Genomic DNA, 72,089 nt, shown 5'->3' with positions numbered 1-72,089 from the left:
CCTATTGCCTAGCTGTTAGAGCAAATAACTTTTACCATGTACAGCTTAGACTGTGGGAAGAATGACAGTGTCCTGGCAGGTGCTGATTCTCTTGCAGGAGTATCTTCAGTAAACTCAATATGACTGATGAGTTTGTGGTCCATCTCTCTCATTCCTATATTCTAGCAAATGCAATCTCAGAAAATCAGATGACACTTAGCAAAATAAGAGGTAAAAGTGCTGTTATGGAAAATATTTTTTCTGTCAATTACTACCATTCATGTGAGAAAGTAAGTTGGCTTCCTTGACCCACATCATTCTATGAAAGTCACAAAATAAGAATGTTTAATTCATGGGAAGTTTTTGAGAATTATATAATCAATTTGAAAATACACATACTGAGAACAGTGACAATATCACTTTTCATATTAAATATATTTTCAACTAAATGGAAAAATAGATACTTTCAGTCTCCAGGACTTTGTATGTGGCCTTACCCACTTTCTGTTATTGAAGTACATTTATTTACCTGTTATCTCTCCAAAAATAATAGAAATCTCACAAAATAGACCCAGAAGTCTGCATAACATGGAGGTGAATTTTCTCATTATGAACTATAATTGCACCAAGAGATTTCAGTTGTTATTGCATTTACTTTGTACTTAGGATACTAACTAACATGACACACTTAGAAGTTTCACTCACGTTATGTTGAATGAAAAAGTCCAGGCAGAGAGACACAATTACAGCAGCTTCTTTGATTCTTAAATGGAATCCAGAAAAAAACATAAAGATTGAGTAGAAGTTGGAAATTGAATGACACTTACTAGATAATGGGAGATGGGAGTTTTGAGAGGTTGGTGCAATCTTCACTGAGAAGTAATAGCACAGGGCAAAGGCGCCTTAATGACCTGCTGCACAGAGTGACCCTTACCTAACAAAAATACATTTAAAAAGCTGAGAGAAGTTAGGATGCTTTTGCCAACAAAGAAACATGACTATTTGAGGAGAAAGGCAGCTTCTCTCTGATTTGATCATCGCACTATGTGTACATATGCAGAAGTATCATGACACCCACAAATTGGCATACTTTTCATCTTATTAGCAAAATTACTTTGAAAGTTGAGATGCTCCTCTGTGACTGAAGCAGTTTGGATGTAATGGACATTTGGTGGTAGCCCCTTCCTGTTGTTGTTTTCATACTGAAGGTATAGGTGGGAATATGACATAGTTTATTGAGGTCCTGACAATGCTTAGTTCATTATGTTACAAGAAATTTTGTGTGGGAGAACAAAGACTATTGCATGCTTGACTGACTAGGGGGAGATAGAATTTCATTTAATATAACAAAATGGCCTCCCTGGCAAAAGGAAATAAAGTCTGGCTATTGTTATTGATATGAATTAAAAGCATTTTAATTTCCATTTCCCTATTTTTTTCCCATAACCTGCTTCCCTCTGCATCTCTTTTTCTGGCTTTGCATTTGAAGGTGCCAAATTAAAAGCATTGGTTTTCTGTTTTTTTTTTTTTGTTTTTTTTTTTTAACAAAAATAGTCAATTTTGAGTGTCTTAAGTTGTGAGCATTTACATACACGGCCCAGTTAATGCGGAAACTACTTTACACACTATAGATATTGGGAAATATATTAAAATTGGAAGTGAAGCTTTGATATGGAGAAGTGTGGATGTCACTCAGGCGTTCTAAATCAATTTCTAAATACAAGGTCAGTGAACCGCTAACATAAAAACGTCCCACACATAACTGTGATTTGAATTCCTGTGTAAATTGTACTCTGTTGACTTTGGCTTTCATTTTCTGTAAGAATGCCTTTTAAGAGATTTTTACTTTTTCATTTTAACCTTGCTCAACAGTTTTCAATAGGGACATCATTATAGAAGAAAATAGAGGGCCCAGCACCTGGCGCAGTGGTTAAGGTCCTCACCTTGCACGCCCGGGATCCCATATGGGCGCCGGTTCTAATCCCGGAAGCCCAGCTTCCCTTCCAGCTCCCTGCCTGTGGCCTGGGAAAGCAGTCGAGGACGGCCCAAAGCTTTGGGAACCTGCACCCGCGTGGGAGACCCGGAAGAGGCTCCTGGCTTCGGATTGGCATAGTATAGGCCCATTGCGCTCACTTGGGGAGTGAATCATCCGAGGGAAGATCTTCCTCTCTGTCTCTCCTCTCTGTATATCCGCCTTTCCAATGAAAAAATAATAAAAATAAATCTTAAAAAAAAAGAAAGTGGCATTTATCTTATCCATCAACCCATATTCCTGTTTTGGATTTACCTATGAAGTTTCTAAAATGATCTCATAAGATTTTTAAAGAGTGTATTTCCAATGGATATTCCTGCTTCCATTTTATTAAAAGGGAAAATTTGTTCTTCACTTTCCTTTTATAGTAGCATATAGTTCCTTGTATAACAAGCACAGAATGGATATAATATGTGTAGCCTGTTATGAGCATACGGATATGGCTCCATTTATAAGTATTAAAACAGTTTCATTTTGCTCATTTCTTTTTTCAGATTTATTTATCTATTTTATTGGAAAGTCAGATATCAGAGAGGAGGAGAGACAGAGAGGAAGGCCTGCTGTCCAATGATTCAATCCCCAAAAGGCAAACGGCAAACTGAGCTGTGTCCATCCAAAGCCAAGAGCCCGAAGACTCTTCAGGTTATCCCACACAGATGCAGTTTCCCAAGGCTTTGGTCTGTCCTCGACTACTTTACCAGGCCACTGGCAGGGAGCTAGATGGGAAGCAAGGCCTCTGGGCATACAACCAATATGTCTATGATATCCTGGTGGTTGCAAGGTGAGAACTTTAGCCTCTATGCTGCCACACTGGGCCCTCATTGGTCATTTCTGATGTAACCTCTAGTTAGGAACCAACTCACAAAGCTAGGATTTCATTTTGCTTTAACTCTACACAGTGCTTCATGTCAAGCTGTGTATAGTATTTTGTTGTTATAGAAAATCATTTAATAAATTCTTGTTATCCTTTTGTTAGCATATTTTAAATTCTATTCCCAGAAAAGAACTTTTGTCTCAAAGATTATTTACAATTTGTTTTGACATTTCGTTTTATGATTTCACACCTACAGACACATACACACACAGAGTTACATGATCTGAAATCCCCATCAAGTGTAAGAATGCTTGTTATCTCATGTCCTTTATTGTAAATTATCTCATGCCTTTTTTTAAGTGGACGTTTGTGGCAGTGAACAAGTGGAGTGATATTTTCCCTGTCTCCCTATCTCTGTAACTCCAAATTCCATATGTTTTTAAACTCTCTGAAAATAAACTCTCCCATTTTTCTTGTCATTACCATTTTATAATCCTTAAGAATGTATTATTACTAGTGTGATTCTGTTTATATAAGATATTGACAATAGGGAAATCAATAGGGACAGAAAGCATTTAATGGACATCCAGGTTAAGGAGGAGAATAGAATTTCAAACAGGATGCAGGATCTTTTTAGAGGGATAGAACATTTTTTTTTTTAAACACAGGGTTGTGTTGACAGTTTTCCTACTTTTCAAATACATCAAATTGTACTCTTTCTTAAAAAAGAAATTATATGCCAGGACGGGCGGGGTGGCCTAATGGCTAAAGTCCTCGCCTTAAACGCGCCCGGGATCCCAAATGGGCGCCTGTTCTAATCTCAGCAGCTCCACTTCCCATACAGCCTCCCTCCTTGTGGCCTGGGAAAGTAGTTGAGGATGGCCCAAAGCCTTGGGACCCTGCACCCTTGTGGGAGACCCGGAAGAGCTCCTGGCTCCAGGCCTCAGATCGGCGCAGAAGCGGCCATTGCGGTCACTTGGGGAGTGAATCATTGGACAGATCTTCCTCTCCGGCTCTCCTCTTATGTGTATATCTGATTTTCCAATAAATAAATAAAACTAAAAAAATTATATCCCACCAATAAAACATCTTTTCTGATAGTGGATAAAACAAAGATAAGCTGGCTATCTTACTTTGTTGATGATGCATTTTCATCCATTGCTGATATTTCAAGGTGTACATTCTGGACAAAGATGTTTGATGCTAGAGTGCAGACTCATTGTACATAAAACAAGCTTCAGTAAAGCAACATTCAGTTTCTGTATTAGGAAAGTACATACAAAATTATTTTGAAATGGTAGCATAACTTTTGAGATTTGTTTAACTTACTTTTCTAAATAAGGAAATTACCTTATTATTATTTTACTTCTCAAACACTTCCATTTGGGAAAGCATGCACACACTTTTATATATGTGTGCATGTATTGCTTTTAACCAGAAATATGGCAATTGGAAAATTTTTCAATGCAAACTTTTAGTAAAACTTTCAAGCAAATATAGACACCTGGAAGCTTGACCAAAAAACTTGTTTTTATAATTTTCAACACCTAAATACTTCATTTGACTGTATTTCACTGCGAACAAATATGCACTAGTTAAATTTTAAAGTGAAAGAAAACTTTAACAGACTAGGTAATGTCTTAATGAATCTCCTGGAACAGAGCATCATATCAGTTCTTAAGAGAAGATTGTCTTAATCTTTTGTGCAACAGTCTGTTGAACATCACAATACAGCCGTTAGTAGTGTGTGAAGAATAGCATTAGCTCAATTATATAATTTTTGTTATGAAGACTATGATTTGTAAAATATGAAAAATACTAGAGCAGCCACTCCAAGTAAAATGTTATTCCTTTTGTATGTGCCATTCAGTTTTGAGACATACTGGTTTTGCTTTCCATTTGATGATTAAATAATTAAAAGCAGACTATTAAGAAGCTTGAGTGCGCCATTTCAAACCCTGACCTAGATATACATTGTCAGAAACAGAATATAGTAAGAATGGAACTCAGAAGTACAGTTATCATTCTTTTAACTCTGTTCTTCAAGACAAGAAATTTAGTCAACAAATAGTGTTTATATCAGCTCACAGTTCAAAAACAAACTCTGCTAGAATTTCAAGTAAAATAAACTAACATAAACTGCATTTTTGTGGGGGCAAAACAGGCCATGAACTAAGGAATAAAATGAAAGAGACAAATTTATTATCCTTCTACAGTTAACCATTTAACAAGCAAAGATTGTGAAGATGTACCTTTTCGAGTTTAACCTATCAACAAATAAAATCTCAATTCCATCAGAATTAAGGTTTGTGCATGGTGTAGAATAAAGACAATTATACCTTGAAATGTGTTTTTGATATCATAATTCTAAAAGTCAGAAGATTTAAATAGAACCTTATCATAGACACATTGTTTTTATATTTTTCATCTGTTTTTCATAAAAATATGTGGTCAATCCCTGTTTAAACTAATTATTGATATAGTAAATGTTTAAGTAAAATGTACACATACTACTGATACACACAAACTGTATTATTTTATTTCAATTTACACTAGCATTAGACAGTGAACAAAGTTTCGAATGAAGCTTCGATCCGTTAAACAATACATAAAACAGTTAGGAAATTAACCTAACAAGGTCCTCTATTGATTTGAGGCCATTATATTACTTGTTTGAAAGCACAGCCTTTTCTCTGTAGGACAACATGCTGTATATGAGGATTGTGTCATCTAATACATAAGTAAGTTAAGCTAACACAAATATATACTTAATTTTTGATTCAGAATTACCACTGCAGGGTGTTAAACTGTTGTTGCTGTAATGAAAGTGTTTTAGAAATGAATTAAACAGTCTAATGTTTGCCATAGTGCTTGTACAACAATTCAATGGAGGAATTAATCTGTAGCATTACTGAAAAATGCTTAAATGCTTCAAAACTGTGAGCTAACACTCTTTTGCATTAACAGAATACTTATATAAGATTTTATTGGCAATAGCATGATGATTTCCCCTTCAAGATGCAGCATCAGAGAATGCAGGTTTACATAACTGACAACTAGTTTCTAGTGTGACATTCCTTGCCGTGCAGGTACTAAAGCTTTATTGCAAATGTTAGGTGCTGAGAATATGTTGAAATATTTTATATACAATTGTAAATAAAGAAACAACTTAAAAGTAGCAAAAAAGATCAGCAGAAAAGCTGTATTTTCTCAGCATAATGCACAACCTGGGGACACCTGAGCACCCATTGGTATCATAAAATATGAAAATCACAAGGTAAATACAGGATTGTGGAAAAGGCAGAAAGACAATAAATAGGTAATGACAAGGCAGTGGAAGATCTTACAATGTTAAGATTTGTATTTGTGTGCTTAATATTAATTACTTGTGAAATTACACAATAAAGGATTTATCTTGTTGTGTTATAATACTATATCTGTCCTTATGTAGTTTATGAATACTAGAAATTTATCTTAAGTTATTGAAACTACATAGTTAAAACAGAATCATTTGGACTCCCTGTGCTGGCTCAGTGGCTAAGTTCTCACCTTGCAAGTGCAGGGATCCCCTAAGGGTGTTGGTTTGTGTCCTGGCTGCTCCATTTCCCATCCAGCTCCTTTATTATGGCCTGAGAAAGCAGTAGAGGATCGTCCCAAGACTTGGGACCCTGCACCCACAAAGGATAGCTGGGAGACGTTCCTGGCTCTTGCCTAAACCGTCATGATCTTATTAAATATTAAGTTTTCTAGTAATGAATTGGAGCTCCACTTCTTTAAAGATGTTTATATTAATCAAGGCAATAAATGGATCAAAGAAAGCATGAAAAACCAGTATGTGTTAATTTCACAACACTCATGACACTATCTGAAACAAGGATATTGTGAGAGGTCTTAGGTGGTGTCATGGGCGCTCCAGATTCAGTCACTGAGGGTTTGGGGAATAGAGTAGTAAGGAGGAGGTGATGTGTTGCCTTTTGATTTCCTTGGAAAGAATAACAACTGGAACAAAGCACACCATTCAAGATTTTTTTTTTCTAAATGACTTTAAGTCCTTATTCTTAATGCATTTGCACAAGGGAAAGCAGTTAGGTAAACTTTGCAATAGAAAGGAAGGAGAAAGAATATTACTTTTGAAAATAAATAGTAAATTCAATGGTATTGATGAGACAATCATTTCTTTAACATCAATAAAAGTAGCTAATGAAAATATATGATCGTTTGCCAGATGGTTTTGTCATCGCTGAAATTTTAAAGCATTTTAGAAAATTTCCCTTGGTTAGGAAGCACTTCCGTAATGGTTTGTGAAAGGTGCCGCCATACTGATATTATTTATGGACTTCAATTTTTCTCATCACAGCTAGTTATCACTAGCTGGAAAAGAAGATCGTGTAAGTAATAGTAAATAAAACAATTAAGACATTTATCCCATGGAATGCCAAAATAAAAGTATAGCACAAACCTTCAGAAGTAGAAGTAACTGTTAGATTCCAAGCAATAGTTTTTTGTTTGTGTGTGTCTGTTCGTTTTTATGAAATTTACAGACATGTCTACATGTGTTCCAGGGAGGTGTCAGTAGTAACAGTTTGAAAGCAAGAACTGTAAACAAAGTGATAATATCAAGATGTATATGGAGCCCGGCATGACAGCCTATCGGATAAACTCCTTGTTTTGCATGTACCCTGGCTGCTCCATTTCCCTTCCAAATCCCTGCTTCTGTCCTGACAAAGCAGTGGAAGACAGATTCCTGGCTTCAGATCAGCTCAGCTCCAGCCATTACTGTCACCTGGGAAGTGAAACAGGATGGAAGAGCTTTCTCTCGGTTTCTCCTTCTCTCTGTATATCTTACTTTCCAATAAAAATATATAATTCTAAGCTCTAAAATACCACTTTAATCACAAAATATAAAAACTAGAAATTTTCAGTATTTTCTATGCTCATTGAAATTATTCCAAAATAAACGGCCAGGAGTATTAGCCCAGTGGAGAAAGTCCTCAACTTGCACTTGGTGGGATCCTATAGGGTCACCTCTTCTAATCCTGTCTGCCCCATATCCCATCAAGCTCCCTGCTTGTGACCTGGGAAAGCAGTTGAGGACGGCCCAAAGACTTGGGACCCTGCACCCACGTGGGAGACCTGGAGGAAGTTCCTGGATCCTGGTTACTGGCTCCGGACTGGCTCAACTCTGGCCGTTGTTGCTGCTTGGGGAGAATCAGATCTTCCTCTCTGTCTCTCCTTCTCTGTAAATCTGACTTTCCAATAAAAATAAATAAATCTTATAAAAAGAAAATACTCCAAATTAAAAAAAAAACTTTTTAACATAACCTTGTGTGAATTGAAGCTTTAAAAATTGATTTATTATTTCAAAAGACCTCAGACTATGATACGTTTGGTAAATGAAACTTAGTTATCAGCTGAATTATAAAATCTTGAGGCAGATATATTTTTAAGGTCATTAGATATAAAGGTATTATCACTTTCATTTTAGCAAACATTTGCAATACATCGAATCATTAACTATTTAAGCATTAGCTACATATATAAGCAATCTGCATTGATCAAAATTATTTTGTATGTAAAGGGTAGGAAATGAGAAAAAATTAAAGTCCAATTATGAGAGACTACTTTTGGAAATGCAATAAAATTGTCTGAAACAAGAGGTGGATAGAAATGAATTTGTAAATACTGAATTTTATCCAGACTGTAATGGCATTGAGATAGTGGATGGCAAAGTGCTAACAGCATAGGAAAACACCTAAGACCACAGAGAGTATATTTTAGGAAGTTCTATGATGTGCTTCTTACTGACAGTGTTAAGTGTGAGGAAATCGTTTGACGGCCCTAAAGTAACTTTCACCTTTGTAGACAGAAAACAAATGCAGTACATATACACCAACTATGAGAGCCGCATGGGACAATGTCACAAATGAATTTGCAAAGGAGATGGCAACTGTGCATTTACTGTCCATAGAAGCTATTAGTGGACAAATGGAAAACAAGAGACTGGTTGAGAACCAATCAGTTCACAGAACTCTCAGAGAAGCAACCAGATGCGGAATCTTAAGAGCTGCTCAGTGTCTTCATTTTCACATGCAAACGTTGGGCTGCCACGTGAGTACAGTAGGCTGTGAAGCAAGGGAAAACAGGGTCGGGGTGAATCCGCTGAGAACTAGACAGAAGAATGAAGTGTATTTCTATTTTAATTTGATGAGATAACCTAATCAGTCTTTCTGCTTGGATTTCTAAAACCTGATTACAAAGGTCTTTAGGCCATTGAGTGAAAATTGAAAGAACTTATAATGATGACTTGATTGTATTAGCATAGATAATCATATTTCTCAAAGAAAAACACAGTGAAAACTCATCGGCAAGTAATCCAGTATATATAGAGTGTAAGCATTGGCAATATGATGAATTTTGCAAGTATCTAGAGTCCGGACCAGAAGGAAAAAGGTAGAATCAGAGAGAAAGAAAATGAAAGATAGAAAGAGAGAGAAAGAGAGAGAGAGAGAGAAAGAGACTTGAAGGGTTATTCTGCATCAGATGTAGAATTTACCTTTTCAATTGATAAAAATAAAATTCTGGTATGACATGGTTCCATTTTTTTCTTCATTTAAACATATTGAATGTTTACTATTCCTTATCATGTGTAGGTTGAAGAGGTATGGAGGATGTGACATGTTTGGTCTATTACATCCAAAGACCAGAAACCCCAACTGAATAAAACAAAACAAAACAAAACACAACACAACAGCCCTGAGTCTAATCCCGATAGCAGGAAAGGAGAATGTATACTGTAACACATGGTGAGCCACCAGGGACACTAGAAACGAGTGAGAAGATCCAGGTTTGTGTTTAGTAAATAAAATGAGACTTCATTAGACTAGAACTTTGTGCAGGAAATTGGTAATTCAATGATTTAAGTTCCTTAATAAATACATGTTCTGCCTGAAATGAGTGAAGTTTGCATCCGCATGAAAACTACAATTAGTGAAAGGCAATGGTTCCTTTTGCCAGGATTGGATATTTGATCATCTCTGTGATGCAGAAAATGATTACATGTGACCTGCACTAAAATGTCACGAGGGAGTGTACTTACTTGTTTTATTCTCTATGAAATAATTTCTGATCAACAAGAGAATAGAAAGACATAATTGGGATTGCCAGCCAAGTACTGAGCAACCAGAAAATTCAGCTGACTTTTCTGTTTCAGAACATGCAAGTGAGGAGTTGCATTGCTCCTCAATGTTTTATAATAGATTCAATTATTTTAGAATGCAGTAATTATTCTAGCTAGACATAATTCAATCTCTAGTGCATTTATTTATATATCTATTTTTTGTTACTTATAAGGGAGGGTTGGTAAGCGAGAGAGCTGCTGTAACCAGTACAGCCTAAAGTCTAGCACTCAATCCAGATATCCTGTAAGGTCTGGAAGGGCCTAGTTACCGAAAGCATTGCTGCTCTGCCCCTCACCAGAGTCTGCGTTACAGTAAAGTGGGGCAGAGTTGGAAAGGAGGCAACGATGAAGCCCTGGTCGTTTGATGAACACAGGAACATCTTGACCAGCATCACAACATATAGAAAAAACATCCTGTACACTCTTTTTGCTATTTATTTATTTATTTATTTTCAAGATAAAGAGATAACTTAATTCGTATTATAGCTCAAGCTAAGCTATAATACAAAAGAGAGAAAAAGAGAGGGCAAGGGAAGGAGAGTGAAGGGATCTTCCATTTGCTGGTTCTCTGCCTAAATGACTGCAATGGACACAGCGTGGACAGTCTTAGGCTGGAGGCAGGGAGTTTTCCAGGTTATCTTCACGGTGCAGGGACTCAAGGCTTCGGGGTATTCTCCTTGTATTTCATATCTCTTTTATCCTCTGTTTAATTTAGTATGTCATCATTTCTCAGAGTTTTGAAATCTATTTTTCTTCCTGTTGATGTCACACTAACCTTTCTGTAACTGTTTGGCAAATTTTCCCAATCCTTGCCTATCTCACTCATAAAGAAGTCCTCTGAACGTGATAGCAGAGTAGTCAGCAAATCAACTGAATTCAACATCAAATTTAGTGAAATCCGATTCATCCAATTTTGATAATTCTCTGTTTGTATTGGTTCGGGTTTTGTATTACCCCACCTTTTTCTTTTCTTTCTAAATGGTACCTCAAATCGTTCTGTTGATGCATAAAACCCTTTAGAAACAAAACTCCAGTTGCCCATGACTTGAACTTAAGCAAGCACTAAACCCTAAACCTGTTTTTTTTTTCTTTAGTTTCCACATATGAAAATGAGATCACTAACATGCCCCATTTGGACTACATTTTATGGTGGGTAGTAATAGGAACTTAGAAACATTTTGGGATTCTGTGTGCCAGTTTGATGTCTTTTTCTTGCTCATCTAAATTGAACTGGCCACGGTGCCATTTTAAGAGTTAACATTATCATTTCGTGTCTTTAAAAAGCACGATCTTGAATTATGGCCAATTGTGTCAAAAATAAAGCAGAAAATACTTCAAATTATTGATAAGGAATTAAAAGTTCTTGTACAGACCCAATCTCCTCCTGCCATTTTCTTTTTATCTAGCATTTTCATCAGCATAGCAGGTAGAGTGTGTAATGTGACCTGTACAATTTTTATGTTATATCTTTGTTACTTCAATCACTGTAACTTTCTCGCATAGGTGCTCTGATACCTATCAAAATTATAAAATGTATTGCTTGTTTATTTTTATATATCTTCAAACTTACAGACATCTTATAAAGCATAACATAATCCTGCATATTTTTATCCATATTCTGAACTTTAACATATGTTAGAATTTTTGATCCTGTATATTTTTCTAGAACATTGTCTGAAAAAAATCATGGAAATAATTGTAGAATTAATTCTTTGTAAACTTAAATATGTGTATGTATTTCCAGAAACCTACACATATTTTTTTTTTTGTTTTTAAAAAAGTTCACCTATTTTATTGGAAAGGCAGATACATACAAAGAGAGACAAAGAGAAAGCCAAATATATTCTGATCTGTTGAAAGCATGAATTTAGGAAATATATCACTGGTTTACATGACAGTAGAGTTGATAAAATGTAGTCTTACAATTCATTTCACAAATTACTGGTTTCTTTATACATATTTAGAATGAAAAATGCTGTATCAGGAACAAGTCACATTCTGATGTGACTTTGTAGCAAGCTTTAATACATCAAATATTTGCTGTCACAAAGAATAAGTTTTGAATAATGGTTCAAAATTTTACTTTCAAAGGTCAATAATTATTTGTTTTATTTGCTTTATGATAATCTACAGGCTGTCATGCAAGACTATAAATGACAAAATTATTGTTAGAGAAAGTCAATTCCATAAGTTCTGAATTTCAGCAACAATGATCCATCAATGTTAAAAAATAAAACTCCAAATTAAAAAGACATGAACTGATAATCAAACTATACAAAATGGTGTTCTGGAATATAGCCATCAATTTTGTAATCATTACATTTAACATTGAATTGTTAATGTGTTGGTGCATTATGCAAGTTCAGAAGGTGTTAAATGCATTAAGAATATTCACAAGTGTGAGGGTTTCTATGAATATGAACTCTCACATTTAAAAGTAAAAGTTAAGATGCTAGTAGCAACCATTTTCTAGTCACAATTTTTAAAGATATTTATTTATTTTTATTTGAAAATCAGATTTACAGTGAGCAGTAGAGACAGAGAAGGAAATTCTAAGAGGAACAATCTTCCATCCTCCGGTTCACTCCCCAGATGGCCACAAGGGTCAAAACTGAGCTAATCCAAAGCCAGGAGCTTCTTCAGGCACTCTCACAGGAGTACAGGTATGCAGGACCTGACCTGGCCATCTTTTGCTGTTTTCCAAAGCCGTCCCCAGAGAGCTGGAAGAGACGTAGGTCACATGGCACTGGAACTGAGGCTGAGACGAGGACAAGGTGGAGGATTAGCTTGCTGTGCCCATGGGCATGCCCCTCAAGGCAGGTGACTCATGTCTGACATTTTGTGGTTTTTTTTGAAAGATGTATGTATTCCATTGAAACTTCAGATACATTGTGAGAAGGAATGACAGAAAAAGGATTTTTCATCTGCTGGTTCACACCTCATTTGGCAGCAGCTGTGCCCAACAGAAGCTAGGAGCCTGGAGCCTCTTCTGGGTCTCCCACATGGATGCAAGTGCCCAAGGCCACAAGCAGGGAGCTGGATGAGAAGCAGAGCAGCCTGAACACAAGCAGGCATCCATATGGTATCCTGATGCATGCAAGACGAGGACTTGAGCCACTGGGCTATTGCACCAAGCCTCCTCATGTCTGATTAATATGGGTTTTCCTTCTATTCTGTTTTTAATTTTAGGATACAATTCCATAGACTCTAGGATTTCCCTTAGGCTTTTCCCAAATCCACCCCCCCCAACAGATTTTCCTTATAGTATTGCAAAAATATGTGGGTCTTCTAAGACCTCCCTTTCGATGTCTATTTTAAAAAATCATTTCCTTCCACGTTGCATGACATTTTACAGGGAATTACCGTTATAATTTGGTTTCTATACATTAACTGAATATGAAACCACTCCTAAAAGTGGCAGAGTTGAAGGTCACATCTCACAGTACCTTTCCACTCTCAATGTCACCTGTAATTATTGTATATGCCACTTTATTCTCACTATTTTGTCCTGCATCGAGTAAATATTCTTTAATTAAGCATGGTCCTACTGTAATATTCTCTAGTTAAAACAAAGATATTGTAAAACTGAGATTCAGAGCATTATTCTGAATAACTTTACAGGCAAAGACATTATATCCATAGTGGTAGTACATTTTAAACTTGCAAAGACACAATTTTGTTTAAATTCCATATTTTTAACTTATTTTGTATTTGTGTTGTTTCCCAGCAATTTTGAAACCTGCAGTAATCATATCAAAGATATAGTGAGGGATTTACTAATAGTATTTTCTAGTTAATAATAAAAACTATGCAAAATAATATTTATTAGAATACTGAGGATTATTAATAGATTTAATCGTCAAAGAAAACAATTATAGTTGATTGAAGTTCATTTCCCTTTATCCACGATTATATAAAAATCTGTATTGTATTTAAAGCATAAATAGATACAATTTACATTTCAAATGATGATATGTATCTACCTAAACATGGAATGTTTTCTATGATTATTTGGCATCCACACTGATGTTGAAATGTCCAAAGCATTAGTAATAATAAATACAATTTGATCCTTTTTAAAGCTCATTTCAGTCCTCTGACAAAAATTGTAATATAATTGACTAGATAATATCAATTTTCTTTTTCTTTTTTTTTTATTGGAAAGGCGGATATACAGAGAGGAGAGACAGAGAGGAAGATCTTCCATCCGATGATTCACTCCCCAAGTGACCGCAACGGCCTATACTATGCCGATCCAAAGCCAGGAGCCTCTTCCGGGTCTCCCACGCAGGTGCAGGTTCCCAAAGCTTTGGGCTGTCCTCGACTGCTTTCCCGGGCCACAGGCAGGGAGCTGGAAGGGAAGCGGGGTTGCCGGGGATAGAACTGGCGCCCATATGGGATCCTGGGCTTGCAAGGCGAGGACCTTAACCACTGCGCCACCGCGCAGGGCCCGATAATATCAATTTTATCTGCATTATGCATTTAGAAAAATCCTCAAAACAATTAGTAGACATACTCTTGTCCGTTAAACAAACTGTGATACTTATTCAAACATTTCTATATTAAAAATAATGAGCCACTTACAATTAGATGTTTGTACACTGTTTCAGTGTTACGTTAAAAATGCAGTTCATTTCCCCAACTAGCAAAATACGAATTGAGCATAATTTCAAACTTATGAGATATTTGTTTTCCAAAAGAAGGAAATAGCATCTTCAGCATTGAATGTTGAATTCAATACCACCAACAAGTTTAGTAAGGTCAATGGAAATCAAAAGCAGTTCAGAACTCTAGCCATAATACAAACTGAAATAAACTATCATAATGAAGATCGCAGAAGAACAGATTTATTCCCACTGACAAAGTGGAAATATCAGTAGGGTTTGAAATTCATAGTTAGTTCACCTTGATGTTTCTGACAGCTGTGATTCGTGCATGGACTGGGTTCCCCACCAGGCCTCATGTGTCAAAATTTTACAACCATAATAAAGTGTTTCAAAGGTAAAACATGATTTGAATAAAATGTTTACAGCTCAGATTTCAGAGGAAATGTTAACACTCAGTAATTTGAGTACACTATGGTCCTTGTGCTCCTGATGGAATTCCTTGGGATTTCAAGAGGAAGGACAGAGGCAAGAGTTGGAGGAGCACACATGCAGGCTGGATGAGTGCCTTGCCATGTGCTGCCTCTAGCCTGTCAGAACGAACGCCATCAATGGTAGGAATGCATACAGCTCGCCTCTCAGAAACATGCAGTAAAATACAGTTTTTTTCTACCAAAGTATCCTGGCTGCAGACATTCATGATGTTATTGAAAAACCAGCTAATACACTCACATAATGATGGAAAAGCAAGCAAATATTTACCACATCATTAAGAAAAAAAAAACTATGTGTAACAAATTTTTAAAGCATTTTTCAACTAAACAATTTAAGTTATATTATTTAGTAGTAAGATTTGGTTTTTAAAAACATTCAGTTATCCAAAAGAAACAGTTTACTTGTCTTAAAAAGAAATGAGATATCCTGTATTAATGTTTAGACAACCAGTCCTAGGATATCCCTAGAAACAAGCACTGAAGAACACAAACACTTTTTATCACTTATAATGCATGTTAAATCAACTAATCCTTTGAAAGATGCACTCCATGAAAATTCACTTGAGAAAAAATATATACATGAATGGGATTATCTCTAGTAAAGAGTCAATAACAATAAACAGAACCTACAAGAACAAGCATGTTCGTGGGTGAAATCCAGCTTAGTTTCCTGAAAGAAATTGTATTGGGGCTGCCTTTGCATTGCAGCAGATGAAAACATACACTGGTGATGGTTCCTGCCCTGTCTCCTCCTGTTCTGATCCTACTCCTTGATAAGGTGTCTTGAAAAGCAGTAGAGGACAACCTAGCAGAGAACATCGGCAGCCATGTTGGAGACCTGGATAAAGCCCACTGCTCCCGGCTTCAGCCTGATCCAGCCTAAACTTTTGTCTTCATTTGGAAAGTGACATGGCAGACAGAAGGTATCTTTCTGTTTGTCTCTACTATTTTTCTCTGTAACTCTACCTTTCCAATAAATAAATAGAGAACACTTCATAGAAAAAACAAACAACTAATCATCCTTAATCTTTTTTTCTGAAACAGAATAAAGGGAATGCATCATTATTCACTCTGTGAGACAATCTTTATGCTAAGACCAAAACCAAATTAAAGACATTGCATGAAAGGTAATCTACAAATCAATATGTCTCAGGGGCATGATACAAAATCTTGCTGTACACATTAGAAAACCAAACATAGTAATATATACAAACTTTTATATACCACAACTGAATAAGACTCACCTCAGAAATGCAACAAAATAAACAGAAAATTGATGTTTGCAAACCATTGCATCAGTAGACTAAATGTAAGAAAGGATCACATGAACATAACCATAGATGTAGAAAATGCATTTGACAAAATCCAACATCTTTTATGAAAATTTCCCTCAAAATAACAATATAGAGTAACTTGCTGATTTTAATAAAGGCGACATTTAAAAGTCTTCACAGCTAACATCATATTTGAAAGGAAGAAGCTGGATAAATTTTTGCTAAATGAAAGTAAGAATGTCTGCTGTTAGCAATTCTATGTAATGCAATGAGACGAGAAAAGAAAGTGAAAGTACGCAAATAGGCAAGTAACTAACATTCTGTGACTATAACAATATTGAATATGTAAAAGCTTCAAAGGTTTGTCTTTGGGAACCACTCAGTGACTAAAACAAGTTTGTAACAATGTAATAGTCTGTGGTTATGACATTTTTTTTTTAAGTAAGAGGTTCATGTCTTGAGTCCACAAAGAAATGAACACAGGGTTTGCAAACAGAATAAGTTTATGAAAGTAAAAGAGCAAAATTAAAAAAAAAAAAACACACTCTTGGTTGTGTTGATAGGTGTTTGTGCAAAAGGGAGCTATTTAGAGCTGATTCTTACATTTCCTGTGAGTATAAACACACATTTGAGACACATTTGAAAGTCATATCATAGTTTTGCTTGGTTGATTGGGAGAGAGTTCCAATCAAAACTCAATAAAGACAAAAGAAAACATATGAATCATTTTCCCAAGATGGGAAAAAATCCCATCACTCAGATCAGCTACAACAGCACAGAAAATTGTAGAATATAAGGGCATGCACATGACACTGATATTCTTCACAGAACCTGTTGTTTGACTTTATTGTACTCTGAGACTCCCAGAGAGTGGGAAAGTGGCTGCCTGATCTCTATTCTCAATAGAAACTGATAGAGGCTTCTTCTCCATCAGTTTCTGCCTTACAGAGGAAACCTTTTCCTGGGAAAAAGAAAGTCTTGGGTCCTTCCAACCGAAGACAGCAGTCAGTGTGCCCCTCTAGAGCTCTGTCCAGATGTTCCTTGTAGAAAGCTGTATTTCTGAGTCTCCCTGCAGGACCATCTGAAATTTGGTGACACCTGGATGAGAAGAATAAGGTTTACATAGAAGTAACAGGGAGTTGTCATGGACATGTTCCCCGATGAAGGACGGTGCCTGTAAACAATCATCTGTGGCATGTAGTTAAAAGGGTTGAAGTCAAGCAATGTCTACCCATGTACCGCATCATTAGTGGAGGTAAACACATAATCAATTGGATAAAAAGAATTAGCAGCTTGAATCATCTTGCTACTTCCCAAATAATTGCAATATGACAATGAGATTGAAAGATAATAGACTTCATTCATGAAGCCAAGAGATGAGTATGGCTTTTGGCTTAAAAGATGTATATCTTTGAGGATGGTGTATATAATACACAGTTCCTTTTAAAGAATAATTTTCTCTATCCTTCAGTTTATATGGCAACCACACTTTTGTGCAGAATAAGAACAGGTGTCTTTTTTTATATAAGTTTAGAAAACAAAAGAATCTCAAGGCCCGATGCTATACCCTAAAAGAGTACATTGTAAAAATTCTTTCTTAGCCATTATTAATGAAATAATAACAAACACAAAACTTCCTCCAATTATGCCTCCACTCATGTGAGGCTTCTCCCTCCTTCATGAAGCTCTTAGCAGTGCCTCCTCCAGATCATTGTGCAATTGTGAGCTAGCATCACAATCAAGAAGGGTTAAGGTGAAGGGAGTTGTTGCCCTTTCTTGTACCTCACATTGTACCTTCCTTTTGTCTCTCTTCCAGAACACAGCCTAAGTTAGCCATCATTTTATATTGACACAAGCAATGATTTTCTCTCCCAAGTGAAAGCCTTACATTTTGAGAGTTCCAGGGATCCAACTGAGAGCCTCAGTGTGGAATCTATTTAAAGCTTTAAATCTAAAGAGCTGTCAAAGATTTAAAACATTTATCAAGGTAAAAGTAATAGCAGTCTTCCTCCATTTAACCTTAGTGTTTTAACCCAAGCCAGTGGCCAGATCTAATCGGAGTGAAGGCAATCACTCAAACCATTAGAAACAGGCAGACAATGCTAAGTATTCTGACTCAATTCTCCCAAGCAACGGAAAATCAAATATTACTGTTGTTAGGAACTGAGGAAAAAAGTTAACAGAACAAAAACAAAAACAAAATCATGGACTGCAAAGAAAGGAGAAAAAAACAATCTGTTTGAAAATGGTTAGCACATCTGTCTTGCTAGCTTACCTAGGGAAGACAGCCAGCCCCTTCCCTTGATGACAGTCTTTAAAAATGGGATGTGTACTAATTGCTTTTAACTGACTGATAGAAATCCATTGTTTCCAACTGATAATGAGCAATTGCAGAGAAATAACAAGGGTCAAAAGAAAAAAAAAAAAAAAAAAGAAGAGCAGCAACTGTGTGTGTTTATTTACCATTTCAGTAACCAAGGCAAGCATGCAGACATGTTGCAGTGGTCCACAGTTCTATCCATTATTGCTCATGATTTATGCCCCTGCATAATATGGAGTAGAGATAAAGAAGAATGTGTAAAGTAGGAGTTTGTGGAAAGAACGTCAAGAAAACAAAAGGGGAAAGCTCAGCAGAGAGGTAGGTGTCCTCGAGCAGGGTATCAGCTGGGACCCATGGCCGAGGGGTTTTCACTAGCTGTGATAGGAAAGTTCTCCTAATGGGTCTGGGAGAGGGGGCACTTCTGTCTTATTAACTGAGTGAAAGTTGCAATGAATTTTCTGTATAGAGGTAATAGAAAAACATGAAACTTTTCCCCATGATGTATGAGGTCCTCATTACTGGCTCAGTAACAAGAGCACAGAGAAGGCTGGATTACAGGTCCTGCCAACATGACATTGACATTGTTCACCAAAGCTAGCTGGGTCAATTTGTTCCACTCCTCTGAGCTTCATCTCGAATGGGTAGAAGAGAAATTCTCTGACATCCTACCCGGAAGTTTGTCTTTCTTTCAGCAAAAGATATGGCTAGAATCAAAAGGAAATTTATTTTTATACCAATTGGGAATACTAAAAATTAATGGTTAAAACCACTGTACATTTACAGTAAGTGATATGTAACTCTAGTTGAATTCATATACACATTAAGTTGCATCAAAATTGATATGTAGCTTAATTGGAGTCCCAGTGAAAATATCAAGCTACTCGGTAGACATTTATAATCTGATTCTTATGGTGTATGGAAAAGCATCAGACCTGAAGAGCAATCACACTTTTGCAGGAAAAGGATGAAGAGGAAGGGTTGAGACTAATGCAAATCGTAGTATACTACACATTACAGTCCTTGAAATGGTGGTCTTGGCAACAGAACATGCAACTGTATCAAAAGAGCAAAAGCATTTCTGGTGTATTTCCAAAAATGCCCCGTTTGGTATAGTTGGAAATTTACATGAATGAAAACGAATCTATGGATTTATGTCATAATCCGCTTAGGAAAATGAACAAGATAATCATAGATATCAATGAAGAATACAAAATTATTACATACCTAGGAGATAACAGCAAAAATTAATTTTGACTTTAACTTTCCTGATGACATTTTAGATACATTATTGAAAGTATAATTAGAAGAAGGAAAATAATTGATATGTTGGATTTCATTAAAATTTTAAAATGTGTCTGTGAAAGACTTAAAAAATTAAAATCACAGAGATGAAAATGTTTGCAAGGCACATATCTCTAGAGGAATGGTATCTAAGATATACAAAGAAGCTTTAGATTTCAGTAAAAATAAGTGAGTTAAAAAGAGTTCAATATTTTTAAAGATGTACTTAACCAAACAAAGCATTCACATGTTAAAATGTCTGTTGTGTCAACATCAGGCTTCAGTAGGAAACTGCAAATTTAAATATGGCAACTGCATTGCCCTTAGGATGGCTAAAAGGCAAGATCCTGACAATTTGCAACACGTAAACAATGCAATGCAAATTCATTCTTTACTTTTTGGAGCATCAAATAGTGTAATCACTCAGAAGACATGTTGAAACTCTTCTGAAACTATTTTCCCATACTATTTTGCAGTTTTACACTTTCGTGTTTATTCTTGCAAAGGATTCAAAAACAGATCCACAGAAAAACGACACACACATGCTATCATATTATTATTCATAATTAACAGGATTTTGAATAAAAATGTAGATGTATGAATGAAGTTTCCTTAAAAGATTTGTGGAAATTAAAATTAAGATTTTTCTGATAATTAAATAGAAATCCAAGCATGTTAAATGTATTCAAATGTTTGAGAAAATTAACATAATGAAAAAATATGCATGAATGGAATTGTAATTTTTGCCCCAAATGAAGTTCTTAGTTTCATTGTTCCTTTAACATAAAAACTGTGACATATTTGTGCAATGAGATTTTATTTTACAGTTAAAATAAGTGACTTATTAAGCCACAAAATTACATGAAGAAGCATTACTTTCATAGTGCTCAGTGAAGTAGTTCCGAAGGGCCAGCATACGGCACAGTAGATGAAGTGGTACCTGTGACACAGACTCCCATATCTGCACTCTGGCTTAAGTTCCAGCTACTCCACCTCTGACCCAGCTGCCGGCTAACGTTCCTGGGAAAGCAATGGAAGATGGCTCAAAACTGGAGCCCATGCCACCCAGGTGGGGTACCTGGTGGAGAACATAAAATGGTCAATGGTTGTGAACAGAGGTTCACTTATGAAATGACTCATATGATACTCAATGGAGGATACCTGTATTTCTCAAAAGTCACAAAATACACAACACAAATAATGGATCTAAAGTGTAACGTATGTACCATATTGACAGTAGCTGTTTGTATTACTACTAAAGAGAAAGACTCAAGTAGTATGAAGGTATGCATTTTATACATCTTTTGTGCAATATTTCTGCAAACTTAACTAATTATAAAACACATTTTAGGTGATACTTTGCAATTAAATGAGATGTGTTACTAACAAATACGCTGTCATGTTAAAAAACATTTAAATGAGAATCCATGTTAATGAAACACATAGATTTTAATTTCATTGCATCATGTTCTTGTTACACATCTATTGAAGTGTTATTTTAATTTACTTCACTATGTTACAAAATGTGCAATAACACATCTATAAATACTTGCATATGAATCCCAGCAGAATTGCTTTATATTGTAATTTAGACTTGATTCATTATCTCTTTACAGTACTTCTTACTTAATCAAATCATCCTCATTAAAATGCCCTTGAGATTTTTCTTTCTCATTCTTTCAAGAAGATGGTAAATTGACAAACACTTTATAATGAATGCATGCACTTCAATCTAAAATATCAAGTTGTATTTGGCATGCTGCTGTTATTCTTATCTGGGAGCATGGCATGCTTTCTATAAAATATTTTATCTGGGAAGCTGGTGATCTTACTTCATTAAAGAGGGGATATGGCTGTATTCATATAGTTCTCACTAGAGTAATGGTGAGAAGAGCTTTGGCTAAATTTTAATATGAACCTTTTGTTTTAAAGCATAACTAATCTGCATTATTGATAAAACACTTTGCTGGGAGACAGGGGTCATATTTGCTATTGGACAGGATTTATTGGGTTAAGCTCTATCACACTGATTTGGTCATAGAAATGTTGAGAGTATCTGTGATTAAAGAACTTAATAGATTTTTTTTAATTTCCTGGAACATGTTTTATACATAACATTTTATATAGTATTTTGTCACGATCTTAAAGTCATTGCAGACAAGTCGTAGAGATGCAGGGTTTTTAGTAAGATAGTTTATCTTTAGGTGAATCCCAGTGGCTCCTGAAAGAAAATTCCAGATTTATCAAATATGCCCTAAAAAGAAATCAGACTACAAGTCATTTTCATGTTTCTAAAAGAGTTTATTTTAAGGTGGGAAATTAAGGGGGAATTGACCACACATATGCCGTGCCCAAGTATTTTGCAAAGCAGTAATTTCCTGTGATTTTTCAGAAATAAAGGATGAGTTTATATGTACTCATGAAGGCACCAATACAAGAGCATCCATGAGAAGCTATTCACACTTATAATTGAAACTCAAAATACTATAACTGCTAAAAAAAAAAACCCAACTCTTTTTGCAAAGAATATATTGATATTTTTTGTCTGGAAAACCACAAAAGTATTTCTGTCGATAAGCAATATACATTGTTCTATTTTCAATCTTCATTAAAAGTGTAATTAAATGTACAATTTCTATTAAGCCACTATGTATTGAGGTGGTCCTTCAGAGAAAAAAACAAATAAATATGTAAATAAATAAATAATAAATGAAAACAGTTTGGTTTACAATGGGAATTATGTAATTAATTGTGAATTTGGGGCATATGTTTCTTTTGGTTATTGTTTTGGGATTTCCTCATCTACTTAACAAGCCAGAAAGTGTGGGAAAAATCAAATAAAACAAGAGGAACTGAGATAAAAGCTAACATGTGCCTTCATTTGTAAGAAATTGTATTGAAATGATGTTGGTAGTCAATAAAAATGCTTAATAATTTTGAAGTAGAAAAAGGAAATTAGCACAAGTTAACACTAAATATCTAAATCCAACAAATGGTTGCATTGAAAGATGTGTTTTAAGAATAAATGCTTCAGTGTTTAACTTTGTGTAGTAGTTAATGTTCTATCATCTAGGAGGCTTTTTAAGCTTATTTTACTTGAAAGAGGGAGAAAGGCAGAAATAGAGTTATGAAACCTTACACCCACTGATTTACTAAAAATTCAAGTCTGTTCAAAGCTTCCTCTGGTTCTCTCAGGCTTTGAACCATCCACTTATACCTTCCTAGGTCATTAGAAGGGAGCTGGATTAGAAGTGGAGCAGCCAGAAAACCAACCCATGCCACAAATTGATCCCCATGCTGCAGGCAGAGTGTTAGCCGACAATACCTCAGTGCCAGCCTCATTATTATTTCTGTGCAATTTTCTTATAAACTTATTTTAAATGTTTAAACATACTAAATCCAACCTGTGATAAGGAAGCAGTTTTCAGCCAATTTTTCAACATTGCGATTCAGTTGTAAGTGGAGTACCAGCAGCAAATCCCACAGACTGTGGCAGATATGCTGACTTTTTGGAGAGAAGTGACAAATGGGCAGAGCCGCGTGGCCTAGTGGCTAAAGTCCTCGCTTTGAACGCCAGGGATCCCGTATGGGAGCCGGTTCTAATCCCAGCAGCTTCACTTCCCATCCAGCTCCCTGCTTGTGGCCTGGGAAAGTAGGACGGCCCAATGCTTTGGGATTCTGCACCCATGTGGGAGACCTGGAGGAAGTTCCTGGCTCCTGCCTTCAGATCAGCGCAGCACTGGCCATTGCAACTCACTTGGGGAGTGAGTCATCGGATGAAAGATCTTCCTTTCTATCTCTCCTCCTCTCTGTGTATCTGACATTGTAATAAAATAATAATAATAATAACAATAAAATAAATCTTAAAAAAAAAAAGCTACAGAAAAGTTTGGTAGCTCATATCACTGGTTCTATAGCCTGAGGCAAAGCTTTTGGATCACATCAATTTTGAATCGAATCTGGTGTGCTAATGGGGTCAAAAATCCCAATTTAACCTTGTAAAGGGAGAAGAGCATGCTTTCTTCCCATTCCTTAACGAGGATGCACAGCCAAGGAGTGTTAGATGAAAATAAGATACCGCTGAGGGATTCCATCAGTAGCATAAGTCCAAGGTCCTCACTGACAGAGTCTGGTCTGCAGGGTTGGTGGACAAGGGAGCCCGAACAGGCCTGTGCTGTTACTCTCCTCTCTCTATTCTATCAGCTGTCCAGACTGGACTTGTCAAGGCAGATCTTTTTTTTTTTTTTTTTTTAGATTTGTTAGATTTATTTATTTATTTGAAAGTCAGATTTACAGAGAGAAACAGAGACAGAGGGAAAGATCTTCCCTGGCCTGGTTCACTCCCCAGACATCCACAATGGCTAGTGCTGAATCCATCCAAATCCAGGAGCCAAGTACTTCTTCTGGGTCTCCCAGGTAGCTGCAGAGTCACAAGGATTTCAACCATCAACTGATGCTTTCCCAGGCAACAATCAAGGAGCTGGAAGGGAAGTGAGCCAGCCAGGATGTGACCTGGGGTGCAAATGCATGGCCTTGCTTAGAGGTGGAGGATTAGCTAGTAGAGCCATTGCACTGGCCTCAGACAAGGCAGATCTCTGACCAAATTTTACTGGGCAAGTAGTGATGCCACAGACTTTTCCTGGATGAGAGAGGCTCTCAGGGCTGTGAGTGAAACTCTTACACTCTCTGACTGTGAGAACCCTGTGCACGGTTACTGTGGGGAGTCTGTGACTGTGAAATAAAGGCACGGAGTGTGGCTGGATTCATGGGGAATTGCTGTCTAGGTTAGAGTTCCTTGAATACCTGAGGTGGATTATTTAGAAAGTTCTGTGTTCACATTCAGGAATATACAGGTTTTCTTTTAACATGGGTGATGTTTCTAGCTACTGTTGGCTAGCTGTTCACAGATGGTGTATGTTGCCAGACAGGGGGTGAGTCTGTGATCACTCCAGCTGATCCAATTATACCCTCACTCTTGCTGATGATTTAAATTATCTACAAATCTACAAATCAGCAAATAAGAAAAAACTTGAAAACACACCACAAATATTTGTTGACTGCAATGGACTGAAGTAGGAATTTATCAAATTCTTAGAAATGAATGAGGATGACAACACAATGCATCAATAACTATGGCATACAAAGAACAATATTAGGGAGAAAGTTTATATCAAGTATTGCCTACATCAAGAAACCAAAAAGTTACCAAAAAATAACCTAGGAATAAACCTCAATGACCTAGTGAAATAAGAACAAACTTAACCCCAAATTAGAATAAGGAAAGAAATAATTTTTAAAAATCCAAAAGAAACAAGCAAATTTAAAGCAATAATCAGAACAATGAAGGCTGAAATAAAATTAAAATCCTTTTGTAAAAAGAAAAAGAAAATAAACAGATATACCATTCCTTCAACTAAAATTAGAAAAGTAAACCTGATTAAAATTTTAAAAAGATATAAATGATCCATGAAAGAGTTTATTTCTTTAAAAAATGAAAAGAAATTATGTATACCATTAGCCCAACTAACCTGCAAGGGGTTATGAACAAAATTAGCAAACCACAGATTAAAAAAAAGAAGATATTACAATGGATATTATAGAAATAACACATATATTTACACACACACACACACACACACACACACACCAGCCATCACAGTATCTGTATGCCAATGGAAAGATTACTAGAAACTCCCGATCTACTAAAACTTTTAATTATGAAGACATAGAAAACCTAATTAGATAATAATCAAAGCAGAATTTGAAACAGTAATGAAGATGCTGCCAACAATCAAAACCCCTACGATAAATGACTTCACTGCAGAATTCTACCAGATATTTCAATAACTCATCCCAGTACTTCTCAAATTATTCAAAACAATTGCGGAAAGTAAGCTCCAAAATTCCTTCATTGAGGCCATTATCAACTCAATTGCAAAACCATAAAAAAGATGCCACCAAGCAGGAGAAGTACAGACCAATATCACATTTACAAACTGCAGACTAAAGAACATGCAATTATTGTACTAGATACAGGGAAGGTATTTGTTAAATACAGTATGCTTTTATGTTTTTTTAAAAGCCTTAAGAAATTGCATTTAAAAGAGACATTCCTCCACACCATCAAGGCAAAATATGAAAAACCCATAGTTGGAACATACCGAATAGTATGTAGTTGAAGATATTTTCACTAAAACTTATAATAAACAAAAAATGTGCCAATTTTCATCATTGTTATTCAATTCCTACCTGGAAATTTTAACCAGTGTCATTAGACAAGAAGAAGAAGAAATCAAAATGATATAAATTGGAAGCAAGGAATTAAAATTATACCCCTTTGAATATGACATGGTCCTGTATCTACTGCAATCAACAGATTCAACTAAAAGGCTATTGGAATGCATAAGAAATTTTAGTGGAATCTTAGGATAAAAAAAATCAAACAAAAATCAACAACCTTTGTACATAGAAAGAACGCTGTAGCTGAGAAAGAACTTGTAAGATTAGTATCATTCACCAGTACTACAAAGGTTTGAAATATCTTGAATAAATTTAACCAAAGATGTGAAAGATCTCTACAATGAAATTATAGTACATAAAGAAAGAAACAGAAAAAGCCATATAAAAGATGGAGATATCCCTTGTGTGTGAATGGGAAGAATTAATATCATAAAATTCCCATGCCATCAAAAGCAATTTACAGATTCAGTGTGACCCCATTGAAAAGACTATTAACATTCTTTTTTAAAATCTAGGAAAAAAATACTAAAATCAATGTGAAAGCAAGAGACTTCAAATAAGAAAAACAATTTTCTAGCAAAAACAAGACTTGATGTGTTACAATATCAGATTTCCAGACTTAATATATGACAATTATTAGCCAAAACAGCCTGGTAAGGACACAGAAATACTCAGAAGATCAATAGAACAGAAGGAAAACCCTCGAAATTAACCACACATCCACAATGAACTAACCATTGACACGCAAGCTGAAGTCAATCCTTGGAGAATGGACAGTCTCACGGAATGTTTTTGGTGAAACTGAATCTACATATACAGAAAAAGTACATATACAGAGTGCAAAATAAGATATCCCTTCAGTTTACAGCTTATTTTAAAAAATCAATCCATGATGGATAATGCATCTTATCCTTTGATCTAACACTGTAGAACTACTAGGGGAAAACACCACAGAAAGTCTGTATGACATCGGCACAGGCAAAAACTCTCTGGAAAAGACTCTACAAGCATAAGCAGCTGACAGAATGGGAAAATATTTACAAATGACTTATGATAAAAGATCAATGTCTAGTAACTTAAAGAGCTCAAGAAACACAGCAACAATTAAGGGAACAATCCAGCTAAGACATGGGCAAAGAATGTTAATAGACATTTTTGTAAGATGAAGCATAAATAATCAAGACACATCAAAAATTGTTCTGAAATATTAAACATTGGGGAAATGAAAACGAAAGCTACACTCAAGTTACAGCTCACTCCAGTTAGCATGGCTACTATCCCCAAATCAAAAAATAGTAAGTGGTAGTGAGAACATTGGGAAGAAGGTACAATAACACATTCCTCCACTTCCCTTTTAGCTCCCTGCTTTTGGTCTGGAAAAGCAGTTAAGGATGGCTCAAGGCCTTGGGATTCTGCACCCATGTGGGGGACCAGGAAGAAGCTCCTGGCTCCTGGTTTTGGATCGGCTCAGCTCTGGTTGTCATGGCCACTTGGGAAGTGAAAGAGCAGTTGGGAGATCTTTCTGTACATCCTTCTGGGTAAGATCTGAGTTTCTAATAAAAATAAATAAGTATTTTAAAAATCATACTTTGTGAAGCTTAAAAATATGGGAGAGAGAGAGATTGCTGAAAAGAGATACGGACGGAGGCAGTAGGTTTATTTTATTATAATTATAAAATATATGAATTATGCTATCTTTATCTTAAATAAAATAAAGTTTAAAATGTCTGTGATCAAAATGCCAGCATTCCACATCTGAGGGCCTGTGTTCAAGTCGCAGCTCTGCTTCTGATCTACATTCATGGTGATGTGCACCCTTCAAATCAGTGATGGACCAGAGACTTAGGAGACAGAGACTGAATTACACTCCATTGGGTAATTCTGGTCCAGTCCTAGATGTTAGGAGCTGAATAAGTAGACATTATTTTTTTAGAGTATCTCCCCATCTCTCTCTCTCTCTCTCTCTCTCTCTCTCTCTCTCTCTCTCAAAGCCACTCAAATAAATGAAATACATCTATCTATCTGTCTGCTATCTATTTATCTATCTATCTATCTATCTATCTATCTACAGTAATAAAACTCATGTCATATGGACAGAATTACTGGGCACTGCTCAGAAATGTGAATGTTACTTTAGATTTCTAGACTAGCATAATAACCCAAACCAATGGAGCTACTGTTTGAGGACAAAGGGAGTATGAAAAAATAAAATTATAAATGACATATAATAATGTCATATAATGTTCTTATATCTCATGTGGCTAGTGGAAGAAACAAAACATTTATGATATATCCATATTGCAAAGGATGATAAGAATTATAAAAAGAACAATAATATTGTACTTTGCATATTTTTATCAGGAAGTATTATCATGAGAAATTTAATTTTGCAATAGAAATACTTGGTATTCATTTTATTATGGCATTTTAGGGCAAGTATGACTTGCCCATATATGAAAATGAAAATCTATTTCATGTAAAGTGAACAGATACAGTGGTGGCAACATCAAACCCCTGTTTCAAAGCTAAATAATTTTGTTCCTTTAGTTCACAGTCCCTGCAGCCGTTGTTGTTGTTTTTCAAATTGGTCCCCTTCCAAACATCAGCAGAAGTATAAAATCCCAAGGTAGACAAACTCTGAAGTGTTTAGCTTTGTTTCTCGGAGAATTCAAAGCTACTCATTCATCTATTCAAAAACATATTGAACATGTATTTAAAGAGTCATTTCTATTTAAAATAGTAGATATTTCTACTTACGTAACGAAATCTTAATATGTTGAAAACAAGAATTGAAAAATGCAACCAGAGGCTAGGGAGTTATGTGGGGAGACAGTTGGGGAAATTTTGATTGACAGGTATAACTAGATAGGAATAAGAAGTTCTAGGATTCCATTGCCCAGTAAGGTGAAGATAGATAATATTAATAATAAAAGGAATTAAAAATGACAGGAATAAAGGAGAATAGAACCTTAGAAACATTAGATTATATTGGTAGGTTATCAATATAGCATTGCAACAATAAGCCCTTACCCTAATGACTATTTTTCCTCTCTTCTAAATTATCTTTTCATTTTAATTCATCTATACTTTCAGAACATTCATGAAAATTTAGACACATAACGTCAACATGTTAAGATAGCTTGCATTATTATAATACTGAGAGTACAAAACCAAGTCAAGGATGTCAGTCAGCCACCAACTGACTGAAAGTTTATTGCTTCAGCAAATGCAATGCATTCCAAAGTTGAGAAATTAAACGGAAACCTTTCTATTAGATTTTCTCAAACATTTTTATCACGATATGGTTTCAAATATGTAATTGCATTAAATAGTTTAAAATTAATTTTTAGACAAACTAGTAATACATACAATTTTATTGAGAAACTTTTAAAGCACATAGATATGAGACAACATTGTAAAACCCTGTGTGTCCATGATTAGATTCAACAGTTATTATCATTTTCTTTATATTTTTGTTCCTCCAACATTTCATTGCATCTTTTTTCTGCAATGGTTGAAATAAAATTCCCCTTTTTTTTTCAGTTAAGAAAACTCTATCACACAAAGACCGCTTTTGGAAATTAGTCATATAGTGTTATATTAGACATTACGATTAGTGATATTTCTTTTTAAAAGGACTTACTCCAAGAATCAAATGTATCTGCTGGTTCCGTTCTCATGTGGCTGCAAAGGCCAGAGCTGAGCCAATCCAAATCCAGGAGCCAGGAGCTTCTTCCAAGTCTCCCATGTAGAGTCCATTGCATTGGGCCACCCACTGCTTTTTTCCAGGCCACAAGCAGGGAGCCAGATTCAAAGTGGCACAGCCTAGACAGGAACGAATGCCTACATGGCACATGGGTATGCGTAAAGGAGAATTTAACAACTGAGCCATTGTGTCAGCCCCGGTAATTTGTCTTAATATATTATGTCATGTTTAATTTTCAATCAACTACAAAATATGCATATTATTAGCTTATCGGAACATAAGAACCACCCTCTGGGTTTCAGTGATACTAACTTTAACACAATTATGTAATTCCATGTCTTGCTGGTATGATATATTAATTTCCTGAGATGACATCTGTTAAAAAATTAGTAGAAAATGTATTTAACCTACATAAATGAACTATTATAACATAGTAGGACAGAGCTGTGGTCATTTTTCTCAACAGGGTAAAAACTACCCTGTTGGCGGGTCTCTGATGGCAAAGCTTCATTTCAGCATCAGGGAGGATGCCTAATCGACTTCATATTATTCTCCTTTCAACTTTGAACATCAGCAATCATTCCTGTGTCTCATATTTTCCCTCACATTTCCTTTCCTTTTTTGCTACAGTCTAACATAGTCCTGCACTTTTAAAGACTTTTGGGATTACAATGGGTCCTCCACGAGAACAACTTCAATTAAATCTCCAAAATCATGCTTGTCATCTCAGGTGAAACGATCGGAGCTGTGTGTTGATACATTAATACAGCATGATTCTGCTTCCCAGAAATACATCTCTTTGCTTTTTCAATTTAAGTTTTTAGCTGTGTGTGTGTGTGATGGTAGTGATTAGAAGAACAGACTCATTACACTTTTCGAATCAACATCACTGTTTTCAATAAGCAAAATGGTTTTGTGGATCTTCGAAGTTGTTCTGTACATTATTAGTTGCTCCTTTTAAATGGCTGAATACCATTTTGCTCTATGGAAAACGTGTTAAGTACTCATCTGTTGAAACACATTTCTGATATTTCCAATGCTGAATCATTAAAAATACACCTGCTAAACCATTGCGCACATATTTTGTGCAAAATAAGCTCTTTATCTGGGAAAAAATCGTTAATTTGTATTGTTATTTATATGGTAAGTATATGTTTTTTGTTTAATAAGAAACTGTTGAGCAAGAAACTGTTGAAGCATTTTCTTTTCTTTTTTTTTTTTAAAGATTTATTTTATTTTTATTGGAAAGGCGGATATACAGAGAGGAGAGACAGAAAGATGTTCCGTCCGATGATTCACTCCCCAAGTGAGAGCAACGGGCCGATGCTATGCCGATCCGAAGCCAGGAGCCTCTTCTGGGTCTCCCACGTGGGTGCAGGGTCCCAAAGCTTTGGGCCGTCCTCGACTGCTTTCCCAGGCCACAGGCAGGGAGCTGGAAGAGAAGCGGGGCATGCCGGGATTAGAACCGGCGCCCATATGGGATCCTGGGCGTGCAAGGCGAGGACCTTAACCACTGCGTCATCATGCCGGGCCCTGTTGAAGCATTTTCAATAGTGGTTTTGCATTAAACACTAAAATTGCAACCCACAAGGCATGTAGTCTCTGCATTCTTTGCAGTGTCTAGTGTTATGGTTACAGTGTTGAAGAGCATTGCTTCTATTATGAATATAGTGATAGCGCACTATAATTTTCATTTACATTATCATAAGAATAATTTTGTTTAATTTTATTGTGTTTTTCTAACAGAGAATGAACATATTGGCATAGTCATCATTTAGAAAATCTGATGACTATATAAAATAAAAAGTCTTTTAATGTTAATGTGTATTCTATGTATATCTCCAAGTTTAATGAAATAGAAATTACATGAAAGAAGATACTGTTAGAAAAACACTTTAATTATCTGTTTCCTTTTTTGCTATATTATATGATCATTTACACAAATAATGTTATTGTTTTTTTGACAGTGAACTCTTAGTGTTTTTAGTTAAACTGAATGAAAAATAAAATACATATTTTTGTTTGATAGTATAAATTTAAAATCACAAAGCAATAATATTCGCTAACATATCTCATATAATTAAGCTTAAAATATAAAAACGAGCTCAAAAGTTTTTATATACCATCTTCATGAACAATGTTGGTAAATATTTGCTTAATGTTTATCCCTCTGTCATTATATTGCAAAACCAAATATTGATATATTTTTTTCAAATGGTGCAAATATTGTATTTGCTCTTCTGGATATTTAAACAACGGTTGTTACATGATTTAAAAAATTTTTTATTTTTTTAAAATTTTGATTGGAAAGTCAGATTTACAGAGAAGAGGAGAGACAGAGAGGAAGATCTTCCATCCAATGCTTCACTCCCCAAGTGACCACAATGGTGAGAGTTGTGCCCATCCGAAGCCGGGAGCCCAGAACCTCTTTTGGTTTCCCACAAAGGTACAGGGTGCCAAGGCTTTGGGTAATCCTTGACAGCTTTCCCAAGCTGCAAGCAGGGAGCTGGATGGGAAGCGGTGCCACTGGGTTTTCAACCAGCCCCTTATGGGATCCCTGTGCATGCAAGGTGAGGACTTCAACTGTAGGCTACCATGACAGGTTTACTACATTATGCTTTTACATGTTTATGCATTCTTGAAAATTCTACAAAATAAAACAAAAAAAATTGCTATTATTATTGTCTGTTTTGATCTTTTTATTATTGTTCTTCATTCTTGATATGTTACATTATTTAATACATACAGTGTCCATTGAATTTCAGAAATTAATCACCAGGTCGCTGTGTCTTTTTCTAATCTCTAACTTTGAAGTTCAAACAAAATAAATCTTAAAAAATAAATCTGTTCTACTACTGTAAATTTAATGATCTGTGATTGTATGTGGATAAAGTTCCTGCCTTCCAAAGGCTGGAGCAATAACCCTTAATTGTAATATATTAAAGCTATGTCATTTTAAAAGTGGAGGAGAGAAAGAGGAAAAAGAAATGGAGGAGGATAGGAAGGAAGAAAAGAGAGGGAAGGAAGAAAAGGGAAAATATTATATTATCAAAATTGTGTGTTTACAATATTTAATTGATTAAAAATAAAAATTGGAAATAAATAAATGAATGAATAACAATTAACAATTGGAAATTATAGCTGATTCCTCAGCTAGGAAAAGCTAAATGTTCAGAATATAATCATATGAAACCACTCAAGACAAAATTACAAATGTTTAAATATATTAGCAGTTGAAATATCCAGGAATTAGTCTTTCCACGGAAGAAACTTTCAGAATCAGATAAAGCTATTTCAATACCCTGGTGTCTAGTTGAGCACTTGTAGTCGCTGGCTGCATGCTATTAGGTATCAGTGAGTTTCAGCCGCTTGCAGCAGTCACCAGTGCCCCTCATTTTGTTATATGGTGCAAACATTTAAGGAAATCTTTGTCACATCATTAGGTAACCATACAGGCAAAGGGATCAGTGGCCACACATAACAATTAATGTAGTCTTTACAGAAACCATTAGAAAAAAAAATCACAAAACACATGCATGATTACTGTCTCCACCAAGCAAGACAGAAATCTGTGGGATGGGTGGGGATCCAGAGCCACCCCATTACATTTAGAATGTCAAAACATCAAATTACAAAATTTGAAAACCAACAATTCAAAAGAAGCCTTAAAATACAGTTCACACATAGAAAGAAAAACAAAAATAAGACGTCAGAACATCAGAAGCCATCTTTGAGGAAGCCCAAACCTTGTATTTATTATGTAGAATTTAAATTCTCTCAAAACTGTAACAGTGAAGCATTGATAGGGAAGCTTTTACCTCAATCTAGACCTGCTGCAGTATTTGATTTGATTTATTTATGTGAAAGGAAGAGAGTCCCAGAGACAGAACAAGGAAGATTTGTCTGCAGCCAGTTCACTCCTCAATTCCTAGAGCAGTTCCCATTGAGCTAGGGTGAGGTTAGCAGCTCTAAACTCAATCTAACTTCCCTGTGTGGGTTGTAGGGATAAGAAGCCTAAGCCATCATCATCTGATGCATCCCAGGATGTGCGGATGTGCTTCAACAGGATGTTAGAATTAGATTGGAGCCAACAAGCATACCTATGGTCTTCAAATGGCATGGGACAGTCAAAGCAATTTCCTAACTGCTGAGCCAAGCGACTGTCTGAGAAGTCGTTTTGTTGCTCCTAGCTAAGAACAAAAATGGTAATGTCACTACATACAGCATTTTCTCCACAAAGCCTACATTGTACACTATGACTGTTTTTCTTAAAGATTTAGTTTCATTTATTTGAAAGTCAGAGTCACAGATAGAGTAAATAAAGATCTTTCACTCACCAAGACATTTCCAAATGTTTTCAATGACTTGGAGTTGGTCAGGTGCAAGCCAGAATGAGGAGCTTCATTCAGATCTTCCTGGTGCAGAGGCCTAAGAGCTTGGATCATCCTCTGCTGTTGTTCACAGCATATTAGCAGGGGACTTGATTGAACTGGAATGGGGACTTGAACTGGTACCCATATCAGATATCAATATCACAGATGGTGATGTTCCCTACTAGTCCACAGGGCTGACCCCTGACTTGCTTTTGGTGAATTGTACAAGCTGCGGGATGTTGAAGCTTTCTAAAACGTCCTTTTTATCTTTTGCATCTAATAATTGTGATGTCCTAATCTTTACAAGTCCTTGTTTAGCTTCCGTGTAGCTTTTCTTTTTTAAATATTTCTTTACTTACTTCCCTTAATTGAAAAGTAAGGCTGGAGCAAGAAATGTGTGTGTGTGTGTGTGTGATACAGAGAGAGGGAGAGAGAGAAAGAGAGAGAGAGAGTCAGGCTGGTTAGCTGATGAATATGAGGGCATAAACATTTATGGAATCTTAATGTAGCCTTTATAACAAAATTATTCTAACTCTATGTGTCAAGATACCAATGCAGGGGTTATTCCAGTTTCTACATTCATCCAATCTATTAAATATAGATATTCTGGGGCTTTAAAGAGAAGTACAACACTGGTCAAGAGTCCACACAGCCAAATGGATTTGAACCAAGAAACCCTCCCCCCCCTCTATTTATTCCATGTAAAGTCATAGCGGTTTCAAATGTATTTAACAATTTCTGGAAAGTTGGAGCATTTATTTTACCTCCTTTTGTTATTTCCCCATTAATAACGAGAAATACTTCTGTGGGGGGATTCAAAGTATATAATACAAGGCCTTTACTACTCAATAGAAGGGTTGAACCTATCAAAGTAGGAATAAATGTGGTGCTTTGCTACACTATCAATTTATCTCTCACTTTGGTTTCTAATCACTGCATACATGTATGTATGATGCAACTTGTCTACTGACTTGGTCTTTATATCAGTCTAATGATTTATGATTAAAAACAGTATTACTATAGATTCATAGTGTGGATTCATACTGATTTGGTCACTGGTTCAAATTCATTCATAATTTCATGTCCAAATTCCAAGCTTATTGCGGTTAGTACATCTATAACCATCTTTCTGGAATAGCTGATGTGTGCGCCTAAGGATTTCTCAGCTGGCCATTTGGTATCCTTTAGCTGTTGAAATTGTAAATGGCTTAGTTCCAAGATTACGAAGACACAAAGCCTCGTTGGGCTTAATGTTTAGGCTTGTGAGTAGGAATGAAATATCATAGCATATATTCCATTCCTCATGAGAGTGTCAAAGAAAAATAGTGAGTCACTCATTACATTCACAGCTATCATAGAGACCAAGTGATAAACCATTGTTTCTTTATCTGTGTTCTTCCTGTAAATACAATTTTGATCATTTGTATAATAGTGATGATATTACCATCATAAGTTTCCATGCAGCTTTTCTTCTAGCAATGTGGTTATTTAAATAATTCTCAAACAATCTCGTAAACACAAAATTCTACGGCTGGTTATGTAAAAAGAAAATTTCATTCTGATAGAAGTACAGGTAGGAAATGAATACAATGCATAACTTAGGAAAATGGAAGATAGTTTAATAAACGCTTTACAATAATTTGTTGAAACAATAGGAACATATTCCCTGGGAGACATCCACATACCATTGCAATTTTCTTGTACTTTCCTGACTTTCTAGAACTACTAGATGGAAAACTAATAATTTTTGTTTTATATTATAAGTCTGCTGATTATGTGTGTTTGTACCATTGCTTTCAATGTATCCATGAAGGAAACAAAATTTATACAGACAATAACGAACTCTATTTGCTCATATTAAAAATTAGCTACATCTTCATTTCTATTCTTCATCAATTATAAAAGTAACGGTTGAAAAATTAGTGGTGTATATGCAAAGAATCCCTGTGTAAAACCAACCAATATTAAATGAAGAAACTCAGCACAATCCCTGTGTTTTTCACATCAGTAGCAGCGGCTTTCATAATGCAGTTCCATGAACACATATACAAACACAAAAATGGTTGTGTGTAATTATTAGACTTCAAACTTGAATGTGTTTCTGCGGAGAATGATATGGCTAATGCTACTAGTAATTGATTAGTCGTTTTCTACACTTGATCTTAGCCAAAAGGCCGAGAAGCGATTAGTCATTTTCTGATGCTTATGATATGTCAAAACTCTTGCTAAACACCCTACATGTTTAAGCTAATAGGCATATAATGGATAATTCTAGTTTATTTATGAGCACATGACCTTAGTGATTGTATCAGACATAAAAATATCAATGTGAAAAACAAAACCTTCAAGAAAGCGTTCACCATTAATGCTGAATTTTAAAATGAAATTCTCCATAACAATATATTCCTTAAAAATATTTTCTTGAAATGTTAGATGAAAGCAAACCATCAGGAGTTATAACATCATGAATATTTGCATTGCTTTTTTAATCATTTAAAACAAACCATCCTGAGAATAACATAGGGAAAGTCTTGCAGAATTATGACAGGAAGGCATAAAATGGGAAGAGGTACATTATTGCAACAAATATTCTGCTCTGTGAGGACAAATGAGGTTATTTGTTCCTTGAAAAACATGTTATGTAAGAATAAAATTGAATAACGTAATTGACTTTATCCCTTAATGCTTTCTCATATTGCATTTACCTGTATCATAAAGACATGTTTATCTTCAGAAAAAGACCTTCCAGAACAACTTGGAAAACGAAACAAAGCAAAAAATACTGATTGAATTAAAGTAATTTCAAAAAGTTTCCACCTCAAACAGAGAGAAACAAATCCCCATGAATGTGCTACAAGAATGGAGTCACAGTGAAATGGCTGAAAATCTTCTACATTATTGGGAGACACCTCAGCAGCAGCATGATGGATTTGTAAAAATCATGAAACACACCCATTGTAAGACTGGAGGGGAGAACAAAGGGGAGGGAAAGGAACTTGGGAGGGGGGGGAAGACCACAGTGCTAACTAAATTGTAGCAAATAAATAAATAAATAAAAGAATAAATAAGAATAAATAAAAAAATAAAAATGTTTCCTTCTCAGTAAATTCTAAATGCATGTTTATGCACTGAATCTTGAAGACATATTTGTGCTTATTATATTATTAATGAGAAAGTAAAGAAAAAGGTTTCCTTTCCCAAGAATCAGAATTAAAACTGATTGTATTTATTCTGTAACATGAATGGAACGATCTTTGTTGTTTATGACTTATATGTAGATACTTATATGTTTAAGCTGCAAAAGTATCAATGAAATGATTTATGATTTTGAATTAAAACATTTTCTGTTGACAATCAGTGACAGTTATAGAGTGGCTAGGATTGTAGTTACATGGGTAGGAAGCGTGGCTAAACTCTTAGAGTCTTTCTCAAGAAGAATTACATTTTCCACTAAAATGAAAACAATTCAGAACTTTCAAAACCACTCAAAAAATACCCTTGCAACACTCTTCCCCACTCGAAGGTCTCTAAGGAGTCATCAAATGAATGTGCCCATTCACGGATGCTGATGCGGTTTGCATTAGCAACCACCATCCTTTCCACCCTGCAGACACAGAAGGAAAAAAAAAAAAACACCTGAAGCATTTGTCACACACACCTTCCTCCATATCTTGGTCCTTCCCACTCTACACAGAGGCATACCTGGCCGTGTGTTCCTTTTAATTATGTAAACAGTACTAAAAATTAAAAAAGGAAATTAAATAGATATAGATACAGATTTATTACTCATGTCGTTCCGAAAGAGATGCATGTGCAAATAAAATATGTTTGCTTCCTTTTTAAGACTATGGATCATTCAGCAGAATACAAAAGAATTAAGGACAGTGCAATCGTTGTTTGGGGGTGTCAGATTTATTGAATCAGTGGTAGGTAGAAAATTGGGTAATTCATTGATTATTAATGTGTCTCTGAGAGTATTTTCAGAGATCAGCCTTGCAGAGATGCAATGGAGTGAATGGCAACCACCATCATTCATTCAAAAGTGGACAGAGAGAATGATGTCTCTTCCGCACTCTTACTCTGCTGTTAGTTACAGCTTTTTCCACACTTTTGACTCCGAGCTATTTGGCCTTTGGAATTTGGAATTTGTTCCAGTGTGCTGTTACAGGCTTGTGGGCCTTCAGTCTCATTGGCTTTTGTAGCTTGCAGCATTTTAACATTTTGATTGAGCGATGCTAAATGCTTTCACAAATCCATTCAATTGCTGTAATCCTGTCATCCAATCTAATACATGCAAATATATTACATATAGGTATTGATGTCAATGATAAAATGAAGTATACATAGATATGAGAGAAGGTTTCAAACAGTTAATAGAAAAGGCTTGATGCTTCACTTAAATTAAGCATCAGCAAATTAAAAAAACGTAGTGCTGCAAGTACATAGTGAAGTAATAATAATGATGATGTAATCAAATGAAAATATACCAATTTCACTCAATTCAACTGGTGTCTGCCTTGTGGCATATCAATTTGAGCCTTTGTCTACGAAGCAACAATCTCATTTGCATGCAATTTTGAAATTCTACAACTCCATTTCTAATCCTGCTCCTTATTAATGTACCTAGGAAAGTTCTTGAAAATGGCCGCAGTTTGGGGGGCTTTGCATTGACAAGGGAGACTTAAAAAAGCTCTGGGCTCCTGACTTAGTCCTGCACCAACCCTGGACATTGTGGCCATTTGGGGTGAATCAGAAATGAAACAGTTTCTATGTGTCTCTCCTTTTCTCTGTGTAACTCTGCCTTTCTAATAAACAAAAAATAAATCTTAAAAATAATCTGACAAAGATATGAAACAGTTTGATTAAACTACACTTACAGGAGTACTGATGCACATGAGTACATTCTGAAAAGTACATTTTTAAAACAATTTTAGCCTCCATCAATAAGGGAGAACATGCAGCATTTGCTTTCTTTGTCAGGCTTACAGTTGTTTATATTTTTGTTTTTAGGTTCACCTCTCTTGTTGGATGAAGCTTTGTAAGGATAGGCAAAGTCAACCAGAGACAGGAAACAAACAAACAAAAAATGATATCAGAATCAGAGAGCGGGAAGTCAAAATATTCATGTTGATAAGCATGATGTTGTGCTTTGGAAAAAATCCCATTTAAAAATGGGAACTATTTCTTGCTTGTGGGTAAATTACCACTGATACAATGTCTGTACCTAAAACAATATACATAAGCAATGACATCTTTATTAATACAATAATAACATTATTAACAGAGGTAGAAAAATAAAGCAATCCTAAAGCCAATATGTAAGCAGGCCTCAGAACAGCCAGAGATCCTGATAAAAAAAAAAAAATCAAGCTGATAATATCACACTATCTGACCTCATAGCGTAGTACAAAGTTAAAGCAACTTAAACAGCATGATGTTGACATAAAATCTCACACATAAATCATCAGAGCAGAACAGGAAGTCCAGAAAGGAATCTATATACCTAGAGTCATTTGATTTTTCACAAAAGTGTTCAACTCAGAAGAAAGAGTAGGGTATCAACATATATTATTTTTATATGATCCTTGTGTTAGAACAAATTTTGCCCTCTCCCCAAAATTCTTTGTCAAAACATTTGTATCCTCAATGTTACATCTTGGGCTGGGACCTTTAAAGAGATAATTAAGGCTGCCACTGTAACCCAGTGGTTAAATCCCTTGCCTTGTTTGTGCCAGGCTCCCATATGGGCACCGATTCTAATCTTGGTGGCCCCATTTCCCATCCAGCTCCCTGGTTGCGGCTGGGGAAAGCAATCAAGGACCGCCCAAAGCCTTGGGACCCTGCACCCGCGTGGGAGACCTGGAAGAGGTTCTGGGCTCCTTGCTTTGGATCAGCTCAGCACCGGATGTTGCGGTCACTTGGGAAGTGAATCAAGGGATAGAAGATTTTCCTCTCCATTTTCGCTCCGCTCTGTATATATTGCTTTCAATAAAAATAAATAAAATTTAAAAACAGATAAAGAAGGCTAACCTGTGTCATTAGATACTGTCTTAACCCAATATGGCTATTGTCCTGAAAAATGAAGGCACATTATTCATGCGTGTTAAAGATGAGATCTTGTTAAGCCACTGCAAAAAGGTATCCACATGTAATCCAAGCAGAGAAACCAGAGGAGAAACCTTATCTTCCAGCAGCTTTACCTTGGTTGTCTACGCTTCAGATCTATGAGAAAAAGTTATCTATAGTTAATCCAGCCAAGATCGGAGTATTGTCTCATAGCATTCCTAGCATAATAGTGCAACTCCCTAGGCATGAACAAATGACATTAAATTAGCAATACCTCTCATGATTTACATGAGATTGTGTATATCCATGAGCACAAACTTTTAAATTAGAAGCTGTAAAGAAACAAAGAGTAAAAATAGTTTTTTTGAAAAATCCTGAAGTCTAGTTGGTCTCTGAGTAGCAACTCCTAGGCTGCACACACATGTATTCATATGCACATGCACACACACAAATCCCTCATCAAATTTTATAGGAAATTAAATTTTTTTGAAATGTTTATTTCTTTTTATTGCTAAGTCAGATATTCAGAGAGGAGGAGAGACAGAGAGGAAGATCCTTTGTTTATTTATTCACTCCCCACCTGACTGCAATGGCCGGATCTGAGCCCACCTGAAGCCAGGAGCCAGGAACTTCTTTCAGGTCTCCCACCTGGGTGTAGGGTTCCCAGGCTTTGGGCTGTCCTTGACTGCTTTCCCAGGCCACAAGAAGGGAGCTGGATGGAAAATGGAGCCGCTGGGATTAGAACCTGCACCCATAGGGGATCCCGGCACATTCAAAACAAGGACTTTAGGCACTAGGCTACCATGCAGGGCGTATGAAATGGTTTTTGTCTTTAAGAAAATTGCATACATTCCTAGTATGGCCATTATTTAATTTGCAAAGATGAGTGTAATTTCTAATTCATAGAAATTTCATTTGCCCTAACAAAATTTCAGTTTTCTTTTTCTAAGTGTGCTTAATTAAGTTTTTCTAGACATTTTTTTTACAGTGATGAGAGTCATTGGAGATAGTTGACACAAATTTGTTATTAGAAGACTATGAAGACTGATAAAAATGTTGGAAGCAACAGAAGATTAACAAAAAAAGGCGTGAATCATCTTTGTTTTACCTTAATTATTTTGGGAGAGGAAATATAAGTATGAGGGCTTTTAATACGTTAAATACTGATCAAGAATATTAGCAATTCTGTGATCTGTAACTTTTCCAGAAATGTGCTAAATATTTCTTAGTTCCTCATCAAGCTTAAAATGTGTTTGATTGTGCAAGAGTTTGATTTTTCATTTCAGTGAATAGCCACTGAATGGAATATGTTATTCATTCAAATACATCTGCTTTCTAAAAATATATCTAATACTATTATAAAATATTTTATTAGGCCTGATTCATGTCATTTATTTTTTGTTTTCAAAGTCAGATATTTACAGAGAGGACGAGAGACAGAGAGAAACAGCTTTTGTCCAATGATTCACTTCCCAAGTGAATGCAATGGCCAGTGCTGTGCTAAACCCAAGTCAGGAGCCACATACTCTTCCGGGTCTCCCACGTGGGTGCGTGATCCCAGGGCTTTGGCCTGTCCTGCTTTCCCAGGCCACAAGCAGGGGCTGTTCGGATTAAAACCAGTGTCCAGATGGGATCCTGACATGCTCAAGACAAGGAATTTAGCTACTAGGCCATGATGCCAGGCCCATTCATGTCATTTAAATTTTAATACTTTTAGCATGTAGATTTCATTACTTTTGTTAAATTTAACTTCCAAATAAATGATTGTACTGACTTTAATATTCTATGACCTAAAACCCTTTCATTGACCTAAATATATTTAGATTTTTCATTAATTTGAATAAGCTCAGTTATTTCAAGTAATGTGAATCTACTTTAGTCACTATTGCTCCTGCATAATTGGATTATTCTTCAATGGCCTGTATTCTGATTTGGTAAGAAGATAAAATACATTTACTGACTTGTGGCAAAGACATTAATTATATCTTGTCTTAGAGATCAGTAAATATGAGTTTATGAAAATTTAATCTCCTATAATTACTCTTGAATTGTAACACCTAGTCTTTGACCATTTATTGCTAATGTTTACATTAATACATGTGGAACACACATGTAAGTATAAAATTAAAATGATACTTCAGAAGGTGCAAAAAACATTTAAAATTTTTGTTTGAGTTATTCTTTAGCTATCCAAACACAACTTCATACTATCTAGTATAGTTAACCAAAGAAAATGACCTGAGCAATATTTTACTAATAGTAAATCCATAATGACCACCTTTATCTCAATCAGACTACAGCTACCATGTTGTTTAACTTGACTCACTTAATTGGGATTATCTAGTTAATGATTCTGTCTGATCTTTGAAGAAGCTGTATGCATTCTGAGTACTCCTGACAATTCGTTATAATTACGTAAGTTTGTTAAGTTACTATTATGGATGCATGTAATAAGAGTGCCATATTCATTCTGATGAGAGGTATAAATGTTTTCTTTGCTTCAGGCATATGTGAAAACATGAAGAAAAAGTTATTTTTATAAGACAATGGAGCAGACTTTTCACTATGATATACAAGTGACTGTAACACACAGCTGCACAGCTCAGCTCTGTCAGTTATAGTTGTTCTTCAAGAGTTTTGCTAGCCATCTACAACGCAGCAGTTTAGAAATGATATGTTCATGCTACGGGTAGAATATGAGCAGTTACTAAATGAATAGAAAAGTGGAAAAAAAAGAGGAATATCTGATTCTTTAAACCTTTGGCTAAATGTCATTCAAAGTTAACCAGTTATTTAAATTCTATTTTGAAATGATCCTTTTTTGTTTCTTCAATTTCTTACTTAAAATCACTGTGATAAAATTATAAGCTCCTGGATCCTGGCTTCAGATCAGCTCAGCTCCAGCCATTGTGGCCACTTGGGGAGTGTTTCAGAAGACTGAATATCCTTCTCTCTGTATATTCTTCCCATATATATATAGCTTTCCAATAAAAATATAATATTATTTTTAAAAAATAATGGTTACAATAGTACAATTTCCACTTTAAGATTTATTTATTTTTATTGTAAAAGCAGCATTACAGAGGGAAGGAAATAGAGAAATATTTTCCATCTGCTGGTTTACTCCCCATGTGACCACAATGGCCTAGCATGAGCCGATCTGAAGCTAAGAGCCAGAAGCTTCTTCGGGAGATCCCATGCAGGTGCTGGTTGCCAATGCTTTTGGCCATTCTTTATTGCTTTCCATGTCACATGCAGGAAGCTGGATGGGAAACAGTGCAACTGGGATTTAAACCAGCAGCCACATGGGATCCCAGCCCATGCAAGATAAGGATTTAGCCACTAACTATCATCCTGGGTACATAGTAGCCATATGAATGCAATTTCTGTGCCCCCAAATGTTAATATAGCATCCTGAGATTATTGTTAAAAATGTTTATAAGTTTGCAATTTACTAGTTCTAGAAAACTAAATTTCAGAATGGTTCTTACTCAATTTTGAGAGGCCCATTTCTGTGGTGCAGTGGATTGGGCCTGTGCCTTTGATGAGGACGCTGGCATCCCATGTGGCTGCCCACTCTAGTCTCAGCTACTCCACTTCTGTTCAGTTCTCTGATAGTCTGTCTTGGAGAAGAGCAAGCTCTGCCTTAAGTCTGTGGGTTCCAGCATTATTCGGGGACACTTGGCGGGCATTTCAGGCTCTTGGTATCATGGATTTCTTGCTCTAGCCATGTGGCCATTTGGGTAGTGAACTGAAATTTGGAAGACCTATCTCCCCTCTCTCTCTTTTTCTCTCTTCTTACTTCTCTGTAACTCTGCCTCCTCAACTAAAAAGAAATAAATATTTTTGAAAAGTAGTCTAAAGTAGCAATTTTTGTTTCTGAACACCTGCCTTAGCTATGAAAGTAAAATTTCAATATGTGTTATGTAAAGGATATTTAGATGATCAGTTCCAAATAAAAAACCTTCCCCAAGTCTCTCATGAGGTTTTCTGATAGATCTTTCACAACTGTTGACTGAATTCTGCATCTGCATCTGCAACTGTTTATGGAAAGATGGCTAATTTCTTGTAGACTTACCCCATGTGCTTCTTTCTTTTGCTATAATAGTTTTTCATAATGAAAATAGCAAAACATTGACTCCTGTGACTCTTATTAGCAAATCACTAAATCTAAGGGTGGTGTGGAGACCCTCAACACACTTTTCATCATCTGAACAACCAGTTAGCATTTATTTTCATTTAACTGTAATTAAATTGAAGTTTCTAACTAACCAAAATCTTTTATTCATGTTGCTAATTTTGAATTTGCTATTCATCTTGCTATTTCAGTTAGTTGTGGGTTATATTCTTTTCATTCTTACTTGCAAATTTAGAAGAAGTATATATTATTATATTATGTTATGTTTTATATCATATTATATATATTATATTATTACAGATTATATCCTTCCTTAAAAAATCAGGCCTTTGAAATATATGAAGTGATATTATCTTCAAATTATGTTAAAGTTAGTTTAAATAGACAACAACTACACATACCCACAATTTGTATGAATCATATAATAAAAAAAATTTGCAAGAGTGAAATGAATTACAATATTTTTGCTGTAAGATGATTGTGGTTCATTTTTAGGAATTATGTCAGAGATTAAACAGAATTACTTTGTGTTTACAAAAAAAAAAAAAAAGATGATACTAAGACCTTGTTGCTTATGTTTATTTCTCTCTCTTCCCCAAGACAATCAAATGAAGTAAGTGATGGAAATAGGTTGTATGATAATGCTATTGTAGGGAAAAGAATGTTTCAGCATTTTTTTGCCATGGGAGAATGTGTCCTGTATTACTTTGTAAGCCTATCTAATTTGTAAGGTCTTGGGGATTTTCTGTCCTGCAGGCCACTGCAACCACCAAGGGCATGAGGCAATGGCAGTGTTCTTCATCATGAACCACCTGATATAGTCTGATGGAGCATGTCCATTTATTGTAAAGCAAGTGTAAACTTACATAGACTAGAAAGGGGAAGGCAGTAGGGCATCTCCAAGCAGTCTTCCCAGACCCCCAAAGGCACTGTAATTTGCTAGAAGGTATGCCAATCTCTCTTGACCCAGAGATCATGTAGCAGATCAAGTATAACATATAAGTTGTGTATACCACAGGTTAAATTTGCCAGGTGTGACCATGGGTCAGTTGAAGGTCATGCATACCATGAGTGGCTGGCAGGCAACACAGGAACACAAACATTTCTCAAAGTTGCTTATTGAGGAAGTCCCAACAGAGCTTGTCCATGATCAGAGAAGAGAGAATGTGGTGCAACCCACCGCTCTGAATGTATGGCCAGTGATCATGTCAGGTTGAAGTCCAGGTGAGCCAAGATCATTGCTGGAGGATCCCCGAGGACATATTGCACTGTGTCCCTATGATGTCCCACATAGGTAAAGCAGGCAGAGACTCAGGGGTGATCAAATACAGCAGGGAGAAAACCTGTGATATTCTTGGGATACCTCCAATATCTTTATCACCCATACACTAATCCTTAATCCACCCTTGTATGAAATGTGCACACAAGTCAGGTTAACTAATTAACCTTGGAAACTACCACTTCTGTTGAAAGAAGTTAAAGATTTATTTATTACTAGAAAGGCAGACTTACGGGAAGAAAAAGAGAAGGAAGAACAGAGAGAAAGGTCTTTCTTCCAGTGGTTCACTCCCCATGGAATGAATAATGTCTGGAACTGAGCCTATCTAACGCCAGGAGACAAAAGCCTCTTCAGGTCTCCCACATAGTCCCAAGGTTTTGAGTCAGTTTCCTCTGATTTCCTAGGCCACAAACAGGGATCCCATATGGGATCTAAGAACATGAAGTGGAAATAGGTTAGCCAATCAAGCCATTGCACTGGGCCCAATTAGACATTTTAAATGTAGGAATTCAGAGATACACAGCATACATATGTGTTTTAAAGGTCATATGGAAAGTTTCCATTTAAATTTCATCTGCATAGAAAATCTAAGTTGTTCCTCAAATATACTAGGTAAACCTCTACCCTACAAATAAACTAGTAACACATGCTAAACCTAAATAGAAACAGTATAGATTATACACAAAATTTTGCAGACTAGTCATTGTATGCTTGAATGACTCATGAAATTACGCCAGGTTTTAGATACAATGGAATGTAGATCACAGAAACAAAATAAAAATTGAGTATGGTATAGTATGTTCTTTTGGATGAGATCTTCCATTATTGGTAAATTGATGAATCACCCCTCCCCCTGAAAAAAAATACGATATCTAGAAAGAAAAGGCACAAAAAAGTCAAAATCTCATAGTAACTGAAATAGGAGTGCAATGAAAGGTAGCAGAAGACAAAAATAAAAGGCTCTTGAAGGGCGTGTGGATTTGGAAGGGTGGTTGAGTTGCAGTACAGAAACCTGCATGCCTTAGTGGACTGCCTTAATTTGAGTTTTACATCCCATTCTGATCTAAAAATGCACCTGTCCTAAGAGGCAGCGAGTAATGGTTCAAGCCCTTCCTACCACTTGCAAAGGAGACCCAGATTGTGTTCCATGCTCCTGACTTTATCCTGGCCCACACGTGTGATCTATGAGTAAGAGACAAGTTAACCAGGAAGTGAGAGATATCTCTCTGCTTTTGTTTCCCCCTTAGAAATAAACTAATTAAATAAACATTTTTAGAGGTTGAAGTAAAGCCACAAGATATGTCTGTGTGATGTCACTACATGGCTATGTTTCACAAAAGAATCCACAAATGCACTTGTGAAATAGGCGTGAGCATCACTGACAAGTTCTGCAGTTCAGGACAGAAGTATGAGACATACCAAGAGTGATGGGCTTACTCACCAATGCAAATTGCAGAGACCTGAAATAACCAGGACAGATGGTGTTACTTAAACACTACAATCATTGTGAAAGCAATTATTTTAATGAGAAAAGAGATCAGAGTGGCATCTAGGGATCTCCGACACAGAAAAAGTTGTCGGGATGGCTCTAGGAGCAAACATGTATGTGCAGCTAGCTTTCATAGGGTTGATTTTTCAGCCAAGTCAGTAGAAATTTCAATGCATGGGCAAACAGAAATGTTTCCATATACAGTTTGAATTACTCATTCCTTTCAGACTGGAGCACTTCTCAGACTTATAAACCATTTTCATACATAAATTGAAGGAGAGCTGAGTCCAAATGAAAATTTCGTAGACTGAAAGGAATATATGGCTAAGTGTCCAGCCAGATTAGCTATTGAGAATACAAGGAATACTCAAACACTCAGAAGAGGGCGAAATACAGGACTTTAATACCCAGAGAGGCACACTGTCACCTCTGCTCCTACCAGAGTAAGAGCCTGTGATGACAGCTAATATATGAAGTCCTGGTCTATATCTACCTCTGGCTATATTGTGGGACAAATGAAATGAGAAACTTTAAAGTGACATGTATCAAGCTAAAATAGTAAACTGACTACATTGTTGCCTACATGTGAATTTCCAGTCTCAGATTCCTGAAAGATGATAATCAGACCCAGTACTGTAGACTAGCAGCTAAAGTCCTCACCTTACATGTACAGGGATCCCATATGGGCGTTGTTTTTAGTCCTGGTGGTCCCACTTCCCATCCTGCTCTCTGCTTATGGACTGGGAAAGTAGTCCAGGACAGTCCAAAGCCTTAGAATCATGCATCCGCGTGGGAGACCCGGAAAAAGCTCCTGGCTTTGAATTGGGTTAGGTCCAACCATTGCAATCACTTGGGGAGTGAATCATCAGGCAGACACTTCCTCTCTGTCTCTCCTCCTTGTTCTCTGTATGTATATATACACACACACATATATATATACACATATATATATACACATACATATATATAATTTACAATAAAAACAAATAAACCTTTAAAAAAGATGATGACCTTCATCACATTTGTATATATCTCACCAATTTAATCTCTAAATCCAAGATGAATCATGGGAAATGACATACCACTACAAATTATGTGATAGGCTTTACAAGAGCTGATATTTCACACCTCATATCATTGCTGGAAAAGATCTATATTGATTAGGTACATGACATAAAACTGATGATTCTGAAAATTCAATTATAAATTTATTAAAATCTACAGGAGAAACACTTTGCATTAGCTTGTAATTGAAAAGAACTTACTTTCACAGTCATATTCCATTATTGTGTTTCTCTCAGGACATAATCTGGAAAGCTGAGTCAGTTCATGATCAGATGGGTCAGCACACTGATACAGCCAATGAATTACATCTTACACACAAGACATAATGAATGACACTCTTAGGCTTTGGTTCAACTAACCCTGCAGATCCTTTGATAGTGAATTATCAATAGGAAAAGATATATATTGTATATCAAATTCCAATGGGATCCTGACATTAGCGCTTGCCTTTTTCTGTACATTCAGTCTTAATATAAACATAATTTCACACTTAACACAGTTCCCAGATCTCTAATGTCTCCAAGTTTTAATTGTGGTTGATCCAGCTATCCACATGATACAACTGCCTCCTAGTTGCCCCCTATTTATGAGACAGGTTGATTCAATATGCGCAAATCGACCCATTGGACATCAAGCCCTATTCTACCACAGAGACTATCTCTGAATAACAGTGTGGCTGCACACAATTCATTCCTGGTTACTCTATACACACCTGTTAGAATTTCCCAAGAGAAACCTGCTTGATTACTTCCCTAAATCACAATGAGATAGAACCTCCTGGTGTACAGGTAGGATCCAGCCTCTTGTCAGCCACTTTAACCCACACTGTTCCTGTCTGCCCATTTTCAAAAGGAATTCATGGACTTAAGAGACTGACCAGACATCCTTACAAACTTCCATTCACTAAATGGAAGCTTTCCTTTGTTTCTCCAATCAGTAAGGATATTGATGGCCAGTGTTGTCCTAGAATGACTTGTGTAGAATTCTAGGTCTGGAAACATTGCAGACATCACCTTCATGTAACTTCCAGACTAACTAGATCCTGCCTTGTGATCATAAATCACTGATGAATCCAAGGCAGGTCACAAGATCCACTGACCAACTGGGAACTTGGACAAAAGCAGATACATATTTCTCATCCCAATTTCAACCTATAAAATCCTTCACCAGTAACTACTTGGAAAACCCATAAACAATAGCTGTCCTGATCCTTGCCCTGCATTGTGTAATAAATAGCTGCTTTCTTTCACCAGCCCAAGGTCAATGCCTGAATTTGTGTCTGTTGGTTGAGTTGACCCAGTTTATGGGCGCTACAGCACTACCTACAACTATTTGGAGATGAAAAATAGTATCTCTCTCTCTCTCTCTCCTCTCCCTCTCTTCCACATCTCTCCATCCCTGACTAACAAGTATACTTAATGTGTCCTGCATACTGTGCCTCTTGTAGTATTTTAAGGCATACTGCAGTTTTTTTTTTTTTTGCACTTGAATCTGTAAGTTGAACATTGCTTTTTTTTTTTTTTTAGTTCATGTTTTTCACTTTGATGCTTTTCTGTGTCCCATGTGAATAACACACTGAAATCTAACTTTCATCCTGGTTAAGGTTTTCCTACAGAGTGGCTATATTGGCAGAAATAAACTTGACACAGGTCAGACAAGAGCCGCAAGGGTGTTGGCCAATTTAAACAAGCTTCCTGTGCAAAAGACACTTGGTCACAGGTTGTAAACATACACATTAGGCTGTTTGTCAGGATAAAGAAGTGTCATACTGCAGACATCCACAATTGCTTCTTGGAGCATCTCCTGGGCAGGGCTGGAGTTTCTAACCACTCTCCAGAGAAAGACCTCCAGACCCAATTAGAGGAAATACACAGCTCTAAGGAACCAGTGGCTGTCTTAAAAACCTGTCCCAGATTCTAACATACTGGTAATATTCTACATATTTCTGCATTAGAAATTTATAAAATCAATCTTTCTATATTTGTATGCTCTGGTTGTCTTTGCTTACCCCCTTAGTTCTATGATGACCACTCTTGTTTGCACTGCCTGAGTCCATCAAGATGGCCATTCCACTTAATAATGATCATATCAGTAACTTCAGCAAAACCTCCATTGGTAAAAGTCTACTTACTGGAATATCTTTCTGTTTAAGATTTATTTATTTCTATTGGAAAGGCAGATATATTTTGAGAGGTGGAGAGACAGAGAGGAAGATCTAAGTTCTGTGGATTCACTCACCGAGTGACCTCAAAGGCTGGAACTGTGCCTATCCAAAATCAGGAGCCCAGATCCTCTTCTGGGTCTCCCATGCAGGTGCAGGGTCCCAAGGCTTTGGGGCATTTTTGATTGCTTTCCCAGGGCGCAAGCAGGGAGCTGGATGGAAAGTGGGACTGCCAGGGTTACAACCAGTGCCCATATAGGATCACAGTAGATTCAAGGCAAGGACTTTAGTTGCTAGGCTACCACGCCAGGCCCTACTGAAACATCTTTAATGCACCACTATTAAACATCTTTTCTTTTTTTTTAAAGTTTTATTAATTTATTTTAAATTGTTATTAACATTGTATTATGTGATACAGTTTTATAGGCATTGGGATTCCCCCCACCCCTCCCACAACCCTCCCCCCATAGTGGATTCCTCCACCTTGCTGCATAACCACCGTTCAAGTTCAGTTGAGAGTCCTTCACTGCAAGCATATACCTAGCATAAAGTCCAGCATCTTATTGTCCAGATAAGTTCAGTGGCTTCTTGGGGAGACCTTCTCTGGTCTGAAGGTAGAGCTAACAGAGTAAAGCTCCGGTCAGTTAAAAGCCCCAACAAAACATCAGCATCAATATACAATGTTATGGAATTAATTGGCATAGTATTGAGTAAACAATATGTTAAAAATAATGCAAGTTCAATTCTTCAAAACACCTGGGTTGAGACAGTATCAAGGACAGGTACAAAAAGTAACAAATAACCAAACAAAAATTACAGGTTAAATCAAGGCAAACATGTGGTATCTAACCTTTTGGGATTCGCTCATTTCTTCAGTCACACTCTAAAGTCACCGCTAATTCCACCTCCTTCTAATTAGTGAAGCTGCAATTTCTACTTTGTGTCTCTGCTTCTGTGGATCCTTCCCACAACCCTAATGGCTCCTGAAGTATACACACACGCGAACACACATTTACACATATAAACACCCATACACACACATGCACACCAAAGGCACACCATACCACAGCCACACCACACACACACACATAAACACCCATACACACACCACACACACACATACACACCACACGCACACCTTACCAGATACTACACACACACACCACACATATAAACACCCATACACACACCACACACACCTTTATAAAGGTTTCATCCTTTATAAACCTACTTTTATATTTATATATATACATATATATGTACAGAGCTATAGTCATATCTATTCTCATAAAGTTGATATGTTTTAGAATGACTCCATTAATTCAGGAATTTAGGATAACATAAATGTACTTATTACTTAAAATATGAAGCTCAGTAAACAGTATAGGGCCTTAGTCATTATTCTATATTTTCATGAAAACGATAATTATGTGTTCACTTACATACATTTCTTTTTTTTTTTATTTATTGTTGCTTACATTGTATTATGTAGTACAGTTTTATAGGCACTGGGGATTCCCCCCACCCCTCCCATACCCCTCCCCCCATGGTGGATTCCTCCACCTTGTTGCATAACCATAGTTCAAGTTCAGTTGAGATTCATTGCTTGCAAACACATGCCTAGCATAAAGTTCAGCGTCTTATTGTCCAGATAAGTTCAGTGGCCTCTTGGGGAGACCTTCTATGGTCTGAAGATAGGTCTAACAGAGTAAAGATCCGGTCAGTTAAAAGCCCCAACAAGGCCTCAGTATCAATATACAACATTATGGAATTAATTGACATAGTATTGGGTAAACAATATGTTAAATATAATGCAAGTTCCATTCTTCGAAACATCTGGATTGAGACAGTATCAACAACAGGTTCAAAAAATAACAAACAACCAAACAAAAAATTACAGGTTAAATCAAGGCAAACATGTGGTATCTAACCTTTTGGGATTCGCTCATTTCCCTTAGCATTATAGTTTCCAGTTGTGCCCATTTAGCCACAAAGAACTGCATTTTGTTTTTTTTTAATAGCTGAGTAGTATTCCATGGAGTAGATGAACCAAAGCTTTCTTATCCAATCTTCTGCTGATGGGCATTTCTTAACTGCGACATAGGGAAAAATTTAAATTTTAGTATTTGCTTTTAAATATTTATGTTTGACAAACTCTCATATTCTGATTCACCTTTCAAGTGCATAGCATAAGGGACTGAAATATTAAAGTAAAATGTAACATAATTTTGAGGAAGACAGCACTACTGTTTTAACATGTTCTTTTTTTTTCACCATGATACTTTTTTGTAGACACAAATTCCTCCCTCTATCTCCCATTCCAGTCTCTCCATTTTCTCTCTACACTGTTTTCTGCCATATTGTTACAGTAGTATTGTCCTTCAGCAACAATCACAAATTAAACAGTCTGATATTTAAGCATATCATGACAACATAGGAACAGGGAACAGCAGAACATCTAGCAGTGTATTGTTGAGTCATATTTAACAGTTTGTTTGGGAGTCCTTTTATTTGGGAATAGAGATGCATACTGAATGCACTTTCACTTTCCAGTATGCTACACTCCATTGTACAGTCCATCAATTAGAATATGTATATACATGCTTGCCTATGCTTTTAATTCAAGGACATCCTTAGGAATTAGCTTTCTGGTCCTGGCGTGGTAGTCTAGTGGCTAAATTCCTCATCTTGCACACACCAGGACCCTATATGGACGCTGGTTCTAATCCTGGCAGCTCCCCTTCCCATCCAGCTCCCTGCTTGTGGCCTGGGAAAGTATTCAGGGACAGCTTAAAGCCTTGGGACCCTGCACCTGTGTGGGAGACCCGGAAGAAACTCCTGGCTTTAGATCATCTCAGCTCCAGCCACTGCGGACACTTGGAGAGTTAATCAGCGGATGGAAGATCTTCCTCCCTGTCTCTCCTCCTCTCTGTATATCTGATTTTCTCAATAAAAAATAAATAAATCTTAAAACTAAAAACAATTTGCTTTCTCTTCCCCATTTTCTCTATCTTCCATTCCATTTACTTAAAATCTACTGTTATATAGAAATACTGATTTTATCCAATATTTTATGAAGTTTATTTTTAATTTCCTTTAAAGATTTGACTGTAATTGACACTTGCAAATGCATTCCTCTTAGCTTTGCTTGAGGTATTTGCTGTGGAAAAAGCAAAATAACCAACAAAAAAACAACACCTATCTGGTCGTTTTCCTGGCTGGAGACTACAGAGCTATCAATGCTTTCCTTGACAATGTAAAAAGGCCCCAGGAGATGCCTTTCCTCAGATGTTTTTTATGCTTAGACTTTTCAAATCCAAACACAAAGGAAGACAAGTCATGATCCTTCTTGCCTCCAAGTACTGTGGAAAAAGAAAGTATTAAATGCTAGCAACAGGTACTGTCAAAAGTAGCATTAGTTATCTTCTTAGCTTTTAAAACTAAATTCCCATGATGTCACAATATTTGAGATTTGGAGTCCTACACTTTGTGAGATCACATGGTTAGCCAAAGACTATAACCTGGGTACATAAAAGTGTGCGCCTTTACACAGGTAGGAACAGTTGGCATCCGTGAGTGAATGTTCAGGCAAGAGAAAAGGAAAATTCAGTGAAAGGGAGAAACATTTTTTCTCCTTTATCAAATTAATTTTAATGTTTCCAGTTACAAAATGTTCTAAATTTTACTTTCGATGATATTTAAATAGTTAATTAGGGTGGGGAGAGTCCAGAATGGAGGGGAAGGTGAGTGAAACCTTTGTTTCCACGTTTTATTTTCTTTGTTCCTCTGTGGGGAAAGGGGAGAGATATGGGGAGAAGTCACACCCAGCCTCCCAACCGCCTCAGCACCCAGGAATGGGGAATGGCCACTTGATGTCATCCCAAAGTTCCTAGTGTGGAGCATGCTTCAAGGGTTCTGCATAAGTGATTTTGATAGGTTTAAAATGCTATAGATTATGCAAATGCAAGGATGTGGATATCCTTCTAAGGTCCATTGGCTAACATAGTCTACCTCTGAGTCTGCTCAGAAATTTATTGGCACGGGTCTGGCGCGGTGGCGCAAGTGGTTAAGGTCCTCGCCTTGCACGCCCGGGATCCCATATGGGCGCTGGTTCTAATCCGGGCGGCCCCGCTTCCCTTCCAGCTCCCTGCCTGTGGCCTGGGAAAGCAGTCAAGGACAGCCCAAAGCTTTGGGACCCTGCACCCTCATGGGAGACCTGGAAGAGGCTCCTGGCTTTGGATCGGCATAGCATCGGCCCGTTGTGCTCACTTGGGGAGTGAATCATCGGACGGAAGATCTTCCTCTCTGTCTCTCCTCTCTGTATATCCACCTTTCCAATAAAAAAATAATAAAAATAAATCTTAAAAAAAAAAAAAAGAAATTTATTGGCACGCTTCACTGGGGTAGTTGACCAATTTGTTCTGCACTCATTCCTTTGTTATAGTACCTGATGTCCTCTGCAGGCAATAACAATCTAACATATCAACCATGTGCCTCTGGGTATGCCATCCACTGCTCTGTCAAAGCCACTGAGAAGGCAGGCCCAGTTTTCACACATGCAATTGATTGTCAGACCACAGGTCCTGTCATTCTCCCCATGGTTGGAGTTCTGCGTCCTTCAGTTTACTTGGGGCACCCTAGATGGACTCTTATCTGAGGCATGTATGCCAGACTATATGGAGTCCAGTTCATTTTGCCAGACATATCAGCCTATATCTACAATGGTAGTTGCAGTTTCTAGATCAGATATATCTCCAACCACATTTCTTATCCAAAGCAATGGGTGCTGTGGCCCAACCCTCCCCTCCCCACAGTCGACCCTCACATATACTTTCAGGAGTTGCAGTTCAGTCAGAGCGACATCTAATAATCCCCACTGAGCTGGCCCCCAACCCTGGTTTCTATGCCTCCCAGCATGTGCAGTGGACTGGTCCAGTTTATCCCACCTCCCGTTCATCTCTTGTATGCATAATTGGGCACTGAATCCTAACTCATTCCAACTGACTCCATCTCCTAGTCCACACACATTCAAGTGGGTGCCACTGCCTGTCCAAACAGGCCCAACCCCATTTCTGGCCCACATGTTCATCAGAGGGAGTTGCAGGCCAACAGGTATTGTTGCCCTGCCCAGCCTGGTCCGTTCCCTGTCCCAGCTCTCATGCTTACCAGCAGGAGCATTGGTCCAGTATTGGGCTTACAACTACCCCCACCCTTCGCCAAGGTCTCACATGTGCTGGTGCGTGCTGCAGCGCAGTCTGAAATGTCCCATTTCACCTTGACATTTGCTGGTGGGTGTTGTGGCCTGGCCAGGCTTGGTCTGCCCCTGTCCCATCCTGAGCTGGTGAGTGCTGCCCAACCCAGCCTAGCCAGCCCCCAGTCCTGGCATTAATGTGTACTGGTTGGTGCTATAGCCTGACCCAGGCCATTCTGCACCCTGAACTGATTCTCAGATCTGCCAGTGGATGCTATGAACTGGCCCCTCCTGGCCCACTCCCAGACCTGAGCCACATGTATGCCTTTGGGTACTGTAAGCTGACCTGTTCTTTGTTGTTCTTTGCCTTGGTTTTTGCATTCACCTGCAAGGACTCTAATCTGACAAAGAATTTCCCTAAGTTCCTCTATTAGGTCTCTCCTTCCAGTGGCAGATCTTACACACGCTGGTGTCCTTGACAAGGCTGACAGTCCACCTCCTGTTGTGGCAGGAACTGTGGCCTTGCCCAAACAACTCACACCCATTTTGGCTCTCAAAACACCAGTGTGTACTAAAATCTATCCCAGTCTGGCATGCCCCAGATCCAGTCCACCCCATGCCAATGCACACTGTAGCTATGTCATGTTCAACCCAGACTGCTGCACCCATTCCAATCTACATGCTCACCATCCAGTTGGTGTGTCATCTTAACTCCCCAATGGGACCTGTTTCCAGCCACAGACTTAATGCTTGACCATGGTTGCTCTAACCCAGCTAGGCATCACACATCTGCTTCTGACCTATGCCATTGAATGCTGTGACCTGGCCCTACCTGATACTTCCCCAGTCCCAAATCTTGCTAGTAAGTGTTGTAACCTAGTCCTGCCAAATCTGCTCTCAGTCCTGATTCATGCAAACCAGTAGGTGTAATAGCCTAGCCCAGCATGACCCACACTCAAATCTGACACCTGCATTTGCCAGTGGGTTAAGTTTGACTTTTTCATGTCCAGTTTGCCCCTCCACCTCCAGAACAAACCCACACACATTCCAATGGGTAAAGCTACCCAGCCCAGCCTGAACAACACCCAGGTCTGAATCACATGCTTACCAGGAGTTATGGCCCACCAGAGGAATTTTTCAAGTTTCCCCACCAGGTTACCCCCAAAGCTAGATATCCCATGTACTGCTGCTTAGTAGGCTCTTACTCAGTATAGACTGTGCCCTCTGTCTTGGCCTATGTATAATTTGATGGATGTTGTGGCCTGGCTCACCCCAGTTCCTCTTCTTGAGTGTGTCTGCAGGTGCTGTAGCTTGGACCAGCCCAGCCTATATTCAGCCCCAGTACCCATGAGTGTCAAAGGGTTCCAGGGCCATGCCTAGTTCAGTCTTTCACCACACCCAGCTCTTAAGCAAACCAGTGGAAATTACAGTTTCACAGGAGTGGGTCCACATACACCCCCAGATTCTGCCCTTGGACCTGATTCACTTGTGTGCTGGTGGTTAGTGTCATGGTCTAGCCCAACATCGCCAGTTTCCTCTTCAGACTCTCACTCTCAGGCACTGTGATCTATCCATATCAGGCAGTCCCACAGCCCCAACGTTAGTGTGAATCAGTGAGTGGTATTCAGAGGCAGTCAGTGCTATTCCAACCCAGGTCCCCCATGTAGGCTGGAACTTTGGTCTGACCCTAAAATGTCCTTCAGTTCCCCATTCCAAACTGCTGGGTCTTAACCCCCTCACTTACCTGCAAGTACCCATTGACTGCATTGTTGATTGAAGTGCCTCAGTATTTATGCCTTACCTGCAATACACTCCTTCACTGGATCTCCCTCCCACACATCTACTAATCCCCATCCCTGGGCAATCTGATCTCCCTCCTCTGCTCTGGTAGTGGATGTTCTCTGTAGGTCCAAGTGAACTGCCATATCTTGTTTTTGCATCTAGGCATTCGATCCTCTGCTCCATCTAAACCACTGAGAAGGCTCAGATCTGCAGGCATGGGGCCATGCCCGTGCAAATCCCTCAGAGGTCATTACTTCCCTGGAAGTGAGCCCTTAAGTCGCTGCACGCCCCCACCTGTGCCATCCTCAAGATCACCTGTGAGCACATAGACGGTGCTGCTAGGTGGCCCTTGGGCTTTGCAAGGCACCATTGTTACCCGGGCCTCCTCGACCTAGGCAGGTAAATCCACACCCCGCCAGGCCACCGCACCTCTTTGACTCAGAGGCCAGTCAAAACATTTATTTTAGAGTAACCAGATTCTTTTCTTTCATTAAATAACCATGAAGTCTATTGGTATATAGGTCTGTGTATTCAGCTTCATGCTAAGTAGGTGTATTTGGAATATACATTCTATTTATTTAGTTTTATTATTATTATTTTATTTTATTAGATAATTATGTTTGCTGGGTAAGCACAATTTACTGACTGCTATCTCAATTGCTGTATTTATTTTATTATTTTTAACTTTCTTTTTTTTTGCAAATTACAGCTAATTTCATTCTTGTAAGAACAAAAAGAGATCCAAGTCTCAAGTGCTTGGCTTCTTTTATTTATTGACTGTATTGCCTCACCAAAAAGTAGGAATTTAAAATAAAAATAGTTTTGGCTTTAAATATGTAATGCTGTTGGATAGATATTAGATGCTTGACAAAATATTTATTTCAAAAGTGTTAAGTAGGGATTACCTCGATCTGTTTGACAATTCCACTCATTATTCAGTTTTCATAGCAAATAAACACTTAATACTACATATTTAATACAGTACACATTTCCTAAGGGTGAGAGAGAAACCAAATGAAACATAATGAATGTGTAATCCTAAGTCCTCCTTTTTAATCAATGGTAAGGATGCTATTCAATGAGCCTTTTAAAATATTAAAGCAAGAATTCTATGTAATGAAAACATTTAAAAATATTTGGCTTTATTTATTTATTTGCAAACCAGAGTGACTGAGAAATTAAAAGAAACAGAGAAAAACTTCTCTCTCTGCTGGTTTACACTTTAGGTGATTACATTTTCCAGGGTTGGGTCGGACTAAAGCAGAGTTTCAAATCCATCCACATTTCCCCACAGTTGGCAGAGGTCCAGCCTCTTGGAAAATGTTTCACTACTTTACCAATGGAAGATATTACTGTATTATTAGAAAAATGAGTCCGAAGCAAAGCAGTTGAATTGGTGCTCAGATAAGGGATTTCTGGTACATCAAGCTTTGCCTAATCCATGGCACCACACTGCCAGAGTGAAGCAAAAACAAAATGCAACTATTTTATAGATGTACATGCCGCTAGAGTGGAAATTTCCAGCATATCATAAATGTCTCCACCGTTTGTGGTATTTAATATAGAATACAAAGGTGTTGAAATGAAACAGTTATCTTGTGATTTGATTGTTGTTTTTAGTACTTATCTATATTCTTGTGGAACTCTGGTCTTTTTTACATTTTACTTGCTGAAGGATAGTGGGAGCTTGAAGTCTATAAAACTGTCTCCACTCTTTGTTATAACCCAAGTAATAAATTAACACATATAAAATGGTCAAAACTTAATATTCCTCTTCTATCAGAAAAAAAAACTTATTTACCAATTTCATATCATTCCTGGTTTTTCTTGTCATTTATCATTAAATTCTTCCAAAGTTTGTTTTTTTAAATATGTACAAATTTCATAAAATGAGTATATGGCATAAATGAAGGATTTCTCTTAGCCCTAATATTAAATACTAAACTTGAATATAGTTCCCAGGTTTTATTTCCATGTGCTCAACATGTATTGTGATATTCATCTTAAACATTTTACACATTAAATAAAGGGATGATAAATGGCATTTATTGAGCATTTATTATGTGCCAGGCAGAGTTCTAAGTACTTAACAAAAATCAGTTTCCGTTATATTCTCAAACCACAGTGTTAACCATATTATTTTCAAATGGTACTAATAGAGCAGTTATACAAAGGGTATAATTCTGATAGATCAATTAAAATTTGTAAAAATTTCATCCATTTGGCAATGTTTTCAATTATACTATTTCATAAATCTGATGTCATTTCTGTTTAGATGCTAATATTAGATAATATTTATTAATAAACTTGTGCCTTTTCTCACTAACAACTCAACATTTACAGTGAGATGCTGTTGTAATAACCAATTTTAAAACCCAACTTGCAACATTTTGAAACTGAAGCAAGTCATCAATGAAAGCCTCATTCTCCAATACTCATTTTTTAATAATAATATACAAGAGTGTGACTCTCTTGGCCAGCTTTGAAACTAATATTTCTTGAAATGTTTTGTTAATTGATTTTGTTTAACAAGACCAAGAGGCAGTGCTTGGCAAGAAATTTAATCTGCAAAAGGTTTTCTGACTATTCAAAGTTGGATATCCAGCTAGCTCTTTCCTACTCTCACATACTCCCTGCTCATCACTCCCAGTTGGTGCCACTGCACCTCTTGTTTTTCCACAGCACTTGGTGTTTGTTCCATGACATCAAGTGGTATCTGCCTTCAGTGACAAGAAGGATACAAGGATTTGCATCAATCCTAATTTTTTACAATAACGCCAGACCACAAGTTTAGAGTTTGAAATTGTCACTTAAGAACACCTTTCAGGTATCTGATAATATGGAAGTGATATGATTTGTTAATGTTAATCAAATTCTAGTTCCATGGTATTGAGCGTTTTGCCATAGAATTGTGCTTCTGACTTGGAGCATAGCAGCATAATAGAACTTAAAATATTTTTTATCATCACTTGGAGTTGAAAAAGAACAAATTATAGAGATAAATTAAAGTCTTTTAACATTCAAAACAAAGCAGGAAAATGTTCTATTCCAAATGACAAAAATATACAATCCTCTGACATTATTCTGTTGGCTGCAAGTCAGCTTCCCCAATGCCAAAAGCCTTGACTTCATGACTGTAAATATAGGTCAACATTTGCTTCATAATGGGTCACTACTCTCTTCATAGATGTAAATATGTAGGATTACTTAAATCTAATGAGCAATTGTAGAAAGCACTGGAAATATACTTCCTACCCAACAAGAAGGACAGAGTAAGATGTGAGGAGCAGGCTTGCCTTCTTTTTTGTTATATATGTTTTATAAATTGCTAAATTTTATTATTTATTCTTTCATTATTAGAACTTTTAAGAATTTAATAAACACTTCACTATCTGAATTTTTCATATCATTTTCACTCAAAACATAGTTTTACAAAGTGCAATTAAAAAACAATTTTGCACATATTTTAAAAAAAAGTTCTTGCATGTTATAAAATTTTCAATCAAAATAGAAGCCCAATTTACCCCTTACTGTCATGTTAATACGATTTCCAAAGTGCAAATACAAGGCAGAATGAGAAAACCAGCTGTGAATATGTGCTATGTTGATAGACACTGTGGTTTCAGCAATGTCATTTAGTGCTATTCAGCTTAAATGACCTTTTAAGGACTAAATTTTATTCTCCATGGCCCAAATCATTTCAACTTTCTATTTCTTATATTTTAAAACATAAGCACTTCAAAGCATAGAGATGCAGTGGGAAAAGAGAATCATAGTTTTAATAATTGTACCTGCTATTTGATTATTGCACTAAAGTTGATTTAAACTGTATTTTAAAGAATAATAGCCAGACCAGAAGAAAGTGTTGTCCGACCATCCTTCTTAAGGAAATTCCAAACTAAAATGTCAGAAGAGCTGGGATCTGGAGTAAGCCTGTCTGGGGTTCAGTTTCTGACCACATATCGGGTCAACTACTGTTGTTCAGAAAAAGAATAAAATAACTTAATCACATGTCAATTTCTGACTTTATCACATGACATTCACCCCCCACTTCCTCAAATTGATTTGTTTTTTTGTAGTTGAAAGGCAGAATTAGAGAAAGAGGGGAAGAGATGCAAATGGAGATTTTCTAGTCACCTTTTACAATAAACACATCACTAGTTCTGTGCCAGATAAAAAGTCACAGCTTTGCTTTATCGCTTGGAGAACAAAACAAAACAAAACAAACAAACAAAAAACCATTGAGATGAAAAATAACAATGTTACATGAGGTGACTGATATTCACAATATGGCAAGAAGGTTAAGGCTTGTATGGTTCTGATAGCTTGGTAGAGATATTGAGGCTGTATTTTTAGTATATGTGTGGTGAAAGGGTCAATCAGAAATATTGCAAACTTACATATGTTTACACACTTTCCTAAAACAAAAGACCCCACTATTGATTAAAATCAAATGCAAATGTAAAGTTGTTTCTCAATTTTAAAATTGTTTGGCTGAAGCTAATCTCACCTGACCAATGAGGAGCAACAGGAAAGAAAATGAAATAATATTTTTTATGTGGATGAGGGATTATTAATTATAAATTATTATTAAAAGGAAATCTAAAATACCACCATCATTTGTGATTGTGTTACAAGATTTATAATTACATGTAAATGTACTTATGTAAGTCCTTTCTCCTATCTGAACCCTTGCTTAATAAGATTTTGCATGCTAGTATATTATAAATACTGCATCGATTTTCAGGAGACTTCTACTTTTTTTTTAAGATTTATTTATTTATTGGAAAGTCAGATATACAGAGAGGAGAAGAGACAGAGAGGAAGATCTCCCATCTAATGATTCACTCCCCAAGTGAGCCGCAACGGCTGATGTTATGCCAATCCGAAGCCAGGAGCCTCTTCTTCCGGGTATCCCACGAGGGTGCATAAGATAAACTTGCCATGGCTCTAAAAAAAAAAGAGAGAAAATTCCTCTGGACATCAGGATGCATGGAAAAGCCCAGCAAGTAGTCCTCAGAGTCTCCTTCTTGCCTCAGGCCCGCCCAGACCAGGATGTTCTGGAGAATTTGGCAATTTAAAGTTCCCTGGCAATAAGGGAAATCCAAATTAAGACATTGATGAGGTACCACCTAACACCAGTAAGATTGGCCCACATAAAAAAGAACACCAACGACACTTGTTGGCGAGGATGCGGGGAAAAAGGGAACCCTACTCCACTGTTGATGGAGCTGCAGGTTAGTATACCCTTTATGGAAATCAGTCTGGAGAACACTTAAACAACTCAAAATTTGCATACCGTATGACCCAGCAATAGCACTCTTAGGAATATATCCAAAACACCTGTTTCACGACAAACCAACATGCACCCCTATGTTCACAGCAGCACAATCAGTAATTGCAAAAACATGGAAGCAACCAAAAGGCCCATCGACAGAAGATTGGATAAGAAAGCTTTGGTTCATCTACTCCATGGAATACTACTCAGCTATTAAAAAAAAACAAACAAACAAAAAAAAAACAAAATGCAGTTCTTTGTGGCTAAATGGGCCCAACTGGAAACTATAATGCTAAGGGAAATGAGTGAATCCCAAAAGGTTAGATACCACATGTTTGCCTTGATTTAACCTGTATTTTTTTTTAATTTTTTTTGATCCTGTCATTGATACTGTTTCAACACATGTATTTCGAAAAATTGAAGTTGCATTATTTTTAACATATTGTTTACGTAATACTATGTCAATCAATTCCATAACACTATATATTATTGCTGACGTTTTGTTGGGGCTTTTAACTATTCGGGATCTTACTCTGTTAGCTTTGCCTTCAGACCAGGGAAGGCCTCCCCACAAAGCCGTTGAATGTTATCAGGACAAATAGATGCTGGACTCAATGCTGGGTGTGTGCTTGCAATGAAGGAATCTCAACTGAACTTGAACTGTGGTTATGCCCCATAGGGGGAGGGTTGTGGGAGGAGTGGGGGAAATCCAAGCACCTATAAAACTGTATCACATAATACAATGTTATTAACAATAAAAAAATAAACAAATAAATAAACTTTAAAAAATAGTGGTATTTAAATTCATTTCATGAACCTTAATGTGTATGCTTTCAGGATATTTTAAACAATAAATGATTTATGTAACAAAAATAGGGATCAAAACCAAGCCAGGGAGTAAAGACTTCATACATTACACATATTTTACAGTTATTATGCTGAGCTAAGAAATAAAAAGATCATATCTGTTAAGCATTTTGAAAGCAATAGAGCTTACTAATCAGAAAGAAGGAATGTACTTACAATGAAAAATATAATTTCATTAATTTTTGCAATTTTATTAAGATTTATTTATTTTTATTGGAAAAGTATATTTACAGAAAATAGGAGAGAAAGAGAAAAAGGTCTTCTATCTGCTGGTTCATTGCCCAAGTGACTGCAACCCTTGGGCCTGAACTGACCCAAAGCCAGGAGATGGAAACTTCCTCTAGGTCTCCCATGTGGGTGTAGGGTCAAGAGGCTTTAGGCAATGCCCCACTTCTTTCCCACATCATAGGCAGGGAGCGAGAAGACAAGTAGAGCAGCCAGGACATAAGCAGGCACCCATATGGGAATGCTGACACTTGCAGGTGGACCGTTTGCCAATTGAGCCATGGTCACAGCCCCATATCTTGTATTTTAAATACATGGAAGCATTGCACAGTCAATACAATCAAAGCAAATTCATCAGTTTGGAGTCATTTCTCAAGATGAGATATACTTCTAACAGCTCCCCTTTTGTTAAAACTTCACATTCGGCCTGTCTATGTGTTCTACCAACTCTCAAATCATCTGTCTTCTGTTGTCCTGTATCCCAGAAGCCTCACCACAAATGGAATCGTATGTTCAATTGAGCATCTATCCCTGAAGCAATCCAGTTGAGCTTAAAAATTCTTAAAATTCTGAAAAGAATCTCCCAAAGTAATCTCACAATTTTTCTCAAATAAATTATTCATATAACATACAGACTTTCTTAGTGTATATGAAAGAAAGGAACACGGAATTTCTTAATGCCACCAAGCTATGAATTGCACACTCAAGGCACACTAAGTACTTAAATGTATTTTTAAGTGGAATTTAGTTTTTACTAAAGAAATAGATCTTCATTATTCCTAGTTATAGAAAACATAAATATCCCATTAAATCATTCTTGCCTATACAATGAGCACATTTGATCATTCAAATAGGTACAAATAATAGGTGTTATGTGCCAAAATAAAGCCTATTGACACTTTCTATATCAACAGAAAATGAAGAGAAGAAATAATGATTAAAATTCATTTGACATGTTATTGCACAAGATAATGCATCTTTTTAAAATTTTAGAACAAATCTGCAATTAGATAATATTTGAAAACTCAACAGAACATTAAATGATACAAAGTTATTTTTGAATCATCGAGCTTTGTTTGCTGTACAAAATGACAGTTACTATTTCTTCAGTTCAGTTCAGTTTAGTTGTGTCTGAGCCCCAGCGCATCCAATTACCATCTAATTGGATCAAGTTCCCTATTGTCCATATGGAATAGTGCTCTTAGTGATACTGTCAAAATCATTCAGTTGCGTACGAAAGTAGTAGCTATTTAAAAATAAATATTTGCGTCTCGTGCAGTGGCTCAGTATGGCCTTGTATGCACCAGCATCCCATATGGACATTGGATTTGCACCCCCAGCTGCTCTACTATTCCTCCAGTGCCCTGCTTGTGGCCTGATAAAGTTGCACAAGATGGCCCAAAGCCTTGGGACCCTGCACCCATGTGGGAGACCTGGAAGAAGCTCCTGGCTCCTGACTTTGAATCAGGAGCTTAGCTCCGGCCACTGTGGCCTCTTGGGGAGTGAACCACCGCATGGAGTATCCTTCTCTCTGTCTCTCCTACCACCTGTAAATCTGACTTTGCAATAAAAATAAAATAGATTAAAATAAATGGATAGGTAGATACATGGATACAAAATAAATAGTCATTCCATGTAATTTTACCTTGCTCTCCACTAATATTTCAGACGCTAACTAGTAACATCTGGGGAACTGAAACATTTGTGTTTGCAAATAGTGTGTGTGTATATGTGTGTTAATGTGTGTGAGAAAGCACATAGGTAATTCTATTTTGAGGAAGTTTATTTAAATGATTGCTCTATCCTAAATGGAAACATGTTTCCCCTCTGTTCTAGAACTGAGAAATGATAGTTTCAAAAACTGTAAAATAAGCATTCACAAATGTAAACTTCTGTCTGTTGAATACTGTACCACATCTGAACTTCAGTCACTCTGTAAATGGTGATCCGTGAGCGGGCAGAGCATCAGTTGCAACAATAGCCATATATTACAGTGAGGCAGGTGGCAAAGCACCTGACACAAGGACTTTCCAGTCTGGCTCTCTCACACATGTGGGGTTTGTGAAAATTAATTGAACAACAAATTTTTCCATGAAAATGCACCCACAGTCTATTTAAAGGCACATTGACAATATAATGCTACAATATGTTTCTAAATAGTATGAGGAAAATGTGATTTGTGGCTCACTTTATTGTGTTTATGTTTATTACATGAACCTTGGTATGCTTTCATGATACCTTAAACAATATACATTACACATAAAAAACATTATTTATATTGTGGCATTTGGAATCACTAAGTTTTATTGGCTTTGTGACCCAGAGAAAAAAAATTATACATTCAGCCAATCCTATCTCAACCAGCAGTCAATTTTTGTAGAGAGCAAGTATTAGCAGTGAAAGATTAAATAGCCATCAAGGAGAAGCATAAGGACAGAGGAGAAATCTTAAACATAGATTTGCCTCCCACAGACACATAATTTAAAACTTTGTTTAAATATAATAGTTAGAAAAGAAAAGAATCGTTAGACTGGAAAGGCATCTAACTATTCCAATTTCCAACAATAAAACATGATTGTGACAACTGTCATTTTCAACAAAGATTGATACTGATTCTTCACTAGACATGTCAATCAATGATTTTATTTTTAAAGATTTATTTATTTTTATTGCAAAGTCAGATATACAGAGAGGAGGATAGACAGAGAGGAAGATTTTCCATCTGAAGATTCACTCACAAAGTGACCACAACGGTTGGTCCTGTGGCAATTTGAAGCCAGCAGCCAGGAACCTATTCCAGGTGTCCCACACTAGTGCAGGGTCCCAAACCTTTGGGCCATTCTCCACTGCTTTCCCAGACCACAGGTAGGGAACTGGAAGGGAAGCAAGGCTGCTGGGATTAGAACCAGCATCCATTCGGAGTCCCAGTGCATTCAAGGGGAGGACTTTAGCTGCTAGGCACCACAATGGGCTCAGGCAAGCAATGATTTTAGTGTAGTTTTTGATCGTAAATTCTCCATTCATTGCATTAATTATTTTTCCATTCCACATGTTTTTCCTAACTAACTACAAACTATAGATAATATTTTTTAAAGATTTATTTTTTTATTATTATTATTATTTTTTTATTGGAAAGGCGGATATACAGAGAGGAGAGACAGAAAGGAAGGTCTTCCGTCCGATGATTCACTCCCCAAGTGAGCGCAAAGGCCGATACTATGCCAATCCGAAGCCAGGAGCCTCTTCTGGGTCTCCCACGTGGGTGCAGGGTCCCAAAGCTTTGGGCCGTCCTCAACTGCTTTCCCGGGCGACAGGCAGGGAGCTGGAAGGGAAGCGGGGCATGCCGGGATAGAACCGGCGCCCATATGAGATCCTGGGTGTGCAAGGCGAGGACCTTTAACCACTGCGCCACCGCGCCGGGCGCTATAGGTAATATTTTTTTTAAAAATGGATAATCAATATTATTATATCTTAATAGCAAATTTAAGAACAGCTTGCAAAGAAAAAATATTTCTTGCAAAATAATGACATTTGTAAATTATGCATGGTTCATCTTATGCATTAAGAAGTGTTCAGGGACTAATGCTGTGAAGAGGTAAGTTAGGGCCCAACCATGGTGCTGGCATTCTAAATGGGTACTGGTTTGAGTCATGATTGCTGCAATTCTGAGCCAAGTCCTTATTAATGCCTTGGGAAACAGTGGAGGATGGCTAAGTTCTTCGGTCTCTGCACCTACAAGGCAGACCTACATTGTATCTTCTCTCTTCATAGTGGTGCCTTTCAAATAAAAGTGAATACATCTTTTTAAAAAAAGTAATTATGTAAAACACAAATTTTAACAGATTTAATTACATATGCATTTGTATATGTAGTGGTGAAAACATGCATTTTAATATCTGTATAGATGTGTAACTCCCAAGTGCACACATTTTAAGTACTTCTTGAAATATCAAGAATGCAGTCATAGACCTGATTGAAAGCTCTGTACTTTACCATGTTAACATATTTTTTTGCCTAAGGAAGAAATTGATTATTGTAGATAAAGGATGATAGCTAACTAAAACTTAGTTTATATAAACTTTTAGAAATTTATTGTTGGGATGGGTATGTGGCCTATCCAGAGAAAGCTACCCCCTGCAATGCCACCATCACATATGGACACCAGTTCAAATCCAGCTGCTTGACTTCCAATACATCTTAATGTTAGGGGCCTGGAAGAAACAACAAAACATAGTCCAATTATTTGGGTCCAAGTGCTAGAGCTGGAGGAAGCTCCTGGTTTGTGTGCTCAGCCCGGCCCATTCTGTCCCCATCTGACCCAGCTATGGTCTTTATAATCATGTAGGTAGTGAAGCAACAAATGGAAATGTTTCTCTCTTCTTTTGTCTCTCAACCTCCCAATCTCTCTCTCTGAAGAAGATATCATTCTTTTCGTTTTTTTTTTCCAAAAACTAATCATTGTAAGCTCTGTAAATCTAACATAAGGAAAAAAGAAAAAAAAAGTTTTGAAGATTTGTTAAAGATAGTTTATGCATTGGTGACATCAATCAACGCTATTCCAAGAACCTGACATCAAGCTAGAGAAACAAAGAAAACTCTCATAATTTACTTCCAAATCTACTTGTTATTTAAACAGTCTTTAATCAGAAATGTCAGCTTTACTTTGAGAAAATGCATGCGTCGTTTATAACAGGAATTAAGCTATGAAAATTTTTGGTGAATTATGTGCTTCATTAATGAACTGGTCAATACCTATTAATTAGCATTTGGTTGGGTGGAATGCAACATTTTGTGGGCAAGAGCGCAAGAATTCTGCGTGAAGGATTCTGCAAGGCTTAACTCTGCTCTGCTACCATGTCCTCTGATCTCCGTGGACAAATGATGTGTGAAGTCTCGTTTCGGACTTCCTTCTGTCTTAAGAGCATTACTTCTAAGCATCATTGTTTTGAGGTTAATTTATTCCCACCAGATTAATGCTTGCATAACATTTTTTTTCCTGTAAAATACTTCTTTCACATTAAAAATAAATAAATGCTTCACATTTTTATGCTTTCAATTTAATGCCTTTTGCATTATCAACTTCCAATAAAGTAAGAGGAAAACATTTTTCCCTTTCAATAATTTGATGGGAAAAGCAGGTTCAATGAGGTAAAATTTACCGTGAATATCAGTGAAAAATACAAGGTTCCTGGGTCTAAAGCTGACTGTATTGAACAAAGAATTCCAAAAGCTTGTAAGCACGTGCATCACCTACTTGTATTCGAATTTGAAAAATAGAGCTCTTAGAGAGAAGAAGCTATGTAGCATAACGAAGACAATATTTGAGTACACATTTTCAGTAAATGTTTGCTATTTAAAAATGTCAAAATTAAATAATAAAAAGGCTAGTTCCTTTCACTAAGAAAATTGCATTGCAAAATTATTCCATGCTTGAAACACACTGGATCTGCATGAATTGCTTGCCAGAACTCTAGCATAAGCAGCTAACCAATGTAGATATCACTTGTTTTACTAAGCCAATCTGGCTTTAGGAACATGATTGTGTTTTCAGTTGTCCCTTTCTTGCCTTCCGTAATAATGGACTACCTTGATTTGACTACACAAATTGCATTTTGTATAGGTTAGTTGATGTCCCCGTAAGGAATGTTTTGCTCATTCTTTGATCTCTAGTGATCAATGGAATGAGTTTTCATTTGCAAAAGCACTTCCAAAATATCAATGAATTCACTGAAAATGATGTCCAAATGATGTTAACCTTTCTTGTTCTAAAGTTAGATCAATTAGTTAATTTAAAATGTCGTTTTTGAAATTTTGGGATTCCAAACTCTGCTCAGTTTCTCCTAGGAAAAAACTTCCAATCAGTCTGGATAAACATTTTTTTTTTAAATGGCCTGCTAGAACATTCATAAAAGACACACAATTAAAACATAGTGAATATCCATGATTAATTATGTAAGATTCAAAAACATTCTAGAAATCTCTAGGTGTTTTTGTTTTGTCATAAGAATAACTACATAAAGACATCTTATATAAAATAAAATTTATAGGGCCCGGCGCGGTGGCTCAGTGGTTAAGGTCGTCGCCTTGCAAGCCCAGGATCCCATATGGGCGCCGGTTCTATTCCGGCAGCCCCACTTCCCTTCCAGCTCCCTGCCTGTGGCCTGGGAAAGCAGTTGAGGACGGCCCAAAGCTTTGGGACCCTGCACCCACGTGGGAGACCCAGAAGAGGCTCCTGGCTTCGGACCGGCATAGTATAGGCCGTTGCGGTCACTTGGGGAGTGAATCGTCGGACGGAAGATCTTCCTCTCTGTCTCTCCTCTCTGTATATCCGCCTTTCCAATAAAAATAAATAAATAAATAAATCTTTTAAAAAAAGTTTATAATTTAAGAAATCTGTTATGAAAGTTCTGAAAGATGTAGTTTGTAAATATTTGAAAAAGATTCATGAACATTATTTGCATTGATACAATTCATTACAATTTGCTATTAAACATATATGTTTGTATTTGCAGTTAAATAGCCACTTTTTCTAACTAAAAGTAAAAACTTGCTTACAGAGACAGTCATACTGATAGACAAGATTTTATTGTCTGGCACTAAATGATAATTACTTTAGTTAATAACTATGGAATTACTAGACTTTGTAATATTATTTTCAATATTAAACATCTCTAAAATTGTAAGTCTGTATTTTGCAGCCAAATGTGGGTATCTTTACAATCAGGGATTCTAATTTTTTCCTTGAATTGATTAGACTGTAAAGTTAGATAATCCTTCATATTCTGGGCCAGGCTCAGTTGCTCATCTTTGAGAGTGCATAGGTAGCATTGAAAATTTGTATTTCTCCTGTTCACAATGTACATCTGAGTGAGCATTCCTTTTTGCCATTCAGCAGTTCTGTGATACATAATTCATTCTCTGTGTTCCATCAATTCCCATATAGATTTGCTATGGCCAGATTTATGATATGCATTTAATGGTTTCTAGCTGCTAGATTGCCAATGCTGTGATTGTAGGAATGGCTTTATGGGAATTTCAAGCTCCCTGGCCACCTACTAATATGTTGGAAACTGGACTAAGTTAGTTACTTGACAGATAAGAAGAGAAAATAAAAAGTAGTGAAAGGAATTATTTAAAATTCACTGCTTGATCTGACGATTTTATCTGTTGTATAAAAATGAATGCAATGATTAGGGAAAACGCTTGGATTCTGAGTTAACTTGGGTATTAGCAGGAACTGTTATTTTCATAAAAACCTGACCAAAAAAGTGTTGCTCACCTGAATTTTTACAATGTAACTCTATTTTATAATTCTACCTTAGGATTCATGGGACAGATAGCACAGTATGCTGCAAGATTGGTTTTCTGTTTTGTTTGTGTGTATGGATGTGCATAGTGGGTATATATGGAGGTTGAAGTACCAAGACTATGTAACCTGGATAGGATTCCTTAATAGTTTTCATTTTCTCATAGGAAAATGTTTCTTCTGCGTGGAGGATGTGCAGAAGAGTGATAAACAGAAGAAATGATTTTCTTAAAGCACACATCATCATCATCACTTCATACTGCAACTCATTTATATCAATATTTTTAGGAATCTCATTCCTAATATTAGAATGGTTATCCTAAGTGTATTTGCTACATGTCACTCCAAGTATTGTTAATCCATGTTACACCTGCATATTTTTATTAATTAAAGAGAGAGAGGGCGAGAGACGGACAGAGATTTTCTGGCTCATTCCCTAAATACCCACAAAAAGAATTCAAGAATCTTGAACCCAATGCTGTTCTGCCACGTGGATACCAGCAATGCAATACTTGACTCATTGCCAATGAGGATTTGTATTATCTGACAGGTGGAATTGGACATTGAATTAAACTCTAATCCAGACACTTGTATATTCTAAAACAACATCTTAATTATGGTTAACAAATGTTCTTTAGTCTTTATCAATGTTATAAAAGAATTGCTTAAGGAACCTGTGTATTTTATCTTAAAATGGATAGTATATACATTATAAAATTCTTTTAAACATGATTGTAACCACTCTATCTGGACAGTACTGGAGTTAATACTTGTTGGCTTCTTCTTGTTAAATTTATGTCTCTGAAACCATTTATAAAATTATCACTGAGTGCTAGACTACACACATTTCTACAAAAGTTCTGGCATTAAATTTTATGCTTTATATCAGTATAAGTTATACATAAATGAAATCCATGATTTACTTCCACCATACTTGCCAATTTTATT

This window comes from Ochotona curzoniae, unplaced genomic scaffold, assembly GCF_017591425.1.
Source record: "Ochotona curzoniae isolate NIBS_2020 unplaced genomic scaffold, NIBS_Ocur_1.0 contig_2210, whole genome shotgun sequence".
NCBI classification, from domain to species: domain Eukaryota; kingdom Metazoa; phylum Chordata; class Mammalia; order Lagomorpha; family Ochotonidae; genus Ochotona; species Ochotona curzoniae.
The sequence above is the reverse complement of the archived record's forward strand: the minus strand, read 5'-3'. Positions refer to the sequence as shown.